This window comes from Eublepharis macularius, chromosome 3, assembly GCF_028583425.1.
Source record: "Eublepharis macularius isolate TG4126 chromosome 3, MPM_Emac_v1.0, whole genome shotgun sequence".
Classification (NCBI taxonomy): Eukaryota; Metazoa; Chordata; class Lepidosauria; order Squamata; family Eublepharidae; genus Eublepharis; species Eublepharis macularius.
This window is the reverse complement of record NC_072792.1, coordinates 32,015,483-32,087,571: the sequence shown is the minus strand read 5'-3', so window position 1 is coordinate 32,087,571 and position 72,089 is coordinate 32,015,483. Positions and strand designations below refer to the sequence as shown.

The 72,089-nt window shown below is 42.6% G+C and overlaps 1 pseudogene; it reads left to right on the top strand.

Moving 5' to 3' along the window:
- The first annotated feature begins 23,413 nt into the window (after window positions 1-23,413).
- Window positions 23,414-61,610, top strand: LOC129326188 (WD repeat-containing protein 13-like; annotated as a pseudogene).
- The last annotated feature ends 10,479 nt before the right edge of the window (window positions 61,611-72,089 follow it).

The window sequence follows — 72,089 nt, the reverse complement described above, 5'->3', positions numbered from 1 at the left end:
TATAAGCGGTTGGCACGTACAATCAATGCCATTTAAAACAGTTGCAGAATGATCTGCAACAGGAAATAAAAGATACGTCGGATAGTTTTCTGCTGTCCTGATGTAGTTGAATGTAAATGAGTTTGAAACCACTGCAGATAGCTGAGCCTGGCCACTGCTTTTCTTTGTGTTTAGACCATTTCTCCTTTTTGAAATAGCGCTTGACGTTTTCCTGATGGGTTTTGTGCAACTCTGCTTTATGAACGGAGGATGAAGTCGTCCCATCCTAATCGTATATTCTTCTCAGCTGTTATTAAGGGGCAAATCAACAGGATTGCTTTACATAAATAAGCATAACCATCCTCCAGAAATTAAATTTGGGCTTTCAGAGCTATTTCCCTGAACAATTATTGAGGACATTATATGCTTTTATTGTAACTCATTTACATCTGATGCCTCTGCCTATATGATTCAATGTGCTTTAGAATAACTAACTTCATAAGTACTTTCTTCCATTCCATTTACAGTACTCTATTTTAAAGGACTCAAATCTGTTTTTTTTTCCTCGATGGTATCACTATATATATTCAAGAAATATTCTCATATCCAGCAAACTCATTACAGCTAGATATTATTATGGGGAAGCTAGCAGAGTTGTCTTCAGTTCACTTTGTTGTCTTGAGTTGAGATAATGCTATAATTTTACAGAACTGTAGGTCACTAGTAAATATAATTAATGACTGATTTTTAAAAAAAATCCTGCCTCACAGAACTTTAAAGAGAGTTGTTTCCTTTACCTCTTTTCGAGCAAACGAAGCAACTCTGATAAAAGTTCTTACTCCAACTTTTTGAGGCACCTTAAAGACTAACAGAATTATGGCTGCATAAACTTTTGTGGGCTACATCCCATTTTACCAGCAGAGTGAAGGATTATTATCCTGACAAAGTGGGCCCTAGACCACAAAAGCTTATGCTACCCTAGATAAATCTCCTGCAGTAAAACCAGCAGAGTCTTATGGTACCTCCAAGACTATTTCTCTGGATGTTCTCTCCATTTGCAAGTAAGAAATCAGATTTTTGTGGATTTGATTAAGAACTGAAATAATAAACAGCTGAGAGATGAATTTGAGTCCTCGTCACTCGACAAGTAGAGTACTGGAATAAATATGGGAGTGGGGGGGATCTCAAGTGTGTCTGCACCTGAGTGTCTATACCTGTATAATGTTCATCTAGAACCACAGAGGGCATTTGTTGGAATCTCAGATGACTATATAGGCTCTTTTTTTTGTTATAACCCTAATTTAAGAGGTAACTTCCAATACCATGATCAAAAAAAGATCTATTATTGTTTGAAGTGAGGAACCTTTTTGTAGTAGAAGGTGGCTTCCTGATTTAGAGCTAAGCTACAAGAGATGAATTACATGAGGATTCGTATGTGAAGAGAGTCGCAATGTTAGCCTGGAAGCTGAGTTTTAAAAGACATTGAAAGGCTTTGTCAATTTCTCCTCTCTACAGAGTCAGCAAAGATTGCTCCTCAGAAGGTTTGTTAATTTCCTCTTTTCCTCCTCAATGCTCTGTCAGTTTCACTTCCCCTTCTAGGAGGCAAAGAGGAAATAAACCCTCTGAGAGAGATCTTTGCAGGCTCTGTAGAGAGGGGAAATTGACAGAGCCTTCCGATCTCTTTTAAAACTCAGCTTCCCAGCTAACATTGCGACTCCCTTCACGTGAGCATCCTCGTGTAATTCGTCTCTTGTAGCTTAGTTCTTAGTGGAAGGAATAAGATTCAACCTCATGTGCTCCAGCTATTCAAAATTTAAGAATTTGATTTTTAAGAAATGTCCATCTGTATTTAAAGAAATTATCTTATTTATGATTTCAATTAATGGGTGGGTCACATTAACCACATAGGTAGCAAAACTGCACCACCAACAGGACCCCCGAGGTGGGTAGAAAAAAGGGGAAAAAAGACTTTGTGAATTATTCAGACAGGAAAAAATCTCACAGGTTGTCTGATGGGTACGGAGGCACAAATATTGAGTTGACAGGTAAGAGACAAAAACTAGGGAAACTGGTATATCAATCCATAGAAATACTCAAGAGTTTATAGTATCCTAGGAGGGGAAGATTTCTGTCAGCAGAGAAAGTTCCCCGATGGCCGCCCCCCCCCCCCATGATTCCTCATTTACAAATAAAAAGCTGAAAATTTTGCTCTTGGTTCCAGGATATCTGATGACATAGAATATACATCTCAGAGACAAATCTGTTCCTAATGTACTGGGATGAGGATTCACAATAGATTGTGTTAAACTTGCCAAGAAACTAAGTACAGAAATAACCTACAAAGAGATCTGTATCATGAACACTCCATTAAGTCCTAATTTTTTTATTGTCAGAACTGTCTGTTTACCTCGATTAGAGATGCAATAGATATACAAAATAATACATTAAACCATAATGAGATATAATTTTGCTGAAATGGGAAGATTACCTCCCATTATACCAATTTATAGCTCTTTGCATGGGAAGTGAATGTGAGCGACTTGGAAAACAGGTGACTTAGGTAGAAAATAACCAGACACTTGGGTACATATACATAGAAAAGGACAAATATCTTTTTGATGATTTATCTCCCTTCCAAAAACCTTTTAAAGGTCACTATATTGAAATCAGGCTTAGTAGTTATCATCTTTGGGGCATGGACTTTGGTAGCATATGATTGGAATTGCTGTCCTCTATACCTGCTAAGACTGTAAGGGTTCTCTAGATCTACAAAACCATTTAGGATGAGTTTAAAGCCCTAAATGGCCTGAGGCCAGAATGATAATAACATTCGATTTATACATATACCGCCCTTCAGGACAACTTAACGCCCACTCAGAGTGATCTACAAAGTGTGTTATTATGGGCTCCGTAAGAAGGTAAAATAGGCACAAATATAATTTATCTGGGCTCCAGATCTAGTAAAACATTCTACCTTCCTTGAACAGGTCCTGTATTAGAGATATATAACTCCCAGTTAGGACAGCCAGCCCCCAGGGCAGCCAACCCACCAGGGATTCCCTGCCCAAGCTTTTTTAAATCATAACAAAGAATATCAAAAAGAGGAGATGACAAGTTTCTAATACATATGATTAGTTGTTTGTTCCCAAACAATACGCTTGATCTTTGTATCGTCAGTTCAGTTATTGTCTGGATGGTCACCATTCCCAGCTGTTTCTCTCAGGGCCAAGCTACACATGACGAATGACACTTGAACAGCAAGTGTATTTCTCCCTGTTCACTTACCCTCCACTCAATCCACTTGCCATTCAAGTGTCATTCGTCATGTGTAGCTTGGCCCTCAGTTGGATCCCAGTTAGGGTTTCCAGGTGCCTGCTGTGCATGGGGAACTCCCACAGCCTTCCTCTGTTGCCCACTTTCACTCCAGTGAGCTGCAGGAGAAAAATGGAAGGGCAACATCACTGCCCCCCCCCGACACTCTAGGAACTGACCAATCTTTATTGTACTTTTGAAAGAGATTGGAGTGAGGGTTTCCTAGAGCATCATGGGGGCAGTGATGTCATTTCCAGGTCTATACACAGAAGTGACATCAATGCATCAGCTACACTTTCCCCCAGCTTCCAGGGAGCATGGCCATGTCTGGTGGTGACCCTAGCCCCAATACATATTATATTTATTGATATGCATTATACTATTTCTAACTTACTAGAGGCCATTTTAGTCTGCAGCCCCTTTATTCTTTGTCCCTCCCCAAAGATGCTCTATTCTAGGTTTCTTTACTCCCCATTTGACATGTCTTCGTCTTTAACTGAGAGTGTGACTACAAGTGACTTCCTTCACGTGGAGAACGCTAGATTTTTCTCGCAAGGTTACCTGGGAAGTGGAGTCCGAGTGGTCCTTCCTCTCTCTGTTAGAATTGCTGCCTGAAGAGCCACAAGAGGGCTTCGTTTGGGGGCAGGCAGCTGCTACTTTCTCCTAGGGCGTCTTGCAGGCTGTCTGCTCCTGGAGAGCTGCTCTGGAGAAAGTGACCGTGTTGGTGAAGCTCCAGCCACAGCAACAGTGGAAGGATCTGCTGAAGATTCTTCTGCTGTCGCTGCGGCTGAAGCTTCACTGTTGCTTCCAGAGCAGCTCCCTGGGAGCAGGCAGCCTGCAGGATGCCCTGGGAGAAAGTAGCAGCTGCCCGCCCCCAAACGAAGCCCTCTTGTGGCTCTTCAAGCAGCGATTCTAACAGAGAGGGGAAGGACCACTCGGACTTCACTTCCCAAGTAACCTTGCAAGAAAAATCTAGCGTTCTCCACGTGAAGAAAATCACTTGTAGTCACACTCTCAGAGACCAGGCCAGACCTGATTCTTGCCTGCAACAGCACTCTCAATGAACTCTTTAATCGAGACCAGACACTGCCTTCCCGCCTATATTTATGGCCATAGCCATGCTAGTGTTATTAACAGAACCATCCTAAGAAGAGTTACACTCTTCTAAGCTTATTGATTTCAACAGATTTAGAAGGGAGCACTTCTGCTTAGGACTGCACTGCAAATGATGGCAAGTGATGGCAACAGTTTCTTTGAGACAGGGATATGATTATGCCGGTAAGTGAAGCATTTCTTCAGTGTTACCCCAAACTGTGCATTTTATATACAACTGCATGAAGAATAGCCACACTCTGGTGGTAACTACATCTAAGGATCTAATGTGTTATGTGTTACTTTTTTCTGCTGGCTTGGGTTTTGACTGAAATTTCTGGGCTGTTTTGTTGCAGATGCCACCCAATGTAATATTAAAGCCAGCGGCAGCGCAGAGCAATGTTTGCGCAACACGCTTGGTGTTCTCCCTGAATACTCAGCGGGATTATTTCATTTTCATACATTATTCAGAACTTTCAGCAGTAATCCCACAAAGCCCCATTCTTCTCCTTAAGGCAAGAGAGGAGAGAAATACTTTTACATATCTAACCGATCTACTTAAGGATGTGCAAAAATCATACCAGGCTACGCCACAAACTGTGAGGATAGCAAGAAAGCCAATGTGCTTATCTCTTGCAGACAACAAAGGGAAAGATTGTGGCCCTTGCATCTTAATGCATATCAGGCACAGCTGGGTTGCATTCCTCCAGCTCTTTGCCACTTTTGGCCTAAAAGAGATGAAAACATCTATTTACATATTTGGAAACTTGGGGAAATGTGTGGATGGCATTTCCCTCACTTTTCTTATGAAGTACAGGCTTCACAAAATTGCCTTTTAAGTAGACCAATACGTTATTATTTATTTTATTTATTTCATTCGTACCCACCCTTTTCACAAACAGGAATGCAAAGCAGCTTATATCATTCTCCTTTCCTCTGTTTTATCTTCACAACAACCCTTTGAGGTAAGGCTGAGAGGGTGTGACTGGCCCAGCAAGCTTCCATAGCAGAAAGTCACACACTCTCGGCCTATCCCTAACTCACAGGGTTGTTACTTGTGAGGACAAAATGGGGAGGGGGGATGTTATAAGACAGTTTTGGCTTCACTAGGGGGGAAAGTGGGGTATAAAGGAAATAAATAAATCATAAATAAGTAATGTAAATGAAGAGCCCCATGGCGCAGAGTGGTAAGCTGCAGTACTGTAGCCCAATTTCTGCTCGCGACCTGAGTTCGATCCTGGCAGAAGATAGCCGGCTCAAGGTTGACTCAGGGCCCAACCTACACATGACGAATGACACTTGAACGGCAAGTGGATTGAGTGGAGGGCAAGTGAACAGGGAGAAATACACTTGCTGTTCAAGTGCCATTCGTCATGTGTAGCTTGGCCCTCTGCCTTCCATCTTTCTGAGATCAGTAAAATGAGTGCCCAGTTTCCTGGGGGTAACATGTAGATGATTGGGGAAGGCAATGGCAAACTACCCCATAACAAAAAATTCTGCCAAGAAAACGTCGTGATGCGTACAAACGTCGTGATGGGTACACACTGCTACCCATGGGTCAGTAATGACTTGGTGCTTGCACAGGGGACTACCTTTACCCTAAATAAGTAAATAAATAAGTGAATAAGCAAATAAACAAATAGTTTTGAACCTGGGAGCATCATGAATTGAAGTTTGCTCAGAAACAGAACTACACGTTGATTGGATTTTGTATATTCCTGCAAGTTAACCATAACCCAAGCCTGTTATGAGAAGTAAGGGGGATTAGGGGTTCCTGGTCCCTCCAACAGACTTGCCCCCCTGCATCACTGACCCAACAGCCACACCGGCTTCAGTTCCAAAGGGAAGGGAATTAGTAGACACCTTCCTCCTCCTCTTGCAGCTCATCTCTTAGGCCGCTGGAAGCGTCTTTATGACTCCTTGATCCTTCTGAAGATGGTGCAGTGTGCCACACAAGCTCTTCTGCTTGCTGCTCACAGCCTCTCACAATGGTGCTTCCTGTTGCAAGAGGTCAGGGCACACTCTGCTGTGTTTCTATTTTGCCTCCACCTGCCTCCAAGCCATCCCCGAGATGCTGCCAATTAGCTGTTCTACTGGCAGCCTATAGAAGGGAATTTCTCTCTGGTGACTTCTCAGACATTCCACACAGAAATCCCCAGGCAGATATAGAGAAATTCCCTCCTTGGACATGAGAAATAATACAGATTGGGCTTTCTGAGAACTGAAGTATCCTGAAAATGGAAGTTCCAAAAAGAAGAAGAAGAACTGATTGGATGACAGGGCTGAACTGGTGAAAAGATCCATGGGTGCTCATCAGAACTGGTACAGAAAACAGCCCTTTGAAACCTCCCTTCTGCTTTTTTAAAAACCTCTTTGCATTATTTATAGTCCACCTTTCTCATCGAACCATAGAGTTGGAAGGGGCCTTACAGGCCATCTAGTCCAACCTCCTGTCCAATGCAAGAACAGCCTAAAGCATCCCCGACAAGTATTCATCCAGCCGCTCCTTGAAGACTGCAAATGAGGGGGGACCCAACACATCCCTAGGCAGCTGATTCCACTGCTGGATTACTCAAAGTGAAGAAGTTTTTTTCTAATATCCAGATGGTACCTTCCTTTCTGTAGTTTAAACCCATTGTTTCAAGTCCTATCCTCTCTTGCCAAGAGGAACAGATTTCTAAATACTTAAAGAGAGCAATGATGCCTCCCCTCAACCTCCTCTTCTCCAAACTGAACATTCTCAGGTCTTTCCTCATAGGGCTCGGTCTCCAGGCCCCTGATCATCGTGGTTGCTCTCCTCTGTACCCGTTCCAATTTGTCCACATACTTTTTGAAGTGAGGCTTCTAGAACTGCACACAATACTCCAGGTGGGGTGTGAGTAAGGAGGTATATAGTAGGACAATGACATCCTGTGATTTGGATGTTATGCCTTTGTTGATACCCCCCCCCCCAAGATTGTGTTCACCTTTTTTGTGGCTCCCATCCACCCATACCCCAAGATCTTGTTCATACACACGGCTACCCAGAAATGTATCTCCCATACAGTATATATGCTTTGCATTTTTGTTACCCAGGTGCAGAGACTGAGGGCCAAGCTACAAGTGACGAATGACACTTGAACAGCAAGTGTATTTCTCCCTGTTCACTTGCCCTCCGCTCAATCCACTTGCCGTTCAAGTGTCATTCGTCATGTGTAGCTTGGCCCTCAGACTCAAGATAGATTATGCATCACTGAGACATTCAATAAACAATGCAGTAGGTTATGCACAAATACACATTTGCAGAGATCTGAAAACAAGCAGAAATCTGATAAAAAGCTGAAACAATGCCAAAACTACCCACTAGAATCATACTCATAACAGGAAGTACACCGTAGTATAGCCTACAGTTTCTAGTCCTTTAGCAGTGCATCACTTTAAACCATTTTCTTACAATAGAGCATTCCTATCAGTGTGAAAAAAGCCCTCCAGAATAATTCAGTTTGCATCGTTTTCAGAGTGCCTGGAGAGCGGCCAGCCATACCATATCAGGCCAGCCATACCATAAGGAGTGGACCACAGCAGAGAATGTACATATACAGGTAGTTGTTGATTTTCTCTATTTGCAGGGTGGTACCTACCGAAGGCCCTGCTCAGAGGAGAGAAGCTGCTGTGGTAGAGCATAAGGAGAGAGGCAGTTCTGTAGATATGAGGACCAAGGCCATGAAGGGCTTAGTATGTAATAGCCTAAACCTTGAACTGAGCCTGGTAATTGATGGGCAGCCGATAGAGTGACTGCAGAATTGGAGTAATACATATGCTCCACCTAGCTAGGTCAGCAGCTATTACTGGGGCAGTGCCAAATAATGCATGATCCACATTAAAAAAAATCCTAGCATGTAACACCCTGTATGAGTTATGAGGTTGTACAGGGTACTGATTCACCATCCCTAATAAGTTTATTTCAGCCACCTTTCTTGCCTCTAAGATTTTACCAGGTTTTGCCTACAAACATTCAGTCCTATGTTTGCACCTATAGAAACTTGTATTTAAAAAATAAAATAAAGCTGGGATTAAAGACTCACTGTTGTTTCTCCTTCTGCAAATAAATCCCTGGATTTTCATACTTCAAATGGCCAGGAGCAGTGCTTTCCCATACACTTCCCACAATGCACCCCTACTCCATTTTCCTCACTGATCGACTACATTTCCCTCACTGACCAACTCCATTTTCCTCACTGGTCGACTCCAATTCCCTCACTGACCAACTCCAATTCCCTCACTGACCAACTCCAATTCCCTCACTGATAGACTCCATTTCCCTCACTGACCTACCCACCAGCATTCTTATCAAGAGATTTGTATTTTTCCCTCCGAATGTGCTCAGCTTTTAGTGCTCATGAACCCACAGGTGAGGGGAGGGGGTCTCTTGACTCCTCTTAAAGTATAAAAGTCTCTTATTAATGTATTCACGGAACTTTTCTCCCCTAGAAGGAAATCAAACCTCACAAAAAATTCTAGCTGTCTTTCCCCGACAATCAAGCGGTGTGCTGTTGTGCTATTCCCCCCTCTCCCCCAATGTCTGCTTGAGCATTCAGTGCTCACAGACTAACCTTCCTGCAATGGTATTTCTGTTCTTCTGATTTTATTCAGCCTTGAGGTCAGTCTGTGGTACTCCGCTATCTTTCATCAAAAGAGGATTGTGTCAGAAATACATGAAAGCAACGTACATAACATTGCAATTCTTATAAGCTGGGTACCACTTCAGACAAAATATTAAGCAACCCTTCTTTCTGCTTGAAATTTGAAGCTGGTCTTTGATTTAGAAAGAGAAGTTGAGCAAACTATGGGCCGAGCTACACATGACGAATGACACTTGAACGGCAAGTGTATTTCTCCCTGTTCACTTGCCCTCCACTCAATCCACTTGCCGTTCAAGTGTCATTCGTCATGTGTAGCTTGGCCCTATTTTTCAAGGACCCTGGTGCTTCCCAATTCCAGGCGACATTGGCTGTTTTAGGTGTACCACCTGATAGATATGGAGAACCATATAAATCTTTTATTTTAACCTTCCCACTCCTGAAATGACTTGGATTTTTTAAAAATAATCTGCTCTGATTGCTACTGACTTCTTTATTTAATAATCCAATGACTCAAAGTTCTCGGACAGTGCTAATGACTTCTCCATGACTTTAAAATGATTTTAAGGCACCTCGGTTGTATTTCAGTTGTTTTAATGAGAATATTAATTGGATTACAAATTGGAAGCCTCCTCTGGGTCTTGTGATGCTGAGACGGATGAGTAGGAATGTTTTCATGAGTAAATCAATAAGAAATGCATAGAAATTAATTGGCTGTGATCCAACTCGAGCACAATGTAAACAAGACATTGAAAGTGACAAACTGTGCATGCGTTCAGATGGGAATGCACATTGAAATATGTGTTCCAGTCTAAACGATGCAGGAAGAATAGATTGTTATCCACATTTAGATAAACAGTTATGCCCATGGGTTCCAACCCAGAAAGTCATGCCTGTGTATAAATTTGACTACATGTGCGTATCTCCTTAACAAGACTGAGGCATTAAAATATATTGCAGCAATTATCCAAGGTGGACATTTGCACTAAAACAGAAGCATTGCTTTATTAAGGAGAATCAGGTTAAGCAAATAATGAAAGGTGTTTCTTTCCAAATTAAACACACACATACACCAATCTCTAAGGAGTAGCAAAGAAATGTAAATTTGCTACCATTTACATCCATATTGACATGTACTTTAGCAAATGTCAATGGGGGGGGGGGGAGATGGTGTTCTAACACATTTGCCAGTATGTCAAATCATAGCTTATTGCAGAAAATGTCACTATGATCTACAGATGGTAATTACTGATTACAAACATAAAGAAGACTTCTTTTACACTGAAATGGAAATCCAAGTATGTACTCTCAGTTAAATATACTGCCAATTAGAAGCAGATTTTATTTGCAGAAAGTTCTCGTCTCTTGATTGCAGAGCAAAGCTGGTGCAGACCATGAATAATTCTGGGACTGGGCTGCCTTAGTTTTAACAGTTTGACATGTTGTACATGCTTGCTTGTACATGGTAAAACTGTAATATGTGGGAAGATGTCTATATACAACATGAAGTCCTGACTAGAGATGAGCACAAACCGGAAAAAACTCGAACCATGCGGTTCATGGTTCATTAAATTTCACGAACCACGAACTTTCACGAACCTGCCCCTGGTTCGCAAACCGGTTCATTTAGTTTGCGAAAACATCACATCCGGGTCAGAAAAACCATCACTTCCGGGGTCAGCAGAAGGTCACTTCCGGGTCAGCAGAAGGTCTGCAGGAAGTCCATCCCCTGTTGCCTAGGAAACTGATTTATTGGCACCCAGCTCTCTGCAATCAAATGGACCAAATGAACCAAACAAACCAGCTTAAAGTTCATGGTGCTTCGTCAGAAATGGGATGTGACGAACCATGGTTCGCGAACCATGAACCAGCCTGGTTTGTGCTTAATTTTGGTTCATATTTCAGTTCATGCCCGTCTCTAGTCCTGACCATTCACTTGCTCCCTGGTACATGCATACATCACACACATTATGATACATGAAAAATGAATCCAAAGGGATATCTGTGATAGTCTGTTAATACCAAAGTTAAACAGACATCTAAGGGCACCTTAAATATTTTTTTTTAATTTCCAGTGCGAGCTTTTGTGAGTTGGAATTCACTTCATCAGATACACAGAGTGTACACTCAGGGAGACATATTTATATTTAAGTTACTAGCAACAGAAAAGGGCCAGTGAGGAAATGTTACAAAGGAAGGCCAGTTAGAAACAACAACCAAAGAATATGAATACATGAAGCTGCCTTGTACTGAGTCAGTACATCAAGTTCACTGTTGTCTACTCAGGCAACAGCTCTCCAAAGTCTCAGGTAGAGGCCTTTTATATCACCTGATCCCCTTTGTGACTGGAGATGCCAGGGCTTGAACCTGGGACCTTCTCCATGCCAAGAAGATGTTCTCCCACTGATCCACTGTGCAACAGACCCTTCCTAAAAACAATCCCATTCAAAGTGGGTGAGAACCACTCCCAACTGTAGACAGATGGGCAGGGTATGACAAACACAGAAAAAGATCTAATCCAGGCAGGTGCAGAGTGAGGTGTGATAAGAAAATAGGAGCTGAACTATTATCACCTGTAGCGAGTAAGGAAATCCAAGTCCCTATCAAGACTGGGAGGGCAGTGCAGAATCTCTTAATGAATTCTTATAAAGCACTTTCACATTGTATTCTCTCTTTGAAGCACTTTTGAAAGAGCACGTTAACCTTTCGAACATCCACAATATAGTATGGAAGATTAAAATGTGCCCTCACTGGTTTTCTGGTTAGGAAATGGAAGTCAGACTCTTGACTATTTAGTTCAAGGGACTATGCTAGGACATTGCCTAAGGGCACATTTACATGACAACCTTGCTGAAGCTAAGAAAGCCTTTGTTTGGATGAGAGCCTTCCTAGGAACTCCATGGGTTGGATCCAGACCAAATTTTTCAGTGACAGAATAGAACTTTCCTGCCTCTCTCCTCCCACTGCACCCACTGATCTCCACAAAATGCTGCTCCTGTGAAACTACATGCGAAGAGGGAAGGGGGAATTGGTGAAAACTGCCAGTTTAGTCTGGATCTATGTCTGCCACCATGAGTTCCATGGTGGAAGTGTAAGAAGAGGAGGACTAATCCTGCCCTTTAGTTGGGTTTCAGAGGGGGACAAACCAAAGAGTTAGAAAGAGAGAGGTCAGGGATCTGTTTAGACTTTGCTCTTTATTGCCCTGGCATCATCCTTTGATGTGTAGAATGCTATTCTCAGAGACTTGCTCTTCGTAATGCTCATCTTCCTCTCTTTGAGCCAAGCTACAAGTGACGAATTACACTTGAATGGCAAGTGAACAGACTCAGGGTGAAGCTACAAGTGACGAATGACACTTGAACAGCAAGTGTATTTCTCCCTGTTCACTTGCTCTCCACTTAATCCACTTGCTGTTCAAGTGTCATTCGTCACTTGTAGCTTGGCCCTCACATGTATTGCTCCCTGTTCACTTGCCATTTTCTTAGTGGTCAAGTGGAGCACAAGCGAATGCCAAGTGAACAGGGAGGAATACACGTGAATCTGTTCACTTGCCATTCAAGTGTAATTCGTCACTTGTAGCTTGGCTCTTTGCCACACTCTCTATCTTTCCTCACCATCTTGCACTATGGATCCAGGACATCTCATCCCACCATCCATTGGCATCCTTAGACTAGATAGCTAGCTAGGGAACTATCTCCCATCTTCTCTATCATGTAAGGAGTTCACACGATAAAGATCTCTTATTTCCTTTTCAAAATCTTAATCAAGGCTCCAAGTGTAAGTTTGTTTCTCTCTCCCGCTCACACCCAGCAACGCAAGCGCCTACACCTCACTTTTCTCTGCCTACTCTGCAACTCTACTAACAGGAAGAAAGTTGGGATATCAGTGAAATAAATATTCTACCACTTGTTTCTTTGTAAGGCTCAGAGGAGGTTGAATGAGCCCCTTAGTGGTCTGCCTCGTAAGCCCTTTTGTGGTCTACCCTCATTTAGCTTCAATAACATGACTACATTGCATTCAGTAGACGCTCAGCAAGATGATGACAACTCAGGTGCCTCTGTTTTGAATTGCCTGCTTGGAATCTTGCTTGTGCATCAGTCACAAAGATCCGCAGGCAAACTCTGCTTTAATAACCTCTTAACAGGAGCAGCAATACAGCTCGAACTTAGAACTCAAAAGCATCAGAGTCTGACTAGAGGGGCTTTTGAACATGACACGTTTCTGCATTACTTAGCTACCTTCAACATTCAGCTTTGGCTTATCCTTAAAGCAAAACACCTGCCTCCCAAAAGGTTACGGTGAAATTGTGTGGCTGGGGGAGCCAATAACCCCATAACAAGACAGCTTGGATGCAGAAGGGCAGGACTCATGTCCTCATTTTTGGTACACCAAAACGTCTGCCTTCTATGCTATTGATGCTTCTCCAAGCTTTCAAGTGACTGAGGGGGGAGCAAGCGTGCTCTCAGACTGCTGCATACCAAGGCATTGAAATATTACTTAATAAAAGGAATATGCCAGCCAATTTTCAAAGTATCACTGACATGCTCTGCAGGGAGACCCGGGGAATTATTCCATTTATTGGAATCATGATGGCTGAGAAATGAGGCTGCAGGAACGGAGATGTAAGACTGTGGGAGGACCAGGGAGAATTTCCAAGCACTCATGGGAATGTTCATTTTTTTCCCTTCCTTTTCTGAAATTTATGTAGAGAATAGAAGAGTACAGACTAACGTTTGAGTTGTTGACTGCATACTCTGAGCCAGGGTCCCTAGTCTGATTGATGCTGTGGGCACTTTAAATTTTTAAGAACATATACAGGCTGACACAACAAGAAGCCTGCCACAGGGAGCTAGCTCTGATCTCAAAATGTAGGGAGACTCCACAAAATATGTGGAGTTTCCAAGACAAACGTCTTCCTACAATGGTGGGAGCTCTGTGCAAACACAAAGATGATGTCTCCTGAGCTTTTCTGAAGCACTTCCTGATCCAGTGAGGTGGGGAAAAAAGTCAGGACTGATTATTTGCTTTAGGAAGGAGATGCTTTGGGAAAGAAGTAAGTGGACACTTGGAAACATATTGATGGGCACCGTGGTACTCATGAGCAGCATGTTGGAGACGACTGGTCCAATTGGATGTGCCTGCGATAAGATTGTAGAATTTGGAAATATTAGCAAAAGAAAAGTGTCTAAAATTAAAGATTAATGGAATTCCTGTTATTTTGCGGTGGGGTGGGGCTTAGTGCAAGGAACTGGGGAAGAAAATGTGTGTGGTATGCTTCTGTTAAGGGACAGGACAAAGCTCCTTGTTCTTCTTTCAGACAGCTCTTTCCAGTTTTGTCATTGGTTCCTGTTCTCTGCTTCACCATTGGGTTTTGTCAAATGTTTTTGTATCATGTATGCCTGTTTGATGTTTTTTACAAGCACTTTATACTTACAGTGCATTGATGGCCGAGTCTTGCCTGATCTCATCAGATCTCAGAAGCTAAGCAGGGTCAGCCCTGGTGAGTCCTTGGGTGTGAGACCACCAAGGAAGTCCAAGGTCACTGCACAGAGGCAAGGAATGGAAAACCACCTCCATTAATCTCTTGCCTTAAAAACCCCAGCAGAGGGTGCCATCAGTGGGCTGCGACTTAACGGCATTTTCCACTTTTGCATACATACAGCATGCATCATTTATATTGATGTGGGATGCTGATTTACTGGTGTCCAAATGAAAATTTAAAATCTGTATTTTAATGGAACATTTTTTAGCAAGGAAACAGAAAATTGCCCGCAAATAAGGAATCATTGGTTCAATTTGCACCAGTTAGTATGATTTATAGTACAATCCAGAAGACATTTTCATAAAGGGAAAAGGGATGCAGTAGAGAATAGAGTTCTATAGGAAAGGTACTGCCTCTTTAGGAAACAAGGTTTTCATTTAATTGCCTATGAAATCTGCAGACAGCTTTCTTTCCTCCCTTTTTGTATTGCACTGTTAACTGGATGTGTTATACTCTGTAGTCTTTCATTGAGAAATCCAATTTATGTGACATACTGTTGCTACTTTATGGTTCTTTAATTTTATTTATTTAAAACATTTGTAGCTCACATTTCTGCCCTATTAGGGCTGTCAAGGCAACAGACATTAAAAAATAAAAATATATGTAAAAGAGCAATTAAAACAAACAGAAAATAATGCCAAATTGAAAAAAAAAAGGCTTCTTTGTTGGCAGAGTGCAAATAAAGCAGAGAAGTTACACTGTGCCGATTAAAGAGGCTAAAAGTTTATTTAAGAAATACATACTTGAGAGTGAAGAACAGAGATAGAGATAGAGTCCTGACTATCTGACCACATCTTAGAGAAGAGTGATAAGGCAGGAGAGAGAAGAAGTAGGATATTGCTCTGTTTAGCCCAATAGGAGACAAGACAAAGAAATGACCCCCAGGAAACAAGAGAGATGCTGCTCTCGCTGTCTAAACTAAGGGCCAAGCTACACATGACAAATGACACTTGAACGGCAAGTGTATTTCTCCCTGTTCACTTGCCCTCCACTCAATCCACTTGCCGTTCAAGTGTCATTCGTCACTTGTAGCTTGGCCCTAAGTGATCCTTGTTGCCCCCTGCATAGAAGGCTCTTCTTCCCTTCTTGCTTCTGCAGTACACCAGACATTGCAATTTCTAACATTCTTCACCCATGGGTGGAAGACAATGATGCAGAGGGACATACAAATCTCCTCGGAGATGGAATTTCACCGTTTAGGAGCTGCAACTGAACTGACACTTTTCATAATCCAGTTATGTTATATTGTTCATTGTATGTATGACACTATCTTTTTCATTGTATTTTATAAGTCTGCAACCCAGTCTCAATAAGATAGGTGTGTACTGAGATAAAGTAAAATAAATAAATAAAATCCTAAAATAAGATACAGGCTCATTAAAATCAATGGACTTAGAAAGGTGCAATTCCGTTTAAAATAGTTTCATATTGGTCTGCAGTAGAACAGCAGGATTTGAACCCAATGACACCTTAGAGACCAACAAGAATTTCAGGGTACTAGCTTTCAAGAGTAAGAGCTCCCTTCATCAGGTACTTCCTGTATCTGATGAAGGGAGCTTTGATTCTTGAAAGCTTATACCCTGAAAACCTTGCTGAGCTCTATTGTGCCACTGAATTCAAATCCTACTGTTCCATTTAAAATTGCACCGCAAACCTGTCTTTTGCTGTAATAACACTTCTAAATGTGGTGTATTCACTATTAACACTATCACCATCAGTCTGGGCTTTTGAATAGCATTGTTACAGGGAGGCAAATTCCTTTTTCCAAATTTACATTTTAAAATACAGTCATCAAGACCTCTTATTTTCTTCTCTTTTAAATCAGGGATTTCACTTCCATTTCTCTTTGGAAAGAAATCATTGCCCCCTTTTGTATCTTCAGCCCTTGCAGCTGTTTTATGTTACACACTGCACAGTGTTGCTATAGCAAGAAAGTAGGGTAGCTTGGGAAGACATTCCCTGCCTCTGAGCGTCTACAGAGTAAAATTCTAACATTCTGCAGAACCTACCTTCCTGCCTCTCCTCTCTTCAAACTGGTCTTTGACCAAACAGGAACTGATTAAGAACTGACACCAAATTCCTAAAAAGAGGAAAAGAAAAGGATTGTTGGATTTAAGGGACAAGTTGGCTAGAGAGAAGAGTGTGTCTATGGAAACTTAAAACAGATTTTGGGTTCTCAGCTTGCATATATTCTCTTCTGCCCTATCAAGTGTTTCACAAATTAGATACCACAGGGAATCTGATTATCCCATGATAATTGCAATCAAGTACTTTGAGAGGTGTGGTATTCACTGGATTGATCTGTCCCTGTGGATTTGCAAGGCACTAGTCACATGCAGCCGAAGGTTGTATCTGTTCTCTTGGGAAAAACTCCAGTTGATCCTCCCAAAATAGTCATCATGTCATATCTTTTATGAAGACCTAGCAAAATAATAAAACACAGTGTGTGAGCTTTTGTGTTCTCCAGAAGAGCCAGTTTGATGTAGTGGTTAAGAGCAGCGGGACTTTAATCTGACTCAAAAGAGCCAGCTTGATGTAGTGGTTAAGAGCAGAGGGACTCTAATCTGGTGAATCAAGTTTGATTCCCCACTCCTCTGAGTGACCTTGGGTCAGTCACAGCTCTTCCAGAGCTCTCTCAGCCCCACCCACCTCAGAGGGTGATTGTTGTGGGAATAATAATAACATACTTTGTAAACCACTCTGAGTGTGTGTTAAGTTGTTTTGAAGGGCAGTATGTAAATCAAATGTTATTAATATTATTTATTATTATTTATCAGATGTTAAAAATCAAGAAGCTTGGGCTGGTGCGGTGTTGGGTCATAGTGTCGCTGCCTTTCCCCCCACTCACCTGGCCTCCACCCGAAACCACGCCACGCAGTCTGGTGCTGCATAGCCCGGTGTCGCTCTGTGGGGGCCAGGAGAGCAGGGGGGGAGATGCAGCAATGCTCCGGGCACCCTGTCTGCTGATCTCTTCACCTGCCCCCCACCCAAAGCCACGCTAGCAGCTAGCAGCGGTCAGGCGCCCTGTCTGCTGTGCGGGGAAAGAGGGTAGGAGAGGGGCCCTGAAACCCCAAACACACACCCAGCAGAGGGGAAGGGGGGCACCTGGCAAGAGCCCGATGCCTGCACTCCCCTCCCTGCTGCTCTGTAAATGTTGAACTTAAAGCTGCAAGGATGCCTACACTTCCTACACTTCCCTTCAAACCTTGAGGTAAACAGACACGTGTTGAATTCGAGTAACTCGTCTCATTTAGTTCAGCTCTCAGACGGAAGCCAATCACCCAGAGACAGCTAGGAACAGTCTAGACAAACACATTAGGATGTTTTATTTTGTTTGTTCACCTACCTTTACTGTTCTCTTTATTTTACAAAGTTTTGAAAACCAGTTGCTATCTGTAAGGTTCTGCCAAGTGACTCTCAAAAGGCTGCACTGCATGAGTTAAAGAACTTTATTGATAAGCTACCAGTTCATGATCCTACGCCATCCTTGACAGGAATGGCATTTCTCTACAAGCACAAAGCATATGTAGGATTCTAAGTGCAGGCAAGTTCCTAAATCCTCACCCCCTTTGAGATAAGTTAGTTACGTTCAAGCTAAAGCCTCCATTCAAGAAAAAAACAGAGCTGGTGGAGTAAAAAAGGTCTCAAGGTTGTGAGTGTCTATGCTAGCATCACTTCCCAGGCCCAGGCAAGAGGAGTATAGGAGAACATACAGATAACAGTAGAGACACCCCCACCTCCTGTTGCATAATTTCACATCCCAGTCATGAAATAGCTTCAGCCTTTAGTTATACTCATAACATCAGAGCATAAACAAACATTACACAGGGTCTTGTTGAGTATGACAGGTGAACATCTGACACTATCAAACTTCTTAAATAAAGTTGTTTATTATTCTGCCTGGGTCCTCACACCTCATTCAGTCACATATAAAACCTACTGGGAAAGCGTAAACAAAAGAGGTTGGTTGGGTGCTCTGGACCCTTTTGAGGAAACCTGTAGTAGAGTAGTGGCAGCCTACAGAGTGCTTCCCTGGTCCCCTGCCTGTGACTACATGTGTGTGGTAGATTTCCTGTCCAAGACAACCACTTGTGGTGGGGATAATAATGACATACTTTGTAAACCGCTCCAAGTGGGCATTAAGTTGTCCTGAAGGACAGTATATAAATCAAATGTTGTTGTTGTTGTTGTTATTTCAGCCTTTTGAGAACCAACACTGAAGCATCCCACCCAGAAGAGAAAAGAACAAACAAAGGTCTGGCTGTGTACACAGTTCTGTCTGTGTGCATCTCTGTCCTTTCCATGGACCCCAGCCAATGTGTGTAAAATAAATTCTACTCACATTCTCATTCAAACTAAATTGCCAATGCAGCCATTTAATTTTCCAGAGCAACTTACAGTTCTTTATCCTTGCAATAATGTTACGTTCCTCCTCAAACCATCATGCTATCAAAAGTGACCTTTCAGCATGAATGTGACTTTTGTTTGCTAACTCCATAAAATGAAGGAGCGTTGAGAAGCATTATCAATAGCTGTTCTGCAGTTAATGGTCTCTCAGTCCCTGGAGCAACGGTTCCCAAATTGGACTATTATTATTATTGTTGTCTTACAGCAATTGTTTTATGAAAGCTTTGCAACTCTGTGGCTCAGTTCACACATTGTGTGACACCATGGTTTAATTAAACCTAAGGCTGCTTCTACAAAGAGATGGTTCCCCATTGTGCACTCTTCTTTCCATAAAAAATCAGGTTTGGAGAGAAATGTAGGGAGGCAGGTGAAAACATGAAAATGGGTTGGATCCATCCAACTTTATTACTCAAATTTTACTAGGAAGGTTATTGTCCCCCCCCCCACCACCACCACCTTTTTTTCTTTTAAATCCAGCTTAATCACTGTCCTAATTTTGTCTTTTTGTTACTTTTTGGAGATGCCTTAGCAAAATGTAATGGGTTAGATCTGATAGATTTGTTCCACTAATGGTAGCCCATTCCTCAGCGCAAGATACTTTCTACTTACACAACAGGCGCTCTCACTATTAGAAGAGCCTCTTGCACTAGAGGTACTAATGGAAGGTGCTTCATTAGCAGAATAAATCCATAGGATCAAACCTCTAGACTTCTGCTAAGTAAAGCTTCCTCCAGTGGAGAAAGCTGCTTTAGATAGCACAAGACTGACTCCACCACCAGACTGACTCCACCACCAGAACAAGGCTTTCCAACTGATGGGAAGGTAAACATTCTTAATTTGAGATACTCTTCAGGGTTCATCTATCTCCCCAGAATCACTAGAAATTACATTTAGGAGCATATAGCAGATGCATCATCTCTAGTGTCAATGGATGTCCACAAATGTTAAGACACCATGCAGCACAAAGCCTTTTATTTATTCATTAAAGTATTTACATCCAGACTTTCTCTATGGCTTATAGATGCAGAGGAGTTAGCCATGTTAGTCTGTAGTAGCAAAATCAAAAAGAGTCCAGTAGCACCTTTAAGACTAATCAACTTTATTGTAGCATAAGCTTTCGAGAATCACAGTTCTCTTAGTCAGATGCATCTGACGAAGAGAACTGTGATTCTCTATGGCTTATGTGTTATGTGCCATCAAGTCACTTCTGCCTTACAGTGACCTCATGAGTTAATGACTTCCAAAAGTATTATCCTTAACAGCCTCACTTAGGTCTTGCTATCTGATGGTTGTGGCCTCCTTTATTGAGTCAATCCATCTCATATGTTGGGTCTTCCTCTTTTCCTAGTACCTTCAACTTTTCCTAGCATTATTGACTTTTCAACAGCCTCAATTTAGTCATTTTTAGACTTCAGTCAGGCTTGAATTGATCTAGAACCCACTTATTTGTCTCTTTGGTGGTCCATGGTTATCTATAAAAGGAGGCTTACAAAACATTGTTAAAACCTCATATGACAACAAAACCCTAAACTCCCCTCCAACCTAGCAAAACCTAGTAAAAGCCAGTAACACACAATAAAATGCCTGCAACCTCCATTCTAGTGAAAGGTCCGGTGAAAAGCTCAAGTTTGCAGAGCTTTCTCGGTGTTTCCAAGGAGGGCACTCCCCTTACTTGATTTTAAAAACAGAAGAAGACAAGTGATTGTAGATGATATGAACGTAGCCCAGAGAAAGCTGGGACGGGCACTTGGAGGGCAATGCTTAATATAAAAATCGGGGTCCTACAAGTCTGCCTTGATATTGCCCATGACATATTGGAAGATATGCTAGGTTGCAAATCAGTCTGGACGTAGATCAATGTTTGTTTTTCTTTACAAATTCCATTTTTTGCTTGCATTGCATATATTGTTTTGTTGGTTAATAAATATTTTATTCTTAAGCCTAAAAGTGTCCATTGTTGTGCTATTCTTGCAACCATAATTAGAGAATATTGGCTCGTAAGTGAGCATATGCTGCTGGTACAGGAAGTAAGGAGAAGCTGATCTTCCCAAGAGCACAGCCAGTCTTGAAATTGCAGTCTCTCCTTGCCAGAACCTAAAGAATAACAGTAAGTTCCCTTGCTACTCTAGGACATGAAAAGAATGTCTGCTTATGAGAAAGCTTTAGAAAAGGATTTGAGCAGCTGTACGGCACTAATGAAATTAGACAATTTAGTGATGGTGTTTGAAACTATTGTCTCACCCTGCAGCAGACTCCTTTCTACGGCTGCCAACTTCCTGGAGATCTCCTGGAATTGCAGCTAATATCCAGACTACAGAGATTAGTTATCCTCAAGAAAACAGCTGCTTTAGAGGATGGACTCTATGGCATTATACCTTGCTGAGGTCTCTTCTCTCTCCAAATCCCACCCTCCTTAGGCTCCACCCTCAAAATCTCCAGGAATTTCCCAGCTTGGAGCTGTAAACCCTACTCCTTCCCAAACCCAAGACTGGCCTTCCAACTATACAAAAAGACAAACAAATTTAAATGTCCACCGTAATTGGTAAATTATTTCATGGAAGCGATGCTCCAAGCCTATGGCTCTTTCTACACCTGAGATTTAGAATGCTTCTCGTTTCAAGCAGTGTACAATCTGAAGTAGCATGAACAAGTGGCAAATTCTAGAGGGGTAGCCATTTTAGTCTATAGTAGCATAACAAAAAGAATCATGTGATTGCTATAATACTCCTTGTTAGTATGGAAGGCAGAGTGTTCTTAAATGATATGTATGTAGTTTAAGGGCCAAGCTACACATGATGAATGACACTTGAACGGCAAGTGGATTGAGTGGAGGGCAAGTGAACAGGGAGAAATACACTTGCCGTTCAAGTGTCATTCGTCATGTGTAGCTTGGCCCTGAGTCTTCTCGTTTACCAACACAGCAATCCTAAACTGAATTCATACTCTTCTAAATCAATTGGCTTAGGCCATTTCCTCATGTCCTCAAAGGGACGGCCCACTCACTGAATGCTGGCGGCTTTTCCCCTTGACTCTAGGGGCCAAGCTACACGTGACGAATGACACTTGAACGGCAAGTGTATTTCTCCCTGTTCACTTGCCCTCCACTCAATCCACTTGCCGTTCAAGTGTCATTCGTCATGTGTAGCTTGGCCCTAGATGTCTCCATTTTCAAAACAGTTGCAGGATGTTTGGCTTCATTTTTTTCAGTGCTTTTTCTAGAACCACAGGAAAGTGCAGTTCCAGAAAAAGTGCCCAAAGAAATGGAAACCAGTCTGATTGTTTTGTAAATGGAGATGTCTGGAGTCAAGGGGAAAAGCTTCCAGTGTCCAGTGAGGGGATCATCCCTTTAAGGACATGTGGAAATGGCCTTAGACTGGGCTTTAGAAGCTGTAACTCTGCTTAGGATTGCACAGCCAATCAGGGCTTTCTGCTGCTTGATGGAGCAGGAAGAGCTTCAGAATAATACAGAAGGCATCACCTCTGCAGGCAGCATTCATCTGAAAGCATCCAGAATAGGAGGATGTTTGGCTTGCAGCCTGAATGTTTTGCAGCTGGCTCTGCCCACCCCATGGCAACCATTTTGTGATTCTTTCTGAGGCAGCTATTTAGCGGTGTTACCCACTCTTCATTCTCTAAATTCCAAAAGCGCTCAGAAGCTCAACAACATCAGAAGCCACAGTTTATGAAGGGGCATTGCTGGAAAGTAGTTTTCTTTTCATTACAAAAAGGAAAGACGCATTTCTTTCTTCTGACAAAAAATGTTTTTGAGTTATTGATTTTTTCTTGTTTCATCTTCCCCCATAAAATTTACAATCCCGGCTTTGGATTAAGAGAAATCAGATTTAGGGCTACAATGAAAAATGTTTTCCTGATGTGGGAACATTTAGAGTCCATAATAAAAGACAAAATGTTAACGGCTATAATAAATACCCTTGCATGTCCTCTGTGCACTTCAGACCCATGTGAGGGAGTAAGGAAGACACCCTTCACTAAATAGTGTCTTTGCAGGAATAGAAGTCTTGCAAATGATGACACAAAGTTCAGGAAGAAAGAATTGATTAAAGCCAGTACTAAGTCTATCAGCCTAGAGGCCTTATTTATCAGAACCAACATTATGGTGATAAGATGGTATATCTTTGGGAAGAAACTTATATTAGAGAGTGAGGTTGTTCACTTCCACCATACCTTAGTGATGTAGTTTAAACAGAAATCTAAGTGTTGTCGCTAGAAAACAACATACCATATGTTTAGAGTTACCAGTCCCCCGAGATCCCCCACTTTCACTCTCTGCCCCCTGCCACCACTTACCTGGCCAGAGGCGGGGGAGGCACGGGAATGGCCTCCCAGGTACGCTCCTGTAGTGGCAGCGCCACGAGAGCACTTGCATGCTTTACAGTGGGCCGACTTGATCCCTAAACAGGCCTAATTGCACCAATTTAAAGAACAAATTGGCCCACGTGAAATGGGTACATGCTTCTGTGCCTGCATGATGACATCGCCTGGAAGTGACATCATTGTGTGGGTGCAGGAGCACCCGCAAGAGAGCTACCCAGAGAAGGTGAGTGCCAGGTACCCACCCTCCCAATGGGAGAGTAAAGAGACCTGGTAACCCTACATATGTTTAAACTGTGCAAGGCAGGTCCCCACTCCCTCTTGCTGCCGAAGAGCTGGGTTACCAGCTGGGTTAAGGTTGGGGGTGGCATTGCCACCTGCTCCACTCCTAATTCCAGCTGGGTTAAGGTGTTTGGTGGGCATTGTCGTCTGTTCCACTCCTAATACCAGTTGGATTAAGGCAGGGGGTGGGCATTGCCACCTGCTCCACTCCTAATACCAGCTGGGTTAAAGTAGGGGGCAGGCATTGCCACCTTCTCTGTTCCTGATCCCAACTGTTTCAAAGGGGGAGCAGGCATTGCCACCTGCTCTGGTGCTGAAACCATCCTGCTCCCAGCCTAGGCTTCCCACCATGGCTCGTTTTCTGGAGGGACATAGTGCCTTGCCTAGGTTTCCCTCCATGAAATGTAAGACAAAGTTTGTATATTGTTCAAAAGTTTATAATTTTTTATGCTGCAATACGAAGTGTATTTTGTCTTAACTAATAGGGGGGAAAATTAAAAAGAAAGCACTCACGTGAGTACTACAATTACAGTTCAGTTCTGAACAATTTTGAATATCTGGGGGGAGAACATTTATTTTCAAGTGCTGAAGGGTGCTGTGATCAAATTACAATCTGAACCGTTGGGTGGTTGAGTATTTCTGGTTTTAGTCTGTGATGGTCCTTCATTCCTGGGAGTCATCAAGTGACAACCTGCAAAGCAGGCCTCTTTGATCTTTGCAAATGAATTCTGTTTCCTATTTCTTCAGTGGGGAGGATATTGGAGAAGAAAGGAAGCAAAGAAGAACCTGCTGGCTACCATTAGTACTGTCACAGAGAGACGGATTTCTTTTCCCAGAATTCAGTTTTTTAGATATAGACATTATTGATTCCTCATCTTCTTTTTCTCTTTTAAGAGTTGGATTTCTCTTTCATTTCTTTTGTAGAGAAATCATGGCACCTGTTTATAACTTCAGCCCTTGTGGTTGTTTTATGATTTACACCCCAGGGGTTGCTTTTGCAGGAAGATAGGAAAGCTTGAAAAGACGTTACCTGCCCCTGAGCATCCACAGAGTAAAATTCTATTTTTTTTCAGAATATATCTTACATCAAAACAGAATTTATTAGAATCAGATCCCAAATTCCAAAAAAGAAAAACATTGTTGGATTTCAGGGAGAAACTGACTAAAGAGGAATTAAGAGAACAGCTCTGAGCAATGCCAGCTAGCAGCAATGCCTAAATAAGATCTGGCTGATTTTGTTTCTCCTCTGCTTCTCACAGACATGCAAGGCCTGTGTATGCCCAGAGGCATGTCATAGCCTAAGGCCTGGTGGAAGATCTGGAAACCTGGAAGACTGCAAAGAAGATCTGCTCTTCATTCAGACACCTTCCCCCTCTCCCATTTCTGTTGTATTTCATTTGCATTTCAGTTCCCCATTTGGAGAAAACAACAATATACAAAATATGTATGGAGGTTTTCTTAAAGTCAAACAACTGTTGTTCAAGTGCTCGCCTATCCCAAAAAACAGTGTCTTTTTGACTTCTGTTAATAGCCATATGCTGCCAAGGTAGCAAATATATTTATTTGCTGCCCTTTACCCTTCCTTCCCTTGAATAAAACCAGACCACTGAAAGGCCTGCTTGTAATTAATAGTTCTTGAGCTATTAACTGAATTTCTTCCACCTAATTTGCCATGTATTAATAATGTACAAAAAAATGGCCAAGCATTTCAGAACTACATGAAGCTGGCTGATAAAAAAGGAGAAAAGATTTTTGCTGGGCGTCGAAATCTTTAATTATTTAGAAAGGCATACGGGCAAGGAATCTGCAGCAATAATTTGGTAATAACTAATAAATCCTCGAAACTGTGGGTGCATTGTGGAATAGGGTTATTTATAACTCCCATTCTGGCAATGGAAACTATTTTCCTCAGAGATGTATAAGGTTAAGGGGGGAAGTGTGGAGGGGGAGTATCCTGAGATTACTAAAATAGGAGGCACAGTAGATTTGAAATAATTAATTATCTGGTAAAGTATGTGCTCAGCAAACAAAACGACAGCACCGAGATTAAGTTCAGAAGGTGCTTTTCATAAAGTGGCCAGGAGAGGGAGATGTTTACTCTCAAATAGAGCTTGTTTTGCCATTCCAGTTTAATTATATTGTTCTTGGTCAAGCAAAATGAAGCTACAAAGTTCTTTTAAATTTCGGGGAGTAGTAAGGATTGGATATTAGACATATAGCGAGCTTTCTTGTCATTGTCTCGCATATCATTTTTAAACTTTTCATATTCTGTAACTAATTGAACCGAACATTCCTCTCCATCTATCCACATTTAAAATGTTGAGATTATTTCTTACATACTGGCCCTTTTCTACAGTGTTGGTTACCTTTTATTAAGTAGGTGAATATTAAGTTTACAGAGGAAGTTGCAAAAAAAAAAAGGAGTGCTTATTCTGCTAAATGTTTATATAGATTGGAAGGTATTAAATATATGCATTAAATACATTATATAGGAATCATTTAGTAATAGGATATTAAGAGATTTATTGATGTATGAAAGATATTGTTTTATACTTCTTTTACTTCTACTTTTCTATTTTTCTAATGAAAAAGATTATTTCTTACAAGAGTGGCTTAATTAAATAATGTATATCAATAACCATAAAGAGCCACTTTTTAATACCTCCAATGCCTGAAAATAGTATTCTTTTAAAAACATTAAATTATATAACACATTTAAATATTAGTGTCGGAGCTAGTATTTTGGCTGTCAGATTCCACACACCGAGTTTTATCATGTATGAAAGCATTGGCTCCCGCCGCTTAGAGGAAAGTGTGGCTCTGTGAAGGGTTGTCCCTGGATACCCGGGTTGTGCAAGACTCGTGAGTGTTTTCGACTAGCTTCACTTGATGAAAAAGCTGCAGCCTTTCCTCACATACCGAGTCCTAGTGATCATTGTTTGTGTTTTCATTAATCCAAGGCTATACAGGCTGCAATGCAGAGATATTGTCAGAGGAAGCTTTTTAAATGGCCTACACTGCAAAGGGTAAGGTTGACAGCTGCCCATACTGGGGCATTCTTTGTTGTGGCCCCCACTTGGTAAAATAGGTGAGGAAGTTTCCCACACTTCTGTCATTTCCCAGAATGTATTAAATGGAGCTGGCATTTTGATAAAGGGAACAAAGTCATAGTTTATGGCACTATTTATTGTATGCGTTGCCTTGTGTTTACTGCATTATTTTCTAAATTTTATAGTCCAGTTTCTGCATTGTTTGGGGCATGTCATGTCTCATACTGTTTTTGTGCTTTAAAAATACATAATCCAGGCCGTTTCCCCATGTCTTAAGAATAGCGCTCCGCTCATGGAACACTGCCGGCTTTTCCAGGCGATTTCTGATATCACCGATTCCAAAACAGATGCAAGCGGTTATGATACTGTTTTCATGGTGCCACGGAAATGGGATTATAACTGCCCGCATTCACTTTGGAAATGGTGACGAAAATGGAATCAAAACTGCCCGTCCTCAGGGAGCTGCTCTGGAGGAAGCCGCCGCATCGGTGAAGCTCCAGCTGCAGTGACTGTAGAGGGGTCTGCTGCTGCTGTTGCTGCTCTAACATGCCCTCCCCCTGCCCCCAAGTTCCCGGAGGAAAACCGAAGTGAGGGCATGGCGGCTTTCTCCAGAACATCCCAGGAGTTGAATGGGAGAGATTGAGCAAAAGGGGGCGGTAGTGTGACTGGATCCAGCCCCGTAATCGGTTAGGGACAAAATGCCCTCTCAAAAATTTTCTCCAGAAACTTTCAGCTAGTTCAGAATTAGATTAACATGCTGCTCCAAGGGAAACTGCAGACAGGAAAAAGCACGAAAGAGGAGAGGACTGCTTGCCCTCCCTCTCCAAGATCCTACAACTACAGCGTTTGGAAGGAAAGTAGAATACTGAGGATTTAACAGAGGTTATTCCAAGTGTTGACCTTTGTCTTTTAGCATATGGTTGAGTGGAGCAAAAGTGGTCCATTGACTTCTATAATATGTGAGAGGCTGTGACCTGGAAACCATGAGAAACACTCCCATCTTAACCTCCACACTCTAGGGGGATTGCACTGTTTTACCTCAAACAAACCAAGGTGTTTAGTTTATTTAAGTATTTATTCCCCATTTTTCTCCCCAAAGGGACCCAAAGCAGCTAACCACTACCACAAAATACAATATTAATAAATCAAACAAATAAACTGAGTCAAATATCCTCAAACTGAAAATATACCCAAAATGTGCCGTTTCAGGTTGATTCAGCTATCTCTGAAATAGGAGAGGCATACCTGATTTTTTTGTGATTCTGAAATGCTGGTCCTGAAAAAAAGTGCAATTCTTGGTGGGGGGATTCAGGGCCTAGCTTTTGCTGCTCTCTGGCTTGGTCTGGCCCACCCTATTTGGGGGGCAACTGGAGGGAGGGAGGAAAGAGAGACATCTCCCCTACCCAATGGATCCCAGGAAGGGACCAGGAGAGCTCTCCCTAGCCAATAAGCAGAAGTCTCCTGCAGCATGGAGGAGGGCTTTTTTAAACCAGTGCTTGCCAAAGTAGAACAGCCATTTTCTTAGGGACTTTTGGCTGATGCTGTGTACTGCTAATGACCTACGGAGCGTGGACTCTCTCCGCTGCAGGACTGATTTGAATACTACTTTGGTTCATACTACTTTGATTTACTTTCATTCATTTTGATTTATCTTCTTAACTAAGTTTTGCTTCTGTTTTGTTGGGGGGGGGGGATTGAAAAAGAACACATTTGTATTCTCTGGGGTGCGGTAGTAGATGACATTTTGTTGTTTCCTTATTTACATTTTCCTAGATGTTGTGGTGTGTGTGTGTGGATTTTTCAATCTTTTTTTCCCTTTGTTTTTGTGTTGTTTTTTAGATGGGTATTTTTTGCCCATTTTTAGTGTAGGAGTTGACTGCTCTCTCTCTCGCTCTCTCTCGCTCGCTCTCTCTCTGGTTTTTAAATAAACATTTAATTCTGTTCCAATGTTAATGTTTTTGATCCTTCTTTAAAAGATTAATTTGTGTTTTTGTGGTTTTGTGCTTGGGTGGTTTTTTAAAGACATTTATGTGCTCTGGTTTGATTTGGGGTTTTCTTTTTAAAAACAATTTTTTTTGTGGTTTGTCTTGAGGGTTCATAGAGATGGGCATTTCTTATGGATTTTTGGTGTGCTTTGGCAGAGGACGTAGGTTTGTTTGTGTGTCTCTTTGTGTCTTGCCACATTTAGCCCTGGTTCCCTTTAGTTTCTCATGTTTGGCAATGGTTCCATTTGGCTATTTGATTCTTTGCCTGGCGGAAGCATGGTATTTCTTTCTAAAGGAAACAATGGAACCAAGGATAGCTGAGGATACTTTCTTCAGGGGTCTGTAAGACAGACAGCTTTTTCTGATTTCCTTCAAACTTGGAGGAGTTTTAGTAGATAAGAAGGACGAGTGTAAGTTTGATGCCATTTGCTGAAAAAGTAGCTATCCCAGACTTCAAATTTTCCTCCATAGAAAATAATGGGCCTGGAATTCTGGAATCTGGAAAAAAAAATCTGAAACAAAACCAGTAGACATTCTCCCAAAACTATGGGATAAGGAGATAGGTATATTCTCTTCTGAAATGAATACATTTTTTTTTCAAAGTGTACATCCATAGATGGGGTTCCCTAGAGTTACGGTCAGGGCTTGGTAGTTCATTCAATGAACACTGGCTGCAAGCCAAAGGGTAGGATCCCTTTGCCCCTTGCCCTCCAGCTCATGGCCAAGGGCTTGAGCTTCTTGGCCGCACCAAAGCTTTACAGTATTTGGAGGCTGATTCCGCACACGTTGGATAATGCACTTTCAATGCACTTTATCAACCGTTTGAGGTGGATTTTTTGTTCCGCACGTGAAAAAATCCATTCCAAATGATCTATAAAGAGGATTGGAAGTGCATTATCCAATGTGTGCGGAATCACCCAATGAGAAAGGAAGCCAGACTTCGTCTAGATGGAGGTCTGCTGATGCTAGTTTGCTACTGGATGTTCCAATTATTCGGTTATATTTTCCCCTAGGAGTCCCTGTTTGCACGTTGATGCAGGGGGTGGCCAGGAGCTGCCAGGATGCATCCACACACCCTGTCATGCCTGAAACCACCGCCAGTGGAGAGCTTCTCCCCCTCCAGCTGCTATTGAAGAGGCCCTCAAAGAGAGGTCCAGAAATGGAAACCAAGCCTGCCTTTAGCTCAGCTAATAATCTCTTTCCCAAGGAATATTGGCAAAGGACTTTATCATTTGTATTAGATTTATATTCTTGTCTGCTCCTTTGGAGAGGTAATTTGTGGCTGAAGAGTATTATAAAAATACAATGTGTAAAATGGAACTGTTTAGGAGGGAATATTTATAAAGGGAGTGCGGTTGTAGTTTTAATAGCTATGACCATTTTAGACAATTTATTGCATTGTTTTGTTGCATGATCGTGTGTAATTGCATTGTTTATTGGATTATATTGCATTTTTGGAAAATATTGTAATCCCCCTTGAGCCTCAGTAAGAAAGATGGACTACAAATGAAGTAAACAGAGAATAATAAACATTTTTTTATCACATCCACACCCTTGACCTCCAGCTCTGGAGCAAAATATAGTATTGAGGCCCTTCTCCTCCACACCTCATGCTGTGAGTAAACAATATAGCATATTTAAATACATGGATTATTGACATAAGAAATATGTTTTAGTATTTGATTATGATAAATTTATTGATAGTCATGAAAGCTGATTCAATGGATTGGCAAATCAACTTCCTATTTGACTCTGTAGACCTCTACCCTGTAGATCAAAGGTGAAATGCCAGATAGATATGACACTAAATACACGTGAAACCATCTCATACTGAGTCAGACTATTAGTAAAGGTCAGTATTATCTAGTGTGTTTGGCAGCAAATCTCCAGGGTCTCACGTGAGTTCTTGCACACCACATACTGCCAACTCTTTTTAACGGCTGATACCAGAGACTAAACCTGGCACCTTCTGCATGCAGAGAAGATATTGTACCATTCGGGCACAGTCCCTTGTCCGCTCACCTTAAGCAACATGAACCAATACGTTGAGGCCCATAGACTTGCGTGGACCTAACTGCATCCTGCCTCATGGTACATCTAGAACCTTGTGATGACATAGGCGGTCTCAAACCTAGCATCCCTGTCTGCCATAACAGAACACCTCTTCTTCGTACCATTGTAATAGAGTTAATGTTGGATGCATCCTGAAAAATACTGAAGCATTTCTTTCTCTAGAGACATGTGTGATCCTCATTGTGATGCAGGAGTTCGATTCACATATATGATGAAGAAGAAAAGAACTCTTTCTTTTGCTAAAACTTCTTCTTTGCCATTTTTCTTGTACTAAAAGAGTGTTAATGTAACACTGCAACCCTGGAGTGGGACACCTGGGGTGTGAGGGAGATGAGTTAGAAACCCAGCTGTTATTGCCACAGGATTAATACAGCATCCTTAAATTCTGTTCATGAGAGTCCTTCAAGGCACTCCTTGGAAATGAGATAAAAATGAAATTCACTTAGTTACACTTTAGCTACAAAGGAGCATTTATTTCCCCGAAGCAAAAGTTTGTCTTGCATTCAAATGCAGCATCCCAGGAGAACACCTCTGTCGGTGCCATGCTGGATCAGCCCAGTCGGGGGAATAATAATTTTTAATAAGAGTAAGTGCGACAGAAGAAAAAAAGAATTAAAAAGACAGTTTAATTTGCATGTGAAAGTGAGTGCAATTACAGAGAGTGATCATGATCACAGATACGAAAACAAACAACAAGCCGCAAAACAATTACAGTTGTATTGTTTCAGTGTCAACAGAAGACCTACTGAATTCTAAAGGTGAGCGATGCGGCTTAACAGCTTGTTGCAGCTCTAAAGAGATGAGTGTGCGTGCTTTTCAGGGATAGAAGTGCAGGAAAAATTGGGGGGGGGGGGGAGCAAAGAGCCTCCAGATCCTGTTACTATCCATTTTCAGTACAACAAATCAGAGGCTTTCTCAAGTACCGATTCCAAGCCAGCCAAGAAATAAACAAGGGAAAGAAAGCCAATTACCTTAAGGATATATCAATGCGTAAGTTAATGCAAAAAATATTTATCTGATGTTAATCATAAATGATCATCATGCATCTGTGAACATATAAACATCTCCGTTTTCAATACACCTTACTGAAAAACATGCAGTTCGTTCCGCAGCATCCTCAAGAGCAGAGTCTCTAAGTTCTGAAAGAATTTCACTGAAATGCTGAAGAAATTGACAAACGTCCTCTTCCGAAAATGATTCTCTGTATCCAAAGAGGAAATAATTTATGATTAACATCAGATAAATATTTTTGCATTAACTTATGTATTGATATATTCTTAAGGTAATTGACTATCCATTTTCAGACTGGGAACAACAAAGAGTTGGATCCAGTGATCTTGTTTTTTTTCCTTACTATTACCCCAATCCACATGGATTTTGCCCATGCAGGTCCCATAATCCCAGGCATAGTCTTTTTGTGGGTTGATCAAAAAGGATCCGTCCTTCCTTATCATTATAGGACAAAGCTGGTTGGCTCTAACCCAGAGAGAAGGAAGGCAGAGGTCTTTGTGGGAAAGAGGTTTCTTGTCCTTAAACAGCCTTGGCTCTGTTTCCTATATTCCCTCCAAACTGCACATGATGCTGGAATTCAGTGATTGGAACCCGAGGTTGGCCCTAAAAACCAACCATGTAGGACAACCTCGGTCAGGGCAATAGCAATGGGGAAATGAAGGGTGTAACATTCCTTCCCCATGCCATTACCCCAGTGTTGCCTAGGTTGTTTTGACTTGGGGAAGGAAAAGCAGGACCAATATGTTGTAGAAATGTTAACCACCCTTCCACTCTATCCACAACCCTGGCCAAGATAACTCCTTCTCCCATAACTTTAAAAAAAAAGATCTTCTTTGGAGTTTCAAGTCACAAAAAGTTTGGCCTTTACTTTCACATGATTTCTTCTGTGAAAGAAGTGGTCTTCATTTCCTTGGGTCTACTTGGTTCCCCAGAAAGGTCAGAGAAGCCATAACTGGGAGAGGAGGGGGGGCAGACCTGACCAGTGTGGGCCTGGTGAACATTGTAATGAGGACCAAGCTTTGCTGCCCTGTAGGAGGTGCAGAGGGTTGAAGACAGCTGAGAATTGTTGAAGGAAGACAGGATGACAGAAGGGGGAACTGGCCTGAAAAAGAACGGTGAGGAGGGGGACTGTTGAGTTAGGGAGGAAATTCCCCATCAATTGATCCACCGCAATCCCACAAATCTCTTCCCAATTCATTGCAGTAGTTACATACGTATATTCCATCAAGTCACAACCCCCTTATGGTGACCGCAGCAGGAGCTTTCAAGGCAAGTGAGAAGCAGAGATAGTTTGCTATTGCCTTCCTCTGCAGAGTCTTCCTTGATGGTTGTCCATCCAAGTAAAGATCCTGCTTAGCCTCTGAGATCTGATGAGATCAAGCTATACCATGACACCTTCCCTGCCGTAGTAATATTAGTGTGGGACAAAAAGATCCTTGCTGAAACAACTTATTTTCTAAAAGAAGCAAAAAGTAAAAGATGGACAAATTTCCAGCATGCATTTTGCATCACAAAGAAATAGAATAAATGGTGTGGACTGGTCCTTTCACTTACCAGGGAAGTTCTGGTGGGCTGCTGCCTTGGAGGTCCACTGGTGGTCGAGAGCAAGCTGAGACCAGTGGCCCCTCTGGTGCAGGTAGTGTAGGCTTTTTTTCAGCTGATTTTGAAAACAGCAACTGTCTCTGAACTATTTTGTATATTCAGCTGCATTACCAATGCCAATTCCCTGAGGGCCAAGCTACACATGACGAATGACACTTGAACGGCAAGTGGATTGAGTGGAGGGCAAGTGAACAGGGAGAAATACACTTGCTGTTCAAGTGTCATTTGTCATGTGTAGCTTGGCCCTGAGTTACGTTGCAAGATAGAAGAGAATGTTTGCAAGTGCAGGTGGCAAGCATGTACGTGTACAGCGGAAGAGTTGCAAATGCCAAAGATAAAGGCTGTCCCCACCAACCTGACACACATGTTATGTACTCGAACATCTCTGTTCAGCCAGCCTCTTCCTTCACCCCTCCTCAACTGGTGCTGCAAGATAAGGAAACCACTGGAGCCATAAAGCTGCCAACAAGGATCACTGGGTTGTACCCACATTTGGAGAGCAAGGGGCAATGAATAAAAGAGGCGAAGATGAGCAAAGCGACTACAGCCATTGTGATGTCGCCAGCCCTATGATGAAGAAGATCCAGGCTTACAGGGGCTCGAACAGCCTGTGTAGCCCCATCCATCAGCCCCTCCCATCAGGTCATACAAATCTAATTTCAGGTGAGGTTTGAGTATGAATGAGATTAGTTTAGGATGCATAAAAGTTTTCAATAAAGCCTTCTTTAAAAAAAAAAAATCCTTGCCCGAGATTCTTCATCTGTCCACTGCTGGATATGAATCCTATGGACCCAAAGTTCTGCTCTAGGAGGTACATAGACAGAAGAAGGTGCAATCTTGCATCTAACTTTTTTTTTTTTGCATCCCAATCTGTTCCTGAGAATAAAGATGATAAAAAATCTAAGCAGGCACCAGCAGCATTCATCAGGAACAACTCTTTGGAAAGGGTACAGAGCACATTCTAGGTAGGGAAGCTGGTGATACTACAATTCTGCTCTGAGGACCCTGGATTGCTTGCCTTGTTTGGCCAGCTGTCCCCATAGCATCGCTGAAGTCAGATGAGTCTCTTTGCTACAGAAGGAGTTGCCATCATGTCAGAGAAAAGGCCACCTATATAGCGCATTCAACAGAGCGATTAGCCTTCAGTGAACATGTCACTAGGAGGATATCACCTTGGATTCTACAGTCCCATTCCCTTAACATTTAGTAAGCACATTTCTGCTGGTGGTGGGGAAAAGTCCTTTTATTTCACACAAGACCTTTGGGCTAAATGAAGTTTTATTTACTTCTAAATCGCAAATCCTGCTCGTGCAAGACTTTACGCTAGGTGCAACACATGGTATTTTCTAAAAGTGATTGTCTCTGTGTGGGTTTCTCCTTGGCCATTTCCACATGTCTTACCTGCCTGCAGAACATCACACGAATGACCTGGAAGACAGCGTCTTCTCGCACGAAATCGTGCCAGGAAGATGCTGTTATCCAGGAGTTTTGCACAATTTCATGCAAAACTCCCAGATAACAGCGTCTTCCTGGCACGATTTCGCGCAAGAAGACGCTGTCTTCCGAGTCTTTTGTGCGATATTTCACAGGCAAATAGGGCATGCGGAAATGGCCCTTCCTAAGCGGCATCATTACCAGTAGTGAAACAGTGCGGACACACCACCGTGTTAATACAACTATCCCTTGGACAGAATAAGATCAATGTATTTTTTTTTTTAAAGCAGTTTGAAGTGGTAATGATAACAAGGCTGGTAGAGCGGATTAATTATTTCCTTAAAGGAGTGTTAGTGTCTGGGATACATCAACAAGCTCAGCAACAGACAGTGTGCTCCGGAGAGACACAAAAATATGTTTCCTAGAATAACATAGCCAGAGGGAGAAAATGTGATGAGATTTTGACTGTGTATGGAAGACTGGATTAAACAAAGGAAATTATTTATGTTACTGCATCCTAGCTAACATTTACACACCTCTTTAAGATTGGCTGCTTTGTAAGTTTTGCTGGCTTTCAAAATATAATTTGGAAATGAAAAGCAATTATGACAAGCACCTTAGTGATCATGGCCACTGTAGACCAGATTCAGGGTATTTCGAGCTGGATTGACCAATTAGAAAAGGTGGCTATGGATCACAGGTATTTCATGTATTTACTTAAAACACTATCAACGAAGCCCATTGTGGGGGGAAAATACAACAGGTTCTAGAAAGGGGAGGGCATGCAGGTGGGCATTCCCTCCTCCTCCATCACTGATCCTGGATGAATGAAGGCAGGGAAGGTGGACATGGCCACATCCTCTGCACCTGATCCTGGCCAACTGAAGGGGGCGGACATCGCCTTGTACTCCGCACCTGATCCTGGTTGGGTGAAGAGGGGGTGGACATTGTCATCTGTTCCACTCCTGATCCTGGCTGGGTGAAGGGACGGGCATTGTCACCTGCTCCATGCCTGATCCTGGCCGGATGAAGTGGCAGTGGGCATTGCCACCTGTTCCGCTCCTGATCCCAGCTGGGTGAAGAAGGGGTGGGCATTGCCTCCCGCTATGCGCCTGATTCCAGCTGGGTGAAGTGGGGGGGGGGCATTGCCACCTGCTCTGCATCTGTTTTCATCAGGCTGAATGGGGAACGGGCATTACCTCCTGCTCCATGCCCAATCCCTGCCAGGTGAAGGCGGAGAGCAGGACTTGCCACTTATTCCACTCCTGATACTTGCTGGGTAGCCCACTTACAGCAAGCATTGCCACCTGCTCCACACCTGATCCCGACCGGGTGAAGGGGGCAGGCATTACCTCCTGCTCTGCACCTTATCCAGGCCAGGTGAAGAGGGCAGGCATTGCCTCATGCTTCACTCCTGATCCCAGCCAGGTGAAAAGGGTGGAAATTGCCACCTGCTCCTTGCCTGATCTGGGCCGGGTGAATGGGGAGTAGGCATTGCCACCTGCTCTGCTCCTGATCCCAGCTGGGTAAAGAAAGAGCAGGCATTTCCTCCTGCTCTGTGGCTGATCCTAGCCGGGTGAAGGGGGTGGGCATTGTGTATTTGGAACATGACTGGAGTAAGGTGGTCTCTATGTCAAATTTTGGCTGCAGCATACTGTACCAGTTGCAGCATTCAAACACACTCTTCAAGGGTAGCCCCACTTACAGCACATTGGAGTAATCCAACCTAGATGCTACCAGGGCATGCACCTCTGTACTTCCTATACTGCCCAGGAAAGACTGCAACTGCCTCACCAACTGAAGCTGACAGAAGGTGCCCCTGGCCACCGATGCACCTTGTGATTTAAGATTAAAACAATGGCAACTTTTTATCATTGCACTGATTGTTTTGACATTCACTTCCTTTTTCCAGAATAAATCTTTCATGAATTAAAAACAAATGGACTCTTGCAGATATTCCTTGTGTTCACTTGCATACAGGATGTTGAATGCCAATTTGTCTCAAACTGAGATTTCAGAACAATTCTCTTCCCACCCTCCCCAACATTTACAAGAAAACCTTTACAGAATTATTACATCAATTAATTTGCTGCCCTAATTGGCATAAGGTTGTAAGAATTCTGGTAATTAATTGCTTAATGTCAGAAATTGGAATCGTGAATCCATTATGTTGTATAAGTACAAGAAACCCAGCTTTAATAAACTGCAGGACTTCATGGTTGGAGTAAATTTATCATTTGCCAATGCTTAATTGAAAATTACTTTTGCTCCTGTCTCCCCTGAGCTTTAAGGAACTTCTAAATCAATGGGATTTACTGGCTGTTTTAGTGTTAGGTTAATTACACTTTATTTTTCATAGAAATCTGCTTGCATTAGCACATACAAAAACTGTGAGTCTGTCTATCTCTGTGGAAGCTGCTGAGCTCTTGATAGCCAGAGACGGGGGAGCACAAGTCTATGCAGTAAGAGACAGATGTAGTATTGGTGCTTTGATTTTGGTGCAAGGTTCATATGGAGACACGGTACACCAAAGATAGGATTGGAGTAGGGTTGCCAGCCTCCAGGTAGTGGCTGGAGATTTCGTGGAATTACAGATGGTCTCCAGGCCACAGAGATCAGTTCACCTGGAGAAAATGGCTACTTGGGGGGGGGGGGCTCTATGGAATTATGCCATGCCAAGGTCCTTTCCCTCCCCAAAACCCACTTTCTCCAGGTTTCTCCAGGTTTCACTCCCCAGATCTCCAGGAATTTCCCAACTTGGAGCTGGCAACCCTAGGTTGGAGCCAGACAGCCTTTTTGCTCAATCTCACCCAGTTCTCCTCTTTACTATAGCCCACAACCCATACACCTTTTGTCTGATTCTGTACACACATTGGATCTGGGACTCTACTATTATGGAAATTATGCTGGACAGTTGTAGGGGATAGAAGTGGAGCCTGCACCTAACCACCCAACTCCTCCTATATGTTCGGTTAACACAATTTATCTGTACAGTCCTAAAGATACTTCTCTTGAAATAACAGAACTTCATTAGAAAAGATCAAGTGATTGCAGTCAATTTAGAATAACATATACTTCAGTTGGAAATATGTGTCAGCTTATTTTAACTAACTCTAGACATAGATATCTAGTCAACCGCTCATGATAAAACTCATTTGAACACTGGGAGTGTCTGCTTTCTAGTTTATACACATTAAGACACTAAACAGGCTCAATATACATGTCTATCTGTACATAAAGTGCTGGGGAAAGAACAGAATCCAAAAGAATACCCACGTTCACATGTATCAGTCTTGCTTCAGATTTCACCCCTTTCCAACGACAGTGTCCAGAAAAAGCTTCAGCAGATTCCATTAAGCTACGCATTGGTGAACATCTCTCTTGTTCCTTGGCATCATCCTGCAAACAGGAGCACAGCCGCCCTGATTGTTCCTGTTTGTGACCTTCTCCGATACGCTCAAGCAGAAAACCCCGAGAAAGATGGAAATTGCAGGGGTATGTGACCATAGGGAGAAAGATGTTAATGAAGAACTACTCATCTCTATTCAAACCAATGCCCTTTTCTTCAAGTGCTGCTGCCCCTGTAGTCTCCCTTTCAGCTGTGATGTACAATTCAAGTCTAAACCTCAGAAAGTGGCAATTGCTACTGCCATCGTAGCTCACCACATCCTCTCAGCAGTGAGAAGAAATGGTGACAAAACACAAAGGAGCAGAGAGTATGTCAATTACCCTAGAGTCCATTGTGACATTGCCACCACTAACCAATCACAGAGCAGTATGCTGATGTCAGTCTTATATGGCAGCAGCCAATCAGTACTTTCCCTGCCAACGCTCCTCTCTGTCCTCATCACACTTCCACCCATACGGGGTAGTGGGAAAACACAGCATCCTCTGCTGCAGAGAGGACCGTGGTGTACCCATAGGAGCCACACTACTGGAAGTTCTGCAGATCGGGTGTTCTCATCCCCTTCTGTAAACATACCCTGCTTTGACAGGCAGACACAAGAAAAGGAAGCAAGGCTACTTCACCTATATTATACTACAAGCGCTGCTGGGATGAGGCAAAGCTCACCTTTTGGCCAGCCACTAATGAGTGGCAGCAAAACAGAGGAAGAAGTCAGGCCTAAAACTGAGATAATAAATTGCAGGCCATTCCTGTAACCTCACATCCATCTTGGCACATAGGAAAAAAGATGCCCCAGGGGGCATTCGGCATTCCACATTGGCTGTGGCATCAAAACCTGTCATATATACCAGAGCAGAAAAGACTGCAGAGAAGTACTGGTTCAGGCACCACATGGAGCTAGCTACTGACAATCTGCCTTTCCACCCACACCTTTGTTAGACCCCCTGAGCAAACAATGGAAAATCTTTTCATTCTCCTCCAGTGTGAGTCCCCTGCAGAAAACAGCTGAGGCTAGTCATAATCAGCGGGTGGAACTCTGCCTAGCAGCCCCCATTAAAACAGACACACGTCAGTCAATCTATCTAGTTTTTAATGAATAGCACGAGGAATTGAGTTCTGGAGGGAACTCAGATACACAGTTTACAGGACAGAAGAGATGTGATTCGTGCAAATGTATAGTGTCATCTTTAGCAGAGAGCCAAGCTACAAGAGACAAATTACACGAGGAGGAGCACGTGAAGGGAGTTGCAATGATAGCTGGGAAGCTGAGTTTTGAAAGAGTTTGGAAGGCTCTGTCAATTTCCCCTCTCTACAGAGCCAGGGAAGCTAGCTGCTCAGAAGGTTTGTTAATTTCCTCTTTGACTCTGGAGGTTCTGTCAGTTTCGCCATTCCTTCTAAGAGGCAAAGAGGAAATTAACAAACCCTCTCAGCAGCTATCTCCCTGGCTCTGTAGGGAGGGGAAATTGACACAGCCTTCCAATCTCTTTTAAAACTCAGCTTCCCAGCTAACATTGCAACTCCCTTCATGTGCTCCTCCTCATTTAGCTTAGCTCAGAGTCACACAGTGCTAAGCTATGGATTTCAATAGACTTAGAAGGGTTAACCTCTGCTTTGCATGGCACTGTTCTAAGCTGTGTAGGCATAGCTGTGGTGGAGGCAAGTTGCTTTTTGTTGAGTTCATTCAAAGTGTCTATACACAGGGCATTCAGCTGTCAGTAGCTGTATGTCTGTACTCTTCAATATATATGGGGTAAGATCCAGACCAAGTTTTCCACTAATGGAAGGCACTTTTGTCAGCAGAACAGAACTTTCCTGCCTCGTCCCCTTCCACTGCAGTCGACTGAACTCTCCAAAATGCTGCTTCTGTGGGGCAGGGGATGCTCACGAATACCATGAGGAGCACATCCGGGCTTTGCAGTGGTGGGAATTACTCCTCTTCACCCTGACCTGGATGGCCCATGAGAGCCTGATCTCATCAGATCTCAGAAGCTAAGCAGGGTCAGCCTTGGTTAGTAATTGGATGGGAGACCTCCAACAAAGACCAGGGTTGCAGAAGCAGGCAATGGCAAACCACCTCTGTTAGACTCTTGCCATGAAAACCCCAACAGGATGTCGCCATAAGTCAGCTATGACTTGAGGGCACTCTCCATACCACTCCTCCTCTTCTGTTAGTAGAAAATTTAGCCTGCATCCCAAACATGACTAATCATTGTTGGGGGTCAGATTCTTAATCCTTTTAATTTTGTGAAATATATCCTGGATTCTATAATATATTCACTGGAAATAATTTGCAAGCGAATTAAAGATGCAATTCAATGACATTACTAACTGACTCTGGTTAATGCCATGCTAAATTAATACTTAAATCCTGACGAGAATATTGAATTTGAAGAATTAAGATTACCTAGACTCTTAACATTTATTGTATTCTTTCCTTTCCTCCAAAGCCTAATTCGTTATAAAGCTATTGTGGTGAGCTTTTCATAAAGCTTTCTGTCCGATACATGATTACATGGATTTAAAGATTGACTTTATGAAAACACATGAATTCACAACATGCAAATCTTTTGACATGATGATGTCAAAATATTCTTGATTAAGGAAATGTTTGTGGTACCCCATGCTGTGCTGGATGCCATGTAATCAGTTCTGGAAGATACAGATGTCCTGCATCTATTCATGGAGACTGTGGTTGTTCATGTAGTTCCAAATCCAACAGAAACAACCATAAAAGAAATCTTCTTTCAAATTTCCATTGCTAATTTCCATTGCTAATGTTGGATTTGAAATATAATAATAATAATAATAACATTCGATTTATATACCGCCTTTCAGGATGACTTAACACCCACTCAGAGTGGTTTACAAAATATGTCATTATTATTCCCACAACAACAAACACCCTGTGAGGTGGGTGGGGCTGAGAGAGCTCCTAGAAGTTGTGATTGACCCAAGGTCACCTAGCTGGCTTCAAGTGGAGGAGTGAGGAATCAAACCCGGTTTTCCAGGTTAGAGTCCTGTGCTCTTAACCACTACACCAAACGGGCTCTGGAGCTGTTTGTAGTGCTGAAGGAGAGTTTTGTGGATACCATGGATGGCCAAAAAGACAAATGTGGGTACTAGATCAAATTAAGCCTGAATTCTCCCTTGAAGCTAAAATAACAAAATGGAGGCTATCGTACTTTGGTCACATTATGGGAAGACAAGATTCTCAGGAAAAGTCAATAATGCTAAGTAAAGTAGAAGGCAGTAGGGAAAGAGAAAGACCTAAAATGAGATGGCTTGACTCAATAAAAGAAGCCACGTCCTCCAGTTTGCAGGATCTGAGCAAGTCTGTTAATGATAGGATGTTTTGGAGGTCTTTCCTTCATAGGATCACCATAGGTCAGAGGTGACTTGACGGCATATAACACACACACACACACACACACACACACACACACAATGCTGGATTGTTGCAACCATGAGCAATAGAATGACCAGAGACAACTACTGAACATAAAGATCTCTGTTTATAATATGTTTCAACATGCTTTAACACATTCTTTTTGGAAGGAGCAATTATTGTAGCTATAGAATTACGGTTCAGTGTGCCAGAGGCTGAGGCTCAGTGGCAGAGCACATGGTTTGCATTCTGAAACTCCTAGGACTAATTCCTGGCCTCTCCTGTTAAAGGACCTCTGGTGTTAAATATTGGGGAAGATTTTTCTTTTTCTGAGACCTTCGAAAGCCATTACCACTCAGATCAGAAGGTATTGAGCTAGATGAACCTGTAGACTGACCTGGTATAAAACAGCTTCTTATTTAATTTCCCTAAATGCCTTAGGAAGCACATTGAAGAAGCAGCAAGAGCTAACTAGTTTGGTAATATTAGTTGGCTCTTGCTAAAGATGCCATTTCATAGCTTCTTGTATTTGTGTGTGTGCGCGCCCCCCTCCCCAATCAAGTCACATCCAACTTACGGCAACCCCAGCAAGGGGCTTTTGAGGCAAGTGAGAAGCAGAGATGGTTTGCCATTGCCTTCCTCTGACCCTGCTTAGCTTCCGAGATCTCACGAGATCAGGTTACACCATGCTGCAGTCCCCCTCCCATAGTTTTTTAGGTGCATAAATTAATAATCTCCTCAAGCTAAAAGGCTGATAGACAGCGACTCACCTGAAGTCTTGTGTCAGGGTAGGGTTTGAATCCACAGATGGATTCAAGATGATAAATCCAGAGCTGTCTTCTGAAATAGTTAAACCATCAAGTAACATTGCATAAATATTGGCTAGATGCAGCAGCCAAAGCTGTTTAATTCAAACCCATCTCCATTGGGCATGGAATTTTAACACGTCAGCTCTTGAACTGTGAGTTTCGTACAATGTAAGCTTCAGCCTTTGAAGTCAATTCTTTTCACTTCTATGTGTTTGTTAAACCGCGAACAAATCTATCTCACAGTCATTCAAAAGTACCTCTGGGATCGCTGTGTGCAGTTAGCTTCCTTATCTCAACCCTATAATAGCCATCCTTTCCCCTTTCTTCTTAGAAATGTAGGCTGTGCTTGTGAAATTGCTGACTTTTGCGCAGCCACCAAGAGCTTTGAAACTGACTTTTTGTTGTCAGTCTTTGAGCATAGATATATTTATAAAATGCTGTATCTGTTAGGATCCCCTCAATCCCACCCCCTAATTAACCCATACTGAACTTTTATAAAACAAAATATTTGCTTTGGGATACCCAACCAGAACTTCAATGGACATAATATACTTTTTAAAAATCAATCACAATCCTATGTTACCATAGAAACATACTTCATTTTTGTGGAGAGATATACATTTTTCTGAACTCCTCTCTCTGCTTGATTCCCTCTGTTTCCTCTAATTCAGGATAATGGCTACCTAATATGAACAGCTCCATTTGTATTTTATGCCTCATTATAGCTAAACATACTGAATATGGAAGGGAGGGATGAGTCAATTCTCAAAGCAGCATTCAAATTTGTTTTGCCTTTATTGATAAAACATATAGAAAAAGGAGGTAATGCGATCTAATCCCAGTAGCCTAAATTATCCAGGGGAAGCTATTAGAACGAAATGCAGTTTTTAAAAGTTCTCCATTTCATAAGGCTGTTTAAACACTAAGAACTTACGTAATGGACAGGTATAAAGAAATCAGTCCACAATTAACATCAAATCAGGGATTCTCAACCGTATTGTGCCTATGGGCACTGTTGGAATTTTGAGAACAGGTAGTGGGCTGAGCACCACCACAAAATGGCTGCCATGGGATATAGAACTGATCACAAAATGGCTGTCATGAAGGGGTAATTACAAAATATGAAGAGGTGGGGTCAGCTAAAGGTGCCCCTTGAAGAACCAACAGTGCTGTCTGCAGGACTGGCTTTTTGCCTTGGGGAAGAAGGCAGCCAAGAAACATACTGACAGACAGCATGGTCACCACAGGAGCCATGTTGGAGATCACTGCATTAAACTGATGCTAAATTGCAGATTTGTGGTTTATTATTAGGTACAGATGCTTTTGTTCTGACGTTATGCATTATATTGGGAACAATGGCTGTTTCCGCACAGCCCATTGTTCCCGCCTTTTTCCCGCTTTAGATCTGTCATTTGCTGAGTCATCCCAACAACTCATCCGCCACATGTAGTGCCCATAAGCACTTACCTTTAGTTGTGAAGTCGCAGGAAAAATCTCGAAATAGTACCAAAAAAAGCGGCTTGGGAGGAGAGGTTGGGCACTTTTGTCATCAAGCCTAAAAGCGCACACACCCCTTTTATTTTATTTTATTTTTACTTTGCACATGCAGGATTGCATGCAGCTACTGTTGCAAGCAAGTTTCCGTGGCTGACCAGAAATGTGAAGAAGGTAGAGCAAGAGCTTTCAAACTTTTAACATACCACTCTGTCCAGCGGGTTCAACCCCCACTTTGGCCACTATTCCAAGCGCTGATCAAAGCCACCCAGACTGCTAGCAGCCCTCCTGGGAGGTTGAACAGCCTTTTTTTTTTAAAACTGAGGGCCAAGCTACACATGACGAATGACACTTGAATGGCAAGTGTATTTCTCCCTGTTCACTTGCCCTCCACTCAATCCACTTGCCGTTCAAGTGTCATTCTGACACATGAGTCTCCGGGTTCTTTTCTCTGGGGGATCTTGCACACAGTCAGTCAGATACTCAAGACACAAGACTTATATATAATAGGTCTTTATTAGCTTTATGAGAGTATATGCAGGATTGCAGGAACCACTCTGAAGGAACAAGCAAAAGACAAAATAACAAACAACCTGTCTATTCTTTACTAGACCTATCTGATTAAAAACATAAGCTTACTAACTTGCATTTCTCTGAAGAGGCTTGAGTGCTCATACTCACAACACCGTCCAAAACCCATGCCAGGCAGCTCTGGTTGTTTCAGGCCTGACGGGGCACAAAGTCTCTCACACGCTCATACAAGAGGATCGAGGCAAGATGGTCAAACAAAATCCTAGTGATAGTGAAGCCAGATCTAGGGCGCAGCAAGGAGCCAACTTTTCTAGCAGCGACAGCCAATCAGAAGTCACTTACTATCTGTGGGCCAAGCTACACATGACGAATGACACTTGAACGGCAAGTGGATTGAGTGGGGGGCAAGTGAACAGGGAGAAATACACTTGCTGTTCAAGTGTCATTCGTCATGTGTAGCTTGGCCCAGTGTTGCTAGGCTAAGACAGAGAAGGAGGACGTGCAGGAACAAAGACTCCCTTTCTGTCAAGGCCACCTTGTCTAAGCAACTGCACACAGGTGCAACTAATTAACTGGGTGGCAGGTCAAAGAGAGATCTTAGGAGCCTGAACAAAAATGCTCAAAATAGGATTATATGTGCACTTCTAGACACACACCAAACCCAGTTCACCAACAATGTACTGTATTCTTCCAAGTTCTTGACAAGATCCTCTTTTAGCATTAAAAACCAAGGAATTTGTTGAACCTCTGGTGGACCACCACACGTGGGCGGTGGACAATATTCATCATGGTAGAGTATATAGGCCTGTTTTAAAGAGTCCGTGGTGCTTTAGAACCAACTAGGGGCCAAGCTACACATGACGAATGACACTTGAACGGCAAGTGGATTGAGTGGAGGGCAAGTGAACAGGGAGAAATACACTTGCCATTCAAGTGTCATTCGTCATGTGTAGCTTGGCCCTCGAGTTTCATAAGGACCTACTGGCAATAGGTTATGAAAAGAACATGACAATATGAACAAATGGATTTCAAGGCAGTTTTAGGAAAAGCCAAGTATCCAGTGGTTGTGGTAAATAAGCATCTCCTCAAGCTGGAAAGTTGTTCAGATGGGACAGAGTTGGCTTGTTTTTCTTTCAGGCATCCAGTCTCCTCTGAGAGTATAAAGTGTGTGCTAATGAGATAGTGAAATACATGTTCAAGCCTTTATCTGCAAAGGTCTCTTATTTCACATTCAGACAATACTGTCTTAATTCCTATGATTTGGTGCAGCACAAAATACAGTTTGGAATCTGTGGAAAGGTAGATACCCTGTCTCCTGAAAAGCACTCAGTGCAGCTCATATGAGCACGATGTGGACCACTAAGACCTGTGGACCTCTGATGTACTGAACCAGCACATCAGAGCAACCGTAGAAGACAGGAACAGCTGTAGAATAGGGACTAAGAGAATGAGTTATAATGCTGGAGGTGGTGATTCAAATCTGCCATGAACTCACTAGATGTTCTTAGGCACTCGGCTGCAACACGAGCCTATGTTATAGGACTGTGATACAAGTGACAGTGATAATGTATTTACACTAAAAAGTCTTATATAAATACTACATTTTTCTATACAAATGCTAAGTTTCCTCATCAAGGCTGTAGTTCTAAACCTACAAGGAAGCAAACCTCATTGGTTGGATCTCATGACTCCTTTCCACTAAGTTGGATTCTATGACACTCTTCCATTAGCCTAGCAGGGACTTAATACTGTTCATGTTTGGGAGGACCTGAAAAAACGGGCACCTTGCATCCCTCTATACATAGGAAGCAGGCTACATTCATTGAGGTTGGTCACAGATTGTACAGACGTGTTCTACAAGTAGGAACACCAGGCCTCATGCTGTGGCTGGAAGACTCTAGTTGGCAGCCCTCCTGGCCTGGCTGCCACCAGTCCAAGTGGTGACAGGAGAATTTTTTTTAAAAAACTTAGTGTTGTGTGCACTGCTATGCCACTTCCAGGGAAATCCAGAAATGATGTGGGGCAGCTCTAGGCTAGGAATTGCAGGAAATTCTAAGGTTTTACCATAAGTCATGGGAATTCCTAGAGCTGCCCTATGTCACTTCCAGGTTTTCCCTGGAAATGAAGTAGAGGCACACACAACAACACCCACCCCATGTTTCTATCTCGAACCATTGCATCAGTTGCCAGGCACAGCCTGGTGATCTTATCTACAGGCTAGAAAGAATATGCTGTCAAACTCCACTTGGCTATGGCTATTGTCTCAAATCCATTGGTTCAGAACCCCCAATTGGCTTATGGGATCCCTATCTGCTGGGTCAGAAACCTTTCTAGAACTGCCATTTTTACTGTGTTATGGAAAAACTGGATGATGCTAATATGTGTCCATAAAGATCTCTTTGCAATGCATGCTGAGAGAAATACACAAGGCTCCCCGGTGGCCTCTTTGCTCCAGTAGGAACCAAAATGGGTAGGCAGCACAACATCACAATTTCCCATCTGGTTGTACCTAGAAGTGTTTTCATGGCACTATCGCTATTCCCCACTTTTAATGGTAAAAACCATAAAGATCCGAGGAATTCCTAGAGTGTCATGACACCTTCCTCCCACCACCACCTAATTCCTATTTTTGCTCCGGCTAGATCAAAGAGTTACAGTGGGGGCTGGAGCCAGGAAAATGCCTACCATGGTGGGCAATCTGGTAGGCCTGGTAGCAAACCAACACAGTAAGATGACATTGCTCAGTGGTAGACAGGATTCTCTTATTCCTTACTAAGGTACAACCACTTGGTACTCAGCTTGTTTCTCAGGGCCAAGCTACAAATGACAAATGACACTTGAACGGCAAGTGGATTGAGTGGAGCGCAAGTGAACAGGGAGAAATACACTTGCCGTTCAAGTGTCATTCGTCACTTATAGCTTCACCCTCAGCTTGTTGTTTCCTATCCCCAGCTGTCTTGTTCTGCTGTCATGTCCTGGCCTTGTCATCAGTGAGTTCACAACTCTGGCTCCTCCTTTTTCTGCCCCATAATTCTCTGGATCCTGGGTCAGGAAAGGCTGAAGACCATTGGCCTGATGGCTTGTCTAATCATTTGAAATATTTGGGAACAGATGAGTGACAATTAAGAAATATATTGCTAAGTACAGTTTTTGACTGGTGTGTAACGGTGCAGTCCTAAGCAGAGTGACGCGCTTTGAAATCCATTATACAAAACCTTAAAGAATAACGCTCAAGAATTAGATCTATTTGGTAGACCCACAGTGTAATCCTAGGAAGAGTTACTCCAATCTAAGCCCATTGATGTTAATTGGCTCAGACTTGTTTAATTCTGTTTAGGATTGCACTGCAAGTCTGTTTTAAGTAAGTTTTCATTATGGCAGATCATTCACTGATTAATGATGTAATCCTGCAAGCCTCCACTTCCTAAAAAGTCCTGTTGATTTTAGAAGGACAACTACTTTGAATGTTATGGCTTCATCACTTGTTCTAGCTCCTAATCAAATAAAATGTAAAATGTCTCAATCCTATAACACCAGTCAGGTTTCGTCTATTTTTTTATTTATTTATAGGAATTTTGTCTTGGGGTGTGGGGACCCAAAGTGCTGTAACAAACCAACACAGCTAGGCCTTTGCAAGTTATCACCCAGGTATGTTTCTTAAATGCAGCAGTCACAATAAACTACAAAATTATGCATACACTTTAGGGGGTGGGTAGGGAATTATGCCTTTTTTAGACAAATGAAAATCAATGCACACCACTTCTCATTTTCATATACACAATCTGAAGTGAGATTAGCTCAAAAAAGAGTGTTTAAATATGTCAATCACTGGATCATTAAAAATGTTCTCAGTATATACAGAGAGAGAAAAAGAGATGGGAGGATAAAGTAACAGCAAAAAGTAGCAGCAACTCTGTAAGAAGGCTTAGTTTGCAATGCAAGTGTAATTTTCGAAATGCAACATGGGCCACCATTTTGATGCTCTTTCTGGTGCATATGAATCTAATATATATATAATCCAGCCCCATAACAAGATAGGCCTAAAAAGATTCGGTTTCGTTTTCGCGGCCATGTCGGACGCTCTTCTTGGCAGGTCCAGGAAGAAGTGGCTGAGCCGCCTGGCCGGGCGGCTGATCTGCAAAGGTTAGCCCCCAGACTCTCAGGCAGGGAGTCTGAGTCCGGGGCGCGGCGGGAAGAGCCCTCTGACAGATCGAGGCAGGGGGTAAATTGCCCGTTTGTCCCTATGGAGGCCGGCAGATGAGCGCGGCACCTACTGTGCTGCCGGGCCATGGAAAATGGCAAGGAACAGGATTAGGCGAAAGCCTGCAAGTAAGTGAATCCCTTCTGTTACTACAAGCGTATGTGAGGAGTGGTGGGGTCTGAAGGTCAGAAGACTCGGATTTTTCCCCCCTCGTAGAGTCTCGGAAGACTGGCGGTCCCCCCCCAAATGGCAGTGAAAAAGCAGAGCCCTGCTCTTGGCAAGTCAGTTACGGCAGCCTTGCAGAGGGGCGAGACGCTTGAGGAACTGGTTAAAAGAGCGGTTATGGAAGCCATAAAACCCTTTGTTGACAAGCTGAATGAAACAGATCAAAGGGTGGGCTTAATTGAAAGCGATGTGAAATCCATTAAAGAAGCAGCGGGGAGGGGCAGAGAAGTCTGCCCGGGAAAGTGCGTCACTTATGAGAGCAACGAACAGGGAGCTGAAGCTGGTGGAAAACCAGCTGATCGGACTGCAAGTGGAGCGAACACAGACCATTTTGCGTCTCCAGAACGTTAAAGAGGAGGAAAACGAGGATTTGTGGGATCTTGCCTCGGAACTTTTAGCGACACCCGCGAGGGCAACAAGAAGTGAAAAGCGCCATTTTGGGAGTCCGTCGGGCATCTTCAAAATATGCAATGAAGCGGCAGCTGCCTCGTGAGATTGTTATTGAGTTTTCATCTAGGAGGGTCCGGGACAGTATCCTATATAACTCTTACAATGTGGAGTTGGACTTTCTGGGAAATAAAGTCAAGATATTGAAGGACATTCCATTTTTAGTTCGGAAGAGAAGATTTAAGTACAAGAAGTTGGTAGCTCTTTTGAAGGAATGTGACATAAAGTACAAATGGCTACTCCCGGAAGGAATCGGGTTTACTTATAAAGATCAAGCTTACAAGATTAATTCGGAAGATCAGCTAAGGGATTTTGTGGAAAAAAATCCAGAATTTGGACCAGACACCAAGCAAAAAGAAGAGGATCCGAAGCCTGAAGGGAGGGGGGAGGCAATGAGCGCTGCGGTGGTAGCTGCTCAGAGAGAACTGCGTCCAAGGCCCAGGAGAGGGAAAAAGATTTAACTTGAACTGTAATTTGTAATTTGTATGAACAACCACTCCGTCATTACTTTATTAAGCTATTTTCTTATTATGGTAGTATGAAGGGAAAGCATTGAAGTGTAGCGTTTAGTGTTTGTAGGCTACCTTCCCTTTTTCCCCACCCCCCTTCCCCTTCTCTTTTTTCTCCCTTCTTTTCCTTCCCTTGTGCTATTGTAGTCTTTTGTAGTTACTGTTATTGTAGTTTTGTATGTTAGATATTGAAAAATAAAAAACTTTAAAGGAAAAAAAAACAAGATAGGCCTAAATGGGCCTAGAATAAAACTACCTTGGAGAGCGGCATAAAACAGAGTTACGCAGTTGTATTGCCATATGTAGATTAGACTAGCCATCTAATTCATATTAATGTAGGATAATGTATCAAGGCCCAGGTGCAGGGAGTATCTAAGAATGGCAGGAATGTCTAGCTTCATAGAGGCTGGCAACATTATTGGAGGGCCAAAAAGATATTCAGATGTATGAGAAACTTACAATCACGAATTCTACATAGACTTTGTAAATACAAAAAGTAGCAAGAATGAACTAGCTATTGTTACATGTTTCAATAAGATGTTTCAAATATGGATACTGTTGTTTGCTATATGAAATCCTAAAAATAATAAGTTAGCCAAGAATGTGAGTCTCTGAAGCAGCTATTGTTAAGAAAAGGTTCTGAAACCATGTAAACATGGCAAGCTAAATTAATCATGAGCTTCTTCTTTGGAGGGGCTCCTTGCCTGTGACCTTTGTATCTTTGGGTAAGATACGGTATTGGATTAATGTAATTGCTCTCCTTTAATGATCTATGCAGTTATAATAGATGGTATGATTTTCTATTGAGCTGATATCAAGAATACTGAATAATTATTTTGTAATAATGGCTTAAAATGGGAGCAGAGACTCCATAACTGTCTTACTAGTGTACAAAATCCAGTAACAAGCTTCAAACATTATCTGTGGTGTACTTCTTGCCAAGAGTTAAATGATTTGATACAGGAAAGCTAACTAGACACTCAGGGCTTCTTACGTGCTTGCCTATATCTGATGCAGGCCTGACCAGAGTCATCCAGAACAGTAGGTTAGGCAGAGAGGCAGTGTGACTGGTCCAAGGTTACCCAGCAAACTTCCGTGACAGTGTGAGAATTTGAACCCGAGTGTCCCAGGTCCTACCAACACTCCAACCATTACACCATGTGGGATAATAGAGATTTGTGCACCAAGAAGGAAAATTTGAAATGATCCTTTACAGTGCTTGACAGCTTGGCCAAATGGCAAATTGAAGCTGAGGTTGACAATATGCTCCTAAATAGAGTTACTCCAGTCTAAGTCCATTGATTTCAGTGGGCTTAGACTGGAGTAACTCTGCTTAGAAGTACACTGTCAGTTTAGTTGGGTTATAGATTGTAGATCACCATATCTTTGTTTTTTCTCTGCTTGGATGTAGTTTTAAAATTTAATTGCCCCCATCCCCACAGGTAAGCACATAGGTAGGCACATTTATTCTTTCATAACAGATCTGAGGAGAATGTAACTGTAGTTAGGCCCTAATATACCTCAGTTCATCTCTGCCTCATATATGCTGTGTTAGTTTAATCAACAATGGTCTGACTTAAAAGTGGAGACGATACGTGTTCCTTTGGTTAAAGATATACTTGAAATTCACAATGTATGATTGATTGCTCAAAATGAATGTTAGTGGCTAGAAGGTAAAAAATGGCAGGTCATGCAGCTGAATTGTACCTCAATATTCATGCAGATGCATTTACACTGATGTGCATTAGTTGTTCGTTGCCATCCATGAACAGGGACTCACGAACAACCACAAACATGGCTCTGTTCATGAACGTGTTCATGGTTGGCTGTTTGTGGGGGCCAGCAGGCTCTTCTTCAGCCATCAACCAAGCCAAGATCCGTACTGCACCACTCCCAGAAACCTGACCTGAGCAGGCACCAGGAAAGGTACCAATAATAAATAATAGCTTGGCCCAGAGCCTGGCAGCAGCCCAGAAACTTGAAGAGGTAGATCCCTATCCCACCACACACAAAGGAAATTCAAGCTCCAATGTACTCTCTCTAGCAAAATGCCAACAGCAACTGTCTCTCCCTCTCCAAAGCCAGAGCTGGGAACCCCCTCCCCCCGGTCTTTGTTCCCTTGTAACAAATTTGGAGCTCCACACTTGAAAGGAAGACCTGCCTATCAAGCTAAATTGGGCTGAGATTGGGGTTTCCAGGACAACAGCAGGAGTTCAGACAGAGTTCAGACAATCCCTGCCTAAGTTGCCAAGGGAATTGATTGCAGGTGCCAGATTGTCTGGCTTGATGAATAACAACGAACAGCAACGAACGAGGCTTGCAACGACCACCTGTTCGTATAGAATGGGACCTCATGAACAGATTGTTCGTGAACAGCAGATTGGACTGTTCGTGGCTTTTTTTTTTTGTATTGCTGTTCGTGCCCATCTCTACTATTCAGTCCTATGTAGAGTTTGTCCAGTATAAGCCCATTGAAGCGATAGGTTGCCAAGATCAGTGAGCTGGAAATCAAGATAGTTCCTAACAAATAAAAGCAGTAGAGAATTAGTATTTATAGATTTAGATATTTATACCCCACTTTTCTTCCCAAAAGGGAACCAAAGTAGCTTGCAACATTGTTCTCCCCTCCTCCGTTTTTCCTCACAACAACAGCCCTATTAAATAAATTAGACTGCGAGAGACTGATCCAAGATCACCCTGTGATCTTCTGAAGCAGACTGGGAGTTCACACCTGGATTCCTTAGATCTTACTCAGACAATCTAACCACTACATTACTCTGTACAGAAAGTTTGGAGCAGGGGAAACTTTAATAATGCTTGTATAAGGATAATGTTAAAAGACTATTTATCCAGAGGAATGCATACTCACATCGTTTGTGGATATTCCTTGTAAAAGTGTCCAGTTATCAACCTTTCCCCCTCTCATGCACACATGTACACCATCACCAGTGATAAGCATGTCCAGGTACTTGAGCATGGTAATGGAATTTTATCTATTTGATTCATGGAAGGACTACCTGCGTTTAAGAAAGCCTTTCATGTATGTTCTTTGGATGCTGTTAAAGCATCCTAGTAAAGGAGCGCTTTAAGGACAGTCAGACTGTGTCAAAGGAGCAGGTCTGACCCTTGTTGAATTAAGGAAGAAATAAAGTACTGCGTTTGTGAAGCTATATCACTAGCGTTAGTGTAACAGACAAGGCAAAAAGCCACTCCTAGTTGCATGCTAGAAAATACTTGCAGACATGCTGAGTTCTTAATTTTTTTTTTAAAAAAAAGGAAATAAAAAGCCCTCACACTTTGATGTCTTAAAAGCCTATAGCTCCATTGATTTCTCAAATGCATTTGCTTTTTTTTTCAAGCAAGGTTTATTTGAAGGCACTTTTAGTTAAGTCTTTAAAGAAAGAGTGGGACAAAATATGGTGTTATTCAGCATTTCTTCAAGCAGGTCTTTTGAGCTTTAGGGAGGCCGAGAATGGCAATCAGGTGAGGCATGCTCTCTTTTCAGCTAAGTTTAGTACATATTTGCAAATCAGTTACAGTGTTTATTTATTGATTGATTGATTTTATTCGATTTATACCTCGCCCTCCCTACAGATGGGCTCAGGGCGGTTCTGTAAGAGAGGAAGGGCCCCAAATTTATTTCTTAAGATTCAGGTCCTCCAATTATTTTTTCATGTAACTCAAGCCAGGTATTCTTCACACCTAGTTTAAAATTCAGAGGATAAAAAGAACAGCCTTATCTCTCTGTGTCTAATCAGGTGATAAATATGAGTATGTCCATTAATGGCCCTGAGAGCCCAAGATGTAGTTGTCGTGAGATTTTCTCGATTCAAATGTGGTACAAGTGTGGTTACTAATCCCCTGGTGGGAGTGGAGGATCCCCTGCACCAACCCTCCACCCCCTGTAATTGTTCACCTGGCTGGCGGGGGGAAAGGCGGGGGATAGTCAGGTATGCTCCCAAGGTGGTGCGATGATGTCACTTCAGAACTATGCATTCATGAGCAGGTGAGCAGCTTTGTTTGTATGACACCTAATCAGCAGAATAGTAACTGTGATACTCATGATTTGGTCAGCATAGCATATCAAATATTCCATCCACTCCTCAAAAGTAAGCCAAGAATTATAATGCTATCTAATTCTGAACAATGCCAAAAATGTGGATTGAAAAATGTGCAAACTAAGGCCATAAGCCCACAGGGGGAACATTTTTACTGAAAATCTGCTCCTGTCACATTTTGCTGAGAAACTCAAAAATAAATAAATAAAAACATGAGAGATGTTAAAATTCTCCCAAAACAAAGAGTGCTGACTGTGATCTCATGAAAGCTCATGAGATCACAGTTGGCACTATGCAGTTGCCTAGCAACGGAGACAGTAGAGCATGGACCTAGGCAAATCCCTCCTGTCTGCAGCTTGGAAGAAAGCTGCAGAGAAAGTGGTGAGGGAGGCTGGAGGGATTGAAAAATGGGGGGACTGGTATGAGAGAAAAAGCTTTTAAGAGGGAGGGAGTGAAAAACAGGAAGGGAGGAAAGTCTGTTGAGAGAAATAAGAGGCAGGACAGAGGATGGTTTATCTCTCCCTTACAAGTTTTACAGCTTGTTGATGTCCAAAATGGGTGCACCAAACGTATATTCCATGCTGTCCTCCTGACAGGTCATAGACTGGGAATCTGCAACTTATGACACTAGAACCAAATGTAGTTCGACATGGAACCAAATATGGCTCTTTTTAAAAAGAAATGAAATATTTACATTCAGGTACATTGTAGGGGTGGGTGGGATGCTAGAATAAGCAGTATTTTAAGGGAATGGCTTGATTTGGCAACCAGTGAGAGATGGGGGGGCTTGGGGGATGGTTATAGGCAACAGTATGATGTCACTTCCCAGAAAAACCCAGAAGTGAGGTCATATTTCTCTAGGAATCAGTGGAAACTCTATGGCAAAACCACATCCAATTTCCCCCAGAAGCAATGGCAATCCTCTCTAAGTTTTACCATAGAGTTTCCAGTGATTCCTAGAGAGGATTGGTGTCATTTCTGTTTTTTCCCCAGAAGTGACATCAGACCATCAGCCCAACAGCCTTTTTTAAAAAAAATGTCTTCTTAATTCCACTTAGCGGTTCTGGGAAACAAGAAGTGGGGAAAGGAGATCCCCTGCCCCGCCGGGGGTTGGCAATGCTAGAAATGATAGTGATGAAGAGTAGCCAGTAACCCAAATGTGAACCATGTCCCAGCTGTGAACCGTGTCCCAGCACTCGGGACACCCAAGAACAGAAGAGGTTTGTGTGCTCACTACACAACAGTACCCTTAGAGGCCAGTGACAATGAGAAGCATGACCCCAGCATGGTACCAGGTGTTAGCTGTAGATGCAAGGTTCAGCACATACCACACTCCAAAATTCCCGTGTTTACACACACAACCACCACCACTTTGGCAAAACATTTGCTGAGGAAAAAGTATCCAATCTGTTTATTTCAAGTTACTTTCAAGAACAAATAGCTAAGATCTTTAGAAAAAGTTCGCTATGAAATAGATCTCTGCTGCAGAGTACCTTTCTCTACACAAGCATTTTCATTGGAACAAGATTAATAGTTTCCAAGCCAAAAATATTTAGGCTGTAGCTACAAATTGGATTGGCCGCAAAAAAAGCCAAAATAAGAAAAATACATAAAACGGTTCTGTGAAGGGAATGCATCAACCCCTTCCAAACTTCTGATAATTAAGACATACTTATTTCAGAATTATATTTGGAAGTACATTTCACTCAAGAGTATTTACTCTTGAAATGAATAAGACTAGAAGAAGGTAAGCCCAGAGCAGAGACTCAGGCAGAGATTCATCAGACAGTGTCTTGTGATTACAGGTGATTCTCCTAAATCTCTGTATCCGGTATGGTTGCATAGTCCAATGACAGCCATTGTCCAATCACAGTTGCCAACTCTAGGTTGGAAAATTCCTATATAATATAAATTTTATTAGGTTTTCAAAGAAATTCCTAGAGATTTGGAAGTGGGAGTGGAGTCCGGAGAGACTGGGTTTTGGACAATGGAGGGACCTCACCAGGGTATAATACCATACAGTTCATCCTCCAAAGCAGCCATTTTCTCCAATGTATTATATTGGTTTGTTGTTTGATTATTGTTACAGTTCTAAAATTGAATAAAAATATTTTTTTAAAAAACAAAAAAACCCCCAAAGCAGCCATTTTCTCCAGGGAAATGATATCTGTAGTCTGGAGATCAGTTGTAATTCCAGGAGATCTGCAGCCCCTACCTGGTGTCAGGCTATGGCATTCCAGACCTGGTAGTCTGTCTCACTCCCTTCTGCAAGAAGACAAGGTCTTTTGATTTCAAAAGGTTTATTGTGAAAGACAGCATTCAAGCCCAGATGTACATATTCCAGGATTAGAGGTCCTGGCCGAGCAAAGCGTTGTTAGGAATGACTTACAGAACGAAAGTTGTTACATCTCACACTCCCTGAGCCCAGCCTCCCCCCTTGAGTTCACACAGCAAAACTTCTCAGAGCTGGCCAAGGTCGAGACGACAGATAAGACAGTATCCTTTCCCATTGAATCAGCTCCGTGCAGGTGGTGGGGCCTAGAGGGAAAGAAGACTAAACACTACATAGTTAAACATGGCGTTACTCAGGTTAAACAGACTCTGACACCTGGATACCCCACTAGGAGTCCCCTACCCATTATCAAGATGGGGCAGAATAACATATACCCAGCAGAGTAGGATAGGAGGATTATAAAGCCAGAGGTCTGTATCCCGCAGAGAACAGTGGGCAACCTTCTTTGTGAGTATTTTGTTCTCACCGGAGTCTTTTAATTATGTCATTAGTGTATTTCCTGCAGCACAGTCTCAGTACATGTAGAGCTTTTCCTTTATACACAGCTAGACTTAAGGATCTGGCGCCCTGCAAACCTGCAAAAATAATGATTTCACTTGCGGCAGCAATAAATTCATTGTGCCAGTCTGAATAAAGTTTTTGTTGTCAGAAGTTTCATTCATTCTAGAATGAAGGCAGGCTAAGGATCCCGCCCCCCATGCGCGCACACAGATGTGTGCACACACACACGCACTCTCTCTCTCTCTCTCTCTCACACACACACACACACACACACACACACACACACAAATGTCTTCATCCAGGAAGATGTGCACATTACAGATGAGTTATAGAGCTCAAATATGTAACCATCAGTGCCAACATTCTGTTTTGGTTCATTTCTACTTTAGTCATTAAAATTAACTGAGGATATGAATGTATTGTGTATGCATTGGCATGTCCACTACTCAGATTATTTCAGGGAATAGAGACAACCAAATTATTTCTTTCTTCCAGTTTGGCCGATACAATCTCTCCAAGTTCTAAGGATAATGAAATTATCTTGGCACACTTTGGCAAATGACTAATATGAAAGCATGGATCAAGAAACTTCTGCATGCTACCGTGGTGTATGAGTCAGTTGCTTTTATAAGGTCTGGATGTACTCTTTGGGAAACAGCTACATTTCTCAAAAGACTAATATGATCTGGATGCAAATGAGCATTAACATTTTTGGCAATGCCGGGGCGCAAGAATGTTGAAACTGGCCTGCGTTGCAGTCCACCAGTCCAGCCAAAGTAATTAAGAGAAAGCTTAGTTTTTCTTCACAAATCAAATGTATGAAATAAAAGTTCCAGGCCCCTTACTTCTATGGTATAATTTTCTTTTATTGCCTTAAAAAAACAAGCGCAGACTATGAGGCCTTAATGTGTAGCCTTAATGTTACTAATGGGAATCTCATCTATGGAAATATATATTTTCCCCCAATTACCTCATTTATTTCACTGTAATGTCCCTTTACAAGAGTTGATCTTTCCATCTGAAACAGGTCCCAGCTTCTTTGCTCATTTAAAATACCTCCCCAGTAGGCCAACTGATTAATATAACAACATAAGCACACACCTCTCCATTTGGTCCCATCGTTACAAAGCCCAGGCAACTTCCCATAAACCATTTACTGACATACCGAGGGAACAATGGTTCATTGTTTGTCAAAGTCACAAATGATGCTGCTTGGCTGAGCTAGCTGTGGTACAAGTGCTGGGAGGTGGAAGGGGGACTTTCTGAACACCAGCACTCAGGACACCCAAGAACAGAAGAGGTTTGTATGTGCACCACACAACAGTGCCCTTAGAGGCCAGTGACAATGAGAAGCGTGACCCCAGCATGGAAGCAGGCGTTAGCTATAGATGTATGGTTCAGCACATACCACACTCCAAAACTCCTGCTGTTTCACAGGCACAGCCAGCTGCAGGACAAGGGAAATGCTAGCTACACTGCTTTGCTTTGTATGTAGTACCTGCAGCTGTGAAATCAGCTCCTAGCCCAGTGCTCCTGCCCCTCTTGCAACAGAGCAGCTTTCACACCTACAGCAGCACTGTTGTCCAAAGCAGTCACATGTCACAATCAGAATTTTGATGATGACCCAACAGCACAGAGTGGCCATGGTTACCACTGCTCTTAAAAAAAAATTAACAAATAACAATCCAAAATATAACTGAACTTACAGACAATTTAGAACTATTCAGTTGTAGTAACAATACTTATTATTAGGAACTTACATAATAAACAACACAATAATTCAACTAGGTTTTGAGCATTTAAAAACAAACTATGACAATGACTATATGGTGAAGTAACCAGAGTTAGTTACTGATTGTATAATTCTAGCTTTCGGTTGAACATTATTCTTTTCTATATAAGTAAAAAAGGGAAGCCATTTTTCAGCGAAGTTTGTATTCAGCTCTGCATAAATCGGCTGTTATTTTTTTGAGAATGAAGTTGTTCCATATGTTTTCGAACCGATTCTCAAGTGTCCACATTTTATTTGCTTTCCACAATGTTGCTATAACACTTTTTACGGCTACAAAAAATGATGCAATGAGCTCCCTTCTGAGTCTAGGGATTGCTAAATCCTCCCATTGATCCAGAAAGATTATTTGGGGGTCTAATGGAATTTCATAGCCTGTAATTATTTTGATTTCTGCAAGCACTTCCTTCCAAAATGTGGAGATGAGATGGCATTCCCACCAGAGATGGGCGAAGGAGCCCTCTTGCCCACAGTTCTTCCAACATAGAGGGGATGTTGAGGAGGAAATCAATGATAACTTTTTAGGGGTTAGATACCACCTATGGATGATTTTATAGGTCTGAAGTTTCATTACAATTGTATTTGATATAAAGGTATAAGAAGACCATATCTTTTTCCATGTGGAGCTTGCTTGATCTACATTAAAATCCTTAGACCATCTGGTTTGGTAATTTAGCTGTTTTTTTTTTTTTTTGTGATGAGGGTCTTGTCAGCAGCAGGCTCAAATGAACCTAGTTATCTCTGAAGAAAGTCCCTCCTGTTGGTAGTATTGTCCTCACTTCAGTACCAGAAGCCAATCGTGACATGGATTGGTATACTACACTAAGAATCTCTCTACATGAGATGCCTCGGTGCATGTTAATTGAGTATAGGGAGACGCAATGTTAGCAGGGAAGCATAGTTTAAAAAGACAGAGCTGGCAGAGATTGCTCCCCAGAGAGTTTGTCAATTTCAACTTTGCCTCCCCAAAGTCTCTGTAAATTTCAACTCTCCAGTCTAAAACTGTGTGGGATTGTAACCAAACGGCAGTGAGGAGTGGAAATGGGCTGGAGGTGCCTTCCAGGGCTGGGCTTGAACCTGGAGAGGTTATAATGGGCTGAAGTTTCCCTTCTGGCATTTCACAGCCCCTTCACACAGCTCCAGTGTATAGCAAAGCCTTTGCCATGCCAGTGGCTCTGTCTTTTAAACTACTCTTCGTGGCTAACATTGCTTTTCCCGACACGTGTTCTTCACATGCCAGATGTCTTGTGTAGAGAGACTCTAAGTCTAACTGAGAACTGTGTCTTTGCAGGCATCAGCTATTGTCTTGACCAGCATGTGGGTGAGTTTGCCAATGAAAATGAACAACTCTTAGCCTGCTACCTTCTGGGTGGCACTGTTATTGTATGTCAGCTGGTACCTATACCCCTGATGGTGCCATGAATACTGAAGGGCCACAGCCAAGTTATTGTCAATTTTCTGGTTGCTTTCCAATTACGTTATTTTTTTTTCTACATTACCAGATGCCATTATTTGTATCTGGGCCACAGAGAGTGTTGAAAGTGTCTGAGCAGATACCAGATCCAGCTGCTCTTGCACTGTTGTGTTTCACTTTCCAGCTTTCCAGGGAACAATGATCTCATCGTGATGAGAAAGCACTGCCTCCATGTGGTGAACATCTCAACAGATGAAAAGGTGAAATGTAACTTGAGTGTGCTAATGGTTTGGCTGCTACCCCTCTGGTTTCATTCCCTTGGCCAGAGGGGGAATGAGGCAAGAAAAGACAGAGAGCTAGTGTGGCATAGGGGTTAGAGTGTCACACAAGGATCTGGATGATCGGGTTTGAATCTCCTGCTACTCCATCGAAACCTGATAGGTGACATTGGCAACCCTAAGGAGGACTGATCTTTATTGTCTGGAAATCACTGGTAATTCTGGGAGATATCCAGGCTCCACCCAGAGGTTGGCAGCCCTACTCACAAGGTGGTTGTGAGGATTTAGTGGAGGAGCAGGAAACAACAGAAAAAACTACTTTGGGTCCCCAATCAGTGGAAAAAACAGGATATACATTTTTTAAAAGTATTTTATCTTCCCTCTTGCAGCAGGAAAACTTTTCCAAGGCCAAACAGTTGGTAGTTAATGAGAGCAGCTTCATCACCAGTATCTCAACCCATTCTTGGATCAGCTGAGAAGCCACTGATACCTCCTCTCTCATCATCAATTTCAGTATTAGCAAGCTGATGCTGTATAGGTTAGTGGACAAGGAAGGGACACTCCAGTTTAAGAGGATCTTCCAGATACAACAAATTGCCCACCTAATCCACAGTACCTTCTAGCCCCTTGTCCTTGCAGCAAGGAGCTTGTGTTGTGACTAGAGATGGGCATGAACAGGATTACGAACTAAAAAAAGCCCACAAACAGCCCAATCTGCTGTTTGTGAACAAGCTGTTCATGAGGCCCCATTCTAAATGAACAGGTGGTCGTTGCAAGCCTTGTTCGTTGCTGTTCATTGCTGTTCGTCAAGCCAGACAGTCTGACACCTGCAATCAATTCCCTTGGCAACTTAGGCAGGGATTGTCTGAACTCCTGCTGTTGCCCTGGAAACCGCAATCAAAGCCCAATTTAGCTTGATAGGCAGGTCTTCCTTCCAAGTGTTAACTGGAGCTCCAAATTTGTTACAAGAGGAAAAGATCAGGGGGGAGGGGGGTTCCCAGCTCTGGCTTTCAGGGAGAGACAGCTGCTGTTAGAGAGACAGAGTGAGTGCATTGGAGCTTGAATTTTCTTTGTGTGTGGTGGGATAGGGATCTACCCCTTCAGGTTCCATTGCTGCTGCCAGGCTCTGGGGCCAAGCTATTATTTATTATTGGTACCTTTCCTGCTGCCTGCTCAGGTAGGGTTTCTGGGAGTGGTGTAGTAGGGATCTTGATGGCTGGAGGAGAGCCTGCTGGCCCCCACAAACAATGAACAACAAACATGTTCATGACAGGATCATGTTCGTCAGTGTTTGTTGTTTGTTGTTCATGGATGGCAACGAACAACGAACACCACGTTTGCTTTTTTTTTTCTGTTCGTGCCCATGTCTAATTGTGACTGGCAGGGAGGATACACACATCGACTTGTTTGATGTTGAAAGTGCTACCAAGGTCATCATTAAACTGCAGGGTCACGGTGCTGCTGGGCTGGATGTTGGTGCTGATTACGGTGAGAGTCTGTTGGCCTTTAGTAATGCAAAAGGCATGGCCATTATCAGGAGGAGAGAATAGAGATGGCAAACCTTTCTCGGACAAGTGGTGAGAAGTACATTTACTGAATGGTTTGTGGATGGAGGCAACTTATGGGGCACTCAGGAGCCCTCCCAGACTACAAAAGAGTCCATTGATTTTCCAGCCTCATTCAGCACCACCTTAGATCTTATCTTTTGGGCTGCGAGTGCAAACTGAGAGACTCTATAGGACACATGATTATCAGTGTCAGAAAACAAAAACACAATCTTCTCGATTTCAGAATATGTGTTTGTCACTGATAGGATTCTGGCCAAGAATTCAGCTCCGGGTACACTATATAATGGACAATAAAGTAGGTAGTGGGGAAGGTTCTCCTCTGTAGGTAATCCACAAATGCAGGCGCGATGTTCCATAGGGGCATGAGAATAACACCCTGCCAAAAGAGCTGTCTGCATCATCTGAAAGCACAGAGCAGTGAAAAACATTCTGAGGTTGTAATGAGAAATACTGGCTAGGTAGGGAGATCTTAAATGGTCAAATTTGATTAGTTTATACCAAGGAGCTGCCTTAGATTTTAATATTGATAGCCGATCCATCACGGCATCTGACTTGTAGATCCACTCCTTAAGTGGGAGGTTGTTGGCTGAGACCCCTAACAGGTCATCCAGGACCCCAGACCCCTAACAGGTCATCCAGGACCTTTGGCAAATGGTGAATAGAAAGCCAGGGCATGTGGGGTCTTTGGATAGTAAGTAATTATCCAAAAGGATAAGATGGTCATTGATGTATATTTTGTAGGCACAATCTCTGTAGATTTTCCACAGAGTTTTGGAAATAAGTACTTCCTAGTTAAGCAAAAAAAATTTTGTTGTTGTTGTTTTTCCAAGGTTTGTGCAGCACAAACAACAGTATTTAAACATGAATAAAATGTGTGGCAGCAGAATTTACACAAGATGCTCCACGAGTGCTTCATTAGTGAACTCCTCTGGGACACATTTTGGCTCAGGATAACATTGAGCGTCTGTATGCAAGAAACAACTGTGATATTGTGGGTTGGAACAGTTGGCTTGGCAGGATGTGTCACAAAGGCTAAGTGTCATTCCCATTTATTTGCTATCAATGTAGAAATATAAAATATGCATCACTTTATGCCGCACCAGTTAGCAGTCATTACAAGTCTCCCCCTCAATAATAAAAAATGGATGTGAGCCTTCAACAGACACCACTATGAATGCAGTTGGCCAGAGTGGAGGCTTGAAGGCTAAAGGGATACAAAGATGTTTACTGTGCAGCAGTATGGTTTGCTAGGTTTGTAACCTGCATTTCTCAGGGTGCCTTAAACCATTTCAGCCAAATGGAACCTTCCCATAGGACAATTACCAGGGCAGTGCTCGTAATTGACATAATGTCACACTTGCCTGGCGCTCCTGCAACTTCAGTATCCCTCCGGCTCCACAGTCAGGACAACCCTGGCTGCCATAGAGAAAACAATCATTTAGCTCAGTTTTGCGGCATTTTCACAGCAGCAACTGTTCGCACACATTATTTTCTGAGCTTTTTGCAGATTGCTGTGGCATTAATAATAAAAAAGGAACATATCTTTTCAAATGGGCTCGCTTGAAATGATACACTTGGCCAAGTCGGAGGATGCCTGATGGTGGTGATTAAAATGCTATTTTTACTGGGCAGCGGTTCTTTGAGTTTATCTCCCTGAGAACCCAAAGGCTTAAAACAAATACATAAATGTTCTACCGATGTGTGTATCACATGTATAATAAAGATGGTTTCTCACTTGCCAGGTCAGCGCGAGGACTGTGCACCAGTTGTGAACAGCATGCCTGAACATTCAACAAGCTGTTTGATTTGGTTTGAGCAGCTTGGATGTGTTCAGTTGTGCTTTTTAAAAAAGCAGTTGTGCATATGCAATGTTATTCAGCAGTCTCACAGGTCCGCCCCCCTCCCCCCGGTCACTGCTTCTTTGCCTGTCTTCCACAATTGGTACATTCTGTGATTTTTTTTAAAAAAAAAAAAAAACCTTCCACAGTAACTTACAGATGTTAGACATTTCTTGTTCCTTATGTCTGCCTGACTCTGCATCACTTGTTAATGAAAAAGGTAGCTGAATTGTGCAAGACTGGGAATATTCACACACACACACACATTTTTGCACTGTCTCATGGGACTTGAATTTAATTTTTGAGAAAACCTATATCATTCCCTAGATGAAAAAAATTCTGCAAGTTGCAACATGTACAAATGTAGAGTTTCCCCCCGAAGGCTCAGCCTGCTGAAGAACCCATAGTGTGCAAAACAATCTTAACAACATTTAATTGATATATAATAAATAAAATAATTTATAATAAATAATAACATTTGATTTATATATCTCCCACAGTAGTTTACAAAGTACGTTTTTATTGTTATTATTGTTATTATTATTATCCCTACAACAATCACCCTGTGAGGTGTATGGGGCTGAGAGAGCTCTATGAGAGCTGTGACTGACCCAAGGTCACCCAGCTGGCTTCAAGCGGAGTAGTGGGGAATCAAACCCGGTTCTCCAGATTAGAGTCCTGCAGGAAAGCATTATTAGCAGCTATGGGGCAGGTGCACAGTTGCTGAATATGGCCTCCGAACTGGATGCCAAACAAAAACATAAAGGTAATTTGATCAGGGGTCCAATTTATATGCAAACAACCAATTCAGTCATAGGAAGTTCAAATGGCAACTTCAGGTCAAAGTTCTCAGCATTTTTAGGATGCTTTCCAATGAGCCCCAAGTGATTCTAAAAGAATCCAGTGAAATGATGGAAGAGAAGGCCAGACGAAGGACTCTGAATGGGGATTAGGAAGGAAAAAATGGGCAGGAAGGAGAGAGGCACATAGCCAGGGACTGCAGGGAAGATGAAAGACATTCTCATATTGAGCTGAAGCAGCCATCCCCGAGTCATTTACTGTAACATTCTGGTCTGCTAATAATTTAACAATATACTTGTTCTGAAACAAGACCGGTTGTAAATAAACACATTAAAATAGTGATTCCGGATTTTTTATGTGTTGCTACTATTGAATATTTTTTTAAAAAATGGTTGACAATTTAGCAAAAAAATAAATAGAAGTATAATATGACTTGATGAACCTGACCCCTTAGAACTTTGATATGTTATGACAGTGTATTTTGATTTTCTTATTTCCGATTTACCTTTTGCTTTCAGTAAATAGTTCAGTATACAGATCTGTGACGAGAAACTACTTGGATTTAAATCAAAGTAAGCACTGAATTCTGCTTAAGGATTTTGTGCCACATGACTTCCATCATGAATGACAGGTTGTAATAAACACGGTTGTATAGCAATGTACTTTCATGGAAGTACCCTTTCTGTGAGCGGAAGGACATATGGATTTCTTGCTTAGTGGGAAGGAAACTTCTGCCCGTGCAAGATATAGTGCAAGGGATATTTCATCAGCTCCACCCCACCCATAATGACCTCCTTTGATCAAATCATATCCCAAGACCATTGCTGTAATCAAGTCATTCACATGCCTGAATGAAGCAGCCCTCCTAACTAGACGTGGGCACGATCCAAAAAAAAAATTCCAATTAAGCCGTTCGTGGATCTGGGCTGCCGCCGAACGCAGGTCACCGATTCTAACTGATCAAGCTTCATTTCCGGTCCAGAATCGGGAATCGGGGAGGCCAGCGCCCAGGGCAACCGTAGTCAGGCTCTTGTGCGCGCACTCCTGAGTCGCCCCCGCCCACGCAGCAAGCCGGCTATCCTGGTGCGCTGTGGAGCTGGCAGCAGCACAAGTGGCTCGGAGGCTGCCCACGCCTTTCACCTGCCCCACAAGACAAGGGGCGGCCGGCTTGCCCACGTGCCCCTTGTCCTGGGAAAAGACGAACGGCACGGGCGGCCTCCCAGCCACCCGCACTGCCTTTGGGATGTACTAAAACGAATGACAGGATTGCCCATTGAAAATAATGGGAGAGGCTTGAGTGTCCATAGGAAATAATGGGAACTTGGAATGCCCATTGACTTGCATGGGCTCCATTGAAACACATTAGAGCAAAAAAAAAAAAGATGCAAAGAAAACATGGACTGGATTTTGAAGGAAAGTGTCTGGGCCCAGAAAGACTGTTCTAGGACTGGATTGACAGGCCTGAGTGCATTGACAGCCCTTGGGTGTGACAGAAGGGGTCTGGGACTGGACTGACAGGCCCCACGCTGGAATGACGGCCCCTGGGTGTGACAGAAGGGGTCTGGGACTGGAATGACAGGACCCTGACTGGACTGACAGCCCCTGGGTGTGGCAGAAGGGGTCTGGGACTGGAATGACAGGCCCCTGGTTGGAATGACAGCCCCTGGGTGTGACAGAAGGGCTTGGGGACTGGAATGACAGGGCCCTAAGTGGAATGACGGCCCCTGGGAGTGACAGAAGGGATCTGGGACTGGAATGACAGGGCCCTAAGTAGAATGACGGCCCCTGGGGGTGACAGAAGGGCTCTGGGACTGGAATGACGGCCCCTGGGGGTGACAGAAGGGCTCTGGGACTGGAATGACAGGCCCCTGACTGGTATGACAGCCCCTAGGTGTGACAGACGGGCTCTAGGACTGGGATGACAGGCCCCTACCTGGAATCATTACCCCTGGGTATATCAGAAGGGCTCCTGGGTATTGTACTGAAATGTACTTACTTGATACTGATTGTATTAACCTCATACTGTGTAATCCGCCTTGAGTCTCAGTGAGACTGGAATGATAGGCAAGATACCATTATTCCACTCAGGGGCATGTCATTCCTCTCCCAGAACAATTCTGCAATATTTAGAGACTCTCAGTCCTTTCAAGAATGAGTTATTTAGGTCACAGAAAGCTTCTGCTATACCCAGAGGCTTTCATTGCACTCACGGGCCTATCATTCCAGTCCCAGAGTCCTTCTGTCACACCCAGAGGCCGTCATTCCAGTCAGGGGCCTGTCATTCCAGTCCCAGAGACCTCCTGTCACACCCAAGGGCCGTCATTCCAGTCAGGGCCCTGCCATTCCAGTCCACGAGCCCTTCTGTCACACCCAGGGGCCATCATTCCAGTCAGGGGCCTGTCATTCCAGTCCCAGACCCCTTCTGTCACACCCAGGGGGCGTCAATGCACTCAGGGGCCTGTCAATCCAGTCCCAGAACAGTCTATCTGGGCCCAGACACTTTCCTTCAAAATCCAGTCCACGTTTCCTTTGCACCTTTTTTTTTGCGTTTCAATGGAGCCCATGCAAGTCAATGGGCATTCCAAGTTCCCATTATTTCCAATGGGCATTCAAGCCTCTCCCATTATTTTCAATGGGCAATCCTGTCATTCATTTTAGTACATCCCCTGCCTTTTGCCTTTTGCCTTTCTCCAGGACAAGGGGCAGCCAGCTTGCCCACGTGCCCCTTGTCCTGGTGAAAGACGAACAGCGCGGGCGGCCTCCCAGCCTCCCACACTGCCTTTTGCCTTTCCTTTGTGCCCACCCCCTCCCTCCCCTGGGTTGCTGCTTCGTGGTTGGGAGGAAGCCTGCTAATCAAGGAAAGCTGGGCTTCCATTCGTGTTTCGAGGGCGACAAAAGGAGGGCAAACACAGCTGACTCCGTTGCCCCGGGAAAAAATTACTGGCGCAGGAGTGTCTGCAATTCCAAACAGAAACTGACCCATCCGATCAAGTCCCAAACAAGCAAACTCCCGACCGCTGGATCTGTTGCCGTGGACTGAACCGATTAGCTGAGTCACGATGGAGAAAACGCCAAAATCCGGGGGGGGGGGGTTGAAATCGTAATTCAGATCGTGCCCATGTCTACTCCTAACCAATGGTTAAAAATTATTGGCCTGCATCTAATCACTCCACTAAGTAAAGTTTGAAGCCTTCCTAAGGAGACTTCCTAAAGAGATTGCCATTGAGTCATAGCTGACTTACGGCAAACCCTGGCAGAGTTTTCATGGCAAGAGACTAACAGAGGTGGCCATTTCCTGCCTCTACAACAACCCTGGTCTTTGTTGGAGGTCTCCCATCCAATTATTAACCAAGGCTGACCCTGATTAGTTTCCAAGATCTCACAATATCAGTCTTGCCTGGGCTATCCAGGTCAAGGAATATTTGTAGTAGCACTGGATAATATCAATGTTATGTGTGGGTTTGACACTTAAAACACTGCCTCCCAGCATAAACCTCTCTCTATTCAGGTTCAGGGATACAGATGGTATAGACAGTAACAAAGTTTCTCTTCTCTGTTTAAAAGGAGAGCCCCCTGACTCCTTTTCCACACACTGGGTCCCCTCTCCTTTTTCCAGAGATACTACAAGAAAGGGTAGCACAATTCCCTAAGTTAATCATCTCTTACCCAGACACATCACAGAGCTATTGGGGCTGGGAACTAACCTGTTTTATTTTTCAAGCTGCCACTATTAATTCACAGATTTGTATATATGTAGGCAGCAACCAAGGTTTTTCAGTTGTATGTGTGCATACATGTTCCTTCCCCTCAGACAGTAGCCATTCAGTCACTAGAAACAAGGAGTTAAATTTTATTAAAGACTTAACACCAGACACGAGTAATTCATATGTATATACAACATTGCAATACTCAAACTTTCAAACTCAAAGTCTGTTCATGTTTCTAAGCCTCTCTGTAACATGACTATGTAAACATGACTATGTAAACATTACTATGTGTACTATTTATGTTTTTAATGGTAATGTTGATTAATTGTGTAGTGTGTTTTTAAGCTTTGTTGTGATCCACCCTGAGCCTACTGGTGTGGGGAGGGTGGAGTATAAATTGAATAAATTAAATTAAATTACATTACATTTTTGTCAGCCAGCAACACCTTATTGTCCTGTCTCTGTCTGGCTCAAGTCTCTCTCTCCAGCTGCCTAACTGTCACGTAATGGCTCTAACTGTCAACCTCCTCTCAACATTCTGTTAGCTTCCATTAGCTGCTCTTAGGAAGAGGTGAAACTGAAACTCTGTCACAGTGGGTTTTTTAATCTATACTGTATAAGTGATATGTACAAAGCATCACTTGATCAATGAGTGATGATGCGCCCATGTCAACAAGCCTTAAGTGGCTTATGACTAGGGCATAGATTCCAGAGACAATAGCTATCTCACTTAAATCATACATTTCTTTCAGGAATGAGTGTCAGAAAGACTGGAGTAACTCTGCATTGGATTGCACGGTAAGAGTCTTGTTCCTTTAAAAGGCACAGATCAAAGAATTTGGGCAAGTTGTTCAAACCCCTGCATCATTGCAGCACCACTAAGGTACATTTCGCACTCGGTTTTTAGAGCGCGTTTGTACCTGTTCCACATCCCATGTTTGCAAGGTTTTCACACTTAAAAGCAGTCATGGGATGCAGTCCCGCTTTTTGTCCGCTGTATCCCCGATTTTTCCCCCTGCGGAAATACCCCGATGTTTTTTTAAGTTCGCTGCCGACTAGCAGCTGGCCCGCATTTTGCTAATGTGAACACTTTTGCCTCCTTTTTGCTTCTCTCCCCCCCTCTCTCCTTTTCCCTGGGAGCTGATTGGTTTGTGCAGAATTAACCACTCCCACCCTCCTCAGCTCTCTGAACTCCTTGTCCACCATTTTTTTTAGTAAAGCGAGCTGAGGGTCATAAGGCTGCTTCTTCGTTGGTTTCCTTCCTCCCGGTATACATGCTGTTTTATTTTTTTTCAAAAGCCAGGAATGATTCCTAAGCTTGCTGCTAATTCCCTGCTAGCTTTAAAATCAAGGAAAGTGTTAAATAGCTGCTTTCTCCTTCCTCCCTTAGGGTATGCACACACATTCTTTTTTTTTAAAGACAAGAATGGGTTGCAACGTTGTAATGTTCCTGCACTTTCTTCCTGGCTTTAAAAGCCAGGAAAGGATTAAATGGCTGCTTTTCCCTCCCTCCCAGGCATGTTTCAGACTTTGCCAAAGAGGGGGGGGGAAACCCAAGCATTTTGCACAGCGCTTTGGAAACAAGCCTCTGCTTCCTGGGAGGAGATTAATCGGCAGCATTTTAACCCTTTCCTGGCTTGATTTAAAAAAATGAGAGTGGTACATGTTTTCCCCCAGAACTCTGCCACCAATTGCCTCTCCGGTGGGCAGGGGACAGCCCAATCAGCAAAAAGGGGGGAAGGGTTCCAACATTCCAACGTTACTACACATGCTGAATTTTTTAAAAAAAAGTGTGACGTGAATTGCAAGGCCCCAAAAGCCCAAAATTGCACCGAGGTTTTGAAATGAAGCACAGACACCAAATCGAAATTGCAGTGGACAGTGTGAAATGAACAGGTGCAATGCCGAAGCCACTGCGATCGGGGCGAATGCTCATAAATGGCGGTTTAAACCGTAAGTGCGAAAAGGGTCTAAATGTCAGCAGACCCCTTTGTAAGGTTGATTGAAATGTGTGCATGTTCGCAACAAGCATTTAATAAATCTGGTTGAAATTGGGCTTTGACAATACATATCATTCTCAGCCTCTTGGAAATTAATAGCAAAATGCCAAATTAATTTCAGTGGGAGAAAGAACAAATCTCCCCCCACCCTGCATGCACTGAAGTTGCCCAACACATAGTAAGAACATTGGCACCCGGAAGATAAACTCCTTTCCTTAGAGGGCAAGTATCATGAATGGAAAGTAAATGTTGATTCACCTTAGTACGTCTAGAATCAAGTTAAATAAAGTTAATATGTTAAATAAATTAATAATAATAAAAATAAATCAGTCAAAGGAGATTTTATCATGGAACAAATTTTGTTTGGGGTAAGCCTTTGCAGGTTTGTGACTGCCCTCCCTTTCCTTTAAAAAAAAAAATTATTGGTGAGTACATAAATTTTACATAAATTCCCCATATTACCTAAATTATAACAACCCCACCCTTTCCCCCCCTCCTTATTGACTTGCAACAGCTTTCCAACCCTTAACTCATCTTATCGTTTAAATTATTTTTAACTATATTCTTCTAAATCTTATATATATATTGTATCCCTTATTCTAAGCATATTCAAATTATTCTATAGCTCAGATTCTCTAATAAGTCTAAATAAGTCCATTCTATTCCTAGCTGTTTAACGTATCTATTTTTAATACAATCTTCTTAATAAAAGTATTAGCTTAGATTAATTAATAACTAAATTTCCCCATTAATGGTAAAGTTACTTCTCTCTCCCCTTTATAAAATCACAAATTAATAATTCTCAAACTGCCACAGTCCTCCTTTTACATCCCATTTTTTTTCTAAATATTGTTTCAGTTTCCCCCAGTCTGCAAAATATTCTCCTGGGTCCAGATCTTTCAGTTTTCTTGTCATTTTGTCCATTTCTGCCATGTACAACAATTTGTAAATCCAATCTTCTATAGTTGGTATTTCTTGCACTTTCCATTTCTGCACATACAAAAGTCTTGCTGCTGTAGTCATGTAAAATAGCAATGTTCTATATTGCATTGGAACATCTTCCATTCCCAAGTTCAGTAGCAGCAATTCTGGGTTCTTATTTATTTGGGTTTGCAAAACCTCATTAATTATTTCTATTATATCTCCCCAGTATTGCTTAGCTACCTCACAAGTCCACCACATATGATACAATGATCCTTCATGCTTTTTACATTTCCAGCACTTATCTGACATATTTGCATTTCCAAGCGCAATCTTCTTAGGTGTTAAATACCACCTATACATCATTTTATACACATTCTCTTTAATATTGGTACAAGTTGAAATCTTCAAACTCTGCCCTCCCTTTCCCAGAGGCTCAATAAACTTGCTGCCTGCCTGGATCCAGAGAGATGGGCTAGGCCAGCAGAGGCAGGCCACTGTTGACGGTTGTGAGTGGCAGAGATTAGCTAGTTACCAAATTAAAATGAAAGAGGAAGAGAAAAGCTAGCAATATGGAGGATTGTGTACCAAAATTACTTATTGCCATACTATTAGTGTAGTTGATGCCATATTATGGCAGAACCCATATGGCCTCAATGTGGGTTATGCTGAACTTCTACCAAGCAGAGTGCTGATGATATTTATGGGTCGGCAAAAAAGAGTCTGAACATTTTTCTACAGAACTCCCTTTCTGCTTGCGCTCTCAGATACCTCATCTCTTTAACCATTTTCTCTCTGTGGGCCTACAAGTATGATGGATGGTCTCAAAATTCCTCTTGAATTGAGGAGTGTAATGATTTTAAGTGTGTGTGTGTGTCTTTAAATGCTTGGTGTGATACAGATGAAGAGTGGTGGTGAAAGAGAGGGATGAGTGAGTGAGATGATTGGTTGATGACTGGCAAAGGGTCCAGTAGCACCTTTAAGACTAACCAACTTTACTGTAGCATAAGCTTTCGAGAACCACAGTTCTCTTCATCAGATGCATGGAGGGTATGGAGAAACTGGCCAGATAAATATAGGTGGCGGGCATGCACCCGCCCTTCACAGGGACAAAATTGAGCACCCGCCGCTGGGCATGATGATGTCACTTTCAGAAGTGCTGTCATCATGTGTGTGGGGAGCATGACCACTGAG